Consider the following 72,089-nt stretch of genomic DNA (forward strand, 5'->3'; position numbering starts at 1 on the left):
GTTTGTTGCAGCCCAACACCCCTCCAAGTTGGCCCAAAACCCACCTAAACCTGCTCCATCATCTAGAGCGTTCGATCACGATCGCGTGGCCGAAAACCGCACCTCATTTGGACTCTCCTAGCTCCCTCTATGCCTATTTAAAGTCCCCTCCCGAAAATTCTGGATCCAACCACCCTAACCCTAGTCGTCTTCCACCTCTCGCCGCCGGACACGTCCGATTCGAGCCGGACGTGTCCGACTTGTACCTCCGCCGCCACGTGTCGCCACCCCACTGGCCCGGCCGCATCTCCCAGCCGCCGGCCCGCAAGCCCGCCACGGGCCCTCCCGGCCTGAGATCCCGCGCCGCTTGGCCCGCCTCCCCGCCGCCCGCGCCGCCGCGCTCGCCTTCGTCGCCGAGACCCCGCCGCCACCGCGACCTCGCCGCTCCGGCGACCGCGCCACCCAGCACCACCGCGGCCGACCCGAGCTGGCGCCACCCCGTCCGCGCCCGGCGCCGACCTCGCCGCTCCGGCCGCCCCTGACCTCCACCGCCGTCCGGTCGGCCTCCTCTCTCCGGCGAGTTCCTCCAGTGAACAGTCCGGCCGGCCAACCTCGTACGACGTGCGCCGATCCAGATCCGGATGAACAGTAACCCTAGGTGTTTTTTCTTCTAAGTCCTGGGATTTTCAAATCCAAGTGCCCATGTTCATAGCATCGACTCTCCGCATCCGTAACTCCGATTCATGCATATAACATATCAAAATGTTCGTCCCAGAGAGTACATCATTTCATTCCATTGCATCATTTTCATTTGAGTTCATCTTGATGCCCTAAATGCTGTTAGAAGAGGGCTACTTGAGATAATTGTTAGATCTGCTACTCCATTTAGCTTTTTGTCAAATTTGCCATGATTATTGTGTGCATGATATGCCCTGTTGCTCTACATATGTTTTGTTAAGGGTTTTGTCATCTTTCCAGAGGTGCAACCCATGTATTTTTGTGATGTGTGTGGTGACTAGTGCAAGCTTGCAAAGTGAGGCACTTGGTAATTCTGATTTCAGGGACTTAGCATTTCCACCAAGTCCTTGAGCTATTTATCTCATGATGCCATATGTTCATGTTGTTTCCTAGTGATCCGTGCCTCTTTTGAGGATGATCAGTAAGGATGTTTTATTCATCTTGTATTGCTCTATCCATCCATGCCTTTGTTTGCAATTATGGAGCACCCTAGCTTGATTCAATCGAGCTCTACTTTTGCTACTTTGTGAATCTAGGCAGATTGTCAACTTGTTTGCAATTTTGCCGATGTTGTTGTAGATGATCCGTGCATGCTATGCTATTGTTCTTGTCATGTCTAGCTTGAATTTTGTGTGTTCTTGATAGATGTATGCTTAGCTTTTCATGACTTGCACCGTAGTGAGTGCATCGAGCTCGTGAACATGCTTACTTGAGTTATGTTTCAGCATGTGTTTTTGCTATGTTCACATGCTTGCTAATATATTTTCTGATCCCTTTTGGCTCAAGGTCACTAAGGGACTTTTGTTAAGCTATTTGAGTAGCTCCATGCCATGTCTTACTCTGCCATGTTCAGGTTCTGTAGCATGTAGTTTTGTTGCTCCGAAGAGTGCTACTTGGTCTGAAATTCCAGACAAGTGTTAATTTCACTAAGTCTGAGATCTGTTTACCATATGCATATTTGCCATGCTTGTTTGAACCTGTTAATGGATGAATTGGCCATGGCTCAGTGCTAGACTTTTGTTAAGCATCTTGAATGCATCCCTGCCATGTATTTTGATGCCATGTTTGAGTGCCGTAGCATGTTCATCTCATTGCATTTATATGGCTACTTGCTGTAAATCGCAGACCGGTGTCATATTTGAATCGCTTGCCATTTCCAAACCGTAACTCCGATTCCGGCGTTCTTTATATCATTTCAAGCGATTTCATCTCATCTTTTCAGTGGCACACTTGGATTCCCAAGTCGAGGCCAGGTTCATGCATTCCCTGTCATATCTTGCATATGCATCCCGCATCGCATCCCGCATAGCATATCATCATTGCATCATATTATTTGATCCTTGCACATGGTTGATTGTGTCCTTGTTGCTTGTTTGTCTTGTTTGGGTAGAGCTGGGAGACGAGTTCGCTAACGAGGAGCCCGTTGAGTTTGCTTTCGAGGATCCAGTCAACTCTGACAGCTTTGCAGGCAAGATGATCATACCCTCGAAATCACTACTATCTTTGCTATGCTAGATTGCTCGCTCTTTTGCTATGCCAATGCTACGATGCCTACCATTTGCTTTCAAGCCTCCCAAATTGCCATGTCAAACCTCTAACCCACCATGTCCTAGCAAACTGTTGATTGTCTATGTTACTGCTTTGCTCAGCCCCTCTTATAGTGTTGCTAGTTGCAGGTGAAGATTGGAGGCCGTTCCTTGTTGGAACATTTATTTTACTTGTTAGGATATCATTATATTGCCATGTTATCTTAATGCATCTATATACTTGGTAAAGGGTGGAAGGCTCGGCCTCTCGCCTAGTGTTTTGTTCCACTCTTGCCGCCCTAGTTTCCGTCATATCGGTGTTATGTTCCCGGATTTTGCGTTCCTTACGCGGTTGGGTTATAATGGGAACCCCTTGATAGTTCGCCTTGATTAAAGCTTTTCCAGCAATGCCCAACCTTGGTTTTACCATTTGCCACCTAGCCTTTTCCCTTGGGTTTCGCGGACTCAAGGGTCATCTTATTTTAACCCCCCGGGCCAGTGCTCCTCTGAGTGTTGGTCCAAACTGAGCTGCCTGCGGGGCCACCTCGGGGCAACTTGAGGGTTGGTTTTACTCGTAGCTAGTCTCATCTGAGTGTGCCCTGAGAACGAGATATGTGCAGCTCCTATCGGGATTTGTCGGCACATTCGGGCGGTGTTGCTGGTCTTGTTTTAACCTGTCGAAATGTCTTGAAGAACCGAAATACCGAGTCTGATCGGGACATCTCGGGAGAAGGTCTATTCCTTCGTTGACCGTGAGAGCTTGTCATGGGCTAAGTTGGGACTCCCCTGCAGGGATTTGAACTTTCGAAAGTCGTGCCCGTGGTTATGGGCAGATGGGAATTTGTTAATGTCCGGTTGTAGATAACTTGAACCTTAACTTAATTAAAATGAATCAACCGAGTGTGTTGCCGTGATGGCCTCTTCTCGGCGGAGTCCGGGAAGTGGACACGGTGTTGGAGTAATGCTTGTGCAGGTTGTCCTCTAGTTTCTCGCTCGCGCTTTGCCTCCTCTTCTCGCTCTCTTTTGCGAATAAGTTAGCCACCATATATGCTAGTCGCTTGCTGCAGCTCCACATATATTTACCTTACCCCTACCTATTAAGCTTAAATAGTCTTGATCGCGAGGGTGCGAGATTGCTGAGTCCCTATGGCTCACAGTTTACTATTACACCAGTTGCAGGTCCAGATGATTCCGCTCCAGGTGACGCGCTCGGGCTCAAGTGGGAGTTCGACGAGGACTCTCAATGTTACTATGTTTCTTTTCCTGAGGATCAGTAGTGGTGCCCAGTTGGGGGTGATCGGGACCATGTCGCTTGTTGGGTTGTCTTTTATTTTGGCGCCCTAGTCGGGCCATGAGTGTTTGGATGATGTATGTTATTTATGTACTTGATTGACGTGGCGAGTGTAAGCCAACTATGTTATCCCTTTTATTTATCTATATTACATGGGATGTTTGTGATGATTGCCTGACTTGCGACATATGCCTTCAATGCGATTATGCCTCTAAGTCGTGCCTTGACACGTGGGAGATATAGTCGCATCGAGGGTGTTACAGCTGGCTCGTCGCAGAGGAGCCGGTGCTTGAGGAGGGTGCCCTCTTGGCACCTGGCAGTGAAGTACTCGATGGCCTGCACCTCGTGCACGTCCTCGCAAGAGTTGCGCAGCTCGGCCCAGCGTGTGAGATAGTCGCGAGTCGACTCATTGGGGCCTTGGATGCACTGGGAGAGCTGGTGAGGCTTGGGCAGCCGTTTATATGTGTTGGTGAAGTTGCAGATGAACGCTTCAGTAAAGTCAACCTAGCCGTTGACGCTGCGGGGCTTCAGGCTGTTCAACCATGTCCGGGCCGTGCCCTGGAGCATGAGGGGGACATACTTCACGGCAACGCGCTTGTTGCCGTTGGCGATGCTGACGGATGTGGAGTAGTCGACCAGCCAGTCCTCCGGCTTCTCGGAGCCGGTGTACTTGGGGGTATCTCTTGGGAGAGTGAACCCTTTGGGAAAGGGCTCATCTCGGATGCGGGGGCCAAAACAAGGCGGACCCAGCTCGTCTTCCTCTTCTAGCACCAGGGACCGATTAAGTCGGTCGATCCGGTTGTGGACGTCGTTTTCTCCGATTTCTTCTCGACGGCCAAAGCTGTCGCCGAGTTATGGGTGGTCAACAGGCGGCAGCGAGATGCGCCTCTCCCTGCGGGGAGGAGGCGACGGGCAGTCATCTCGCCGTCGTACTGCTCTTGGGCGGCCGTCTTGGTCGCGCTCGATGGTGATGTGAGTCCGGCTGCGGCTGGCAGCCGGCTCCTTGTCTCTTACATCATGGACGCCACCAATCGGCATCCGGGACGTCGCGCCTTGGTCTCGGCGAGGTGGTGGGTCGTCATTTCGCCGGTTGGGCGCTTCAGTGCGGCAACCGGCATCTTGCTGCTCAGCAGCCGCGTCAAGGAGCTGCTGAACTCGCTCCGGCATGTGGCGACACTCATTGCCCTCGAGCTTGTCTAGCTCGTCTGCTGCCGGCTGGGCAGCTTGTATATTCTCTGCAGGCGTGGCATATACGGGACGGTCTGTCCCGAACATGCTGGCGATGGTCGCGCCGCACTGCCTGATCAAGCCAATGCGGCTAGGCCCACCAGGAACCGGAGTGCCGCCTAGAGCACGGTCCATCTCCCACTGGTAGGCCTCCGAAAGGCGTCTCGTGCTGGCCAGCCGGCTGGCGCTCTTGACGAGCTGGACGCGGCGCGCTTCCAGCGTCTCGGCGTCGGCGTCCTCCGGGATTGGTGCAACCAAGTCTTGCATCACCGTCTGCAACGGGTCCTGACCGCCCCCGCCAGAGTGCTCACCGTGGCTGATCATGAGCACCTCCGTGATGGTGCTGCCACCGCTGTCCGCGCGAGGAAGCGGCTCATCGTAGACCACCACATTGGAGGGGAACGTGTCGAGCGAACCATGTCAGAGTCGACCAACATCGGGTCGGTGGAGCCAACCGACTCCAAGTCAGTAGCAGGCTCGCTGGCGACGTGGAGCTGATCGAGGAGGCCCACGAGACGGCCTTCGGGGCCATCGGTGCCTGCGTCGGACGCAGGCTTGTCGGAGAGGCGAATGTCGCCAACAAGATCGGCGAGGCAGCTCGCTGCGCAGGCGATCTCCGCACCGTGCAGCGCCTCGGCGCAGAGCCGTCCATCGTGTCGGGTTGGCTGCGCTCGCCGGGAAGGAAAAGGGTTCCCGTCTAGAACAGGTCTCCGGGAGACGGTGCACCTCGCCCCACAGTGGGTGCCAAATGTCGGGGGTTGGGTGCGACATATTCCAAAGGATGGCATGGTGGGAGAGAGTAGAACGTCACCGGTGCTTGGAAGGGGGATGAGGCATAGACACGAATGCCGGCGTACTTTACCCAAGTTCGGGGCTCTCCTAGGAGATAACACCCCTAGTCCTGATCTGCGGGGTCTGCGCATGATCACTAATGCGTAAGTGGTACAACGTTGCTCCTCGAGCTGTTTGGTATAGGTGGAAGAAGGCAGGCACACTCTCTCCTCTAGATATGAGTCTAGTCCTAACAGGGGTCGAACCCTTTGCATGGGTGCCCTGGGGGTTTATATAGGCCTACCCCCCAGGGGTACAATGGTAATCTGGCCGGGCGTAGGGCCCGGTCGTCATTCTCTCTGGTCGCCGGCCTCTTGGCCGACAGCTGGGGCCTGCCGCCTGGTGGGCCCCGCCGCTTGGTCTGGTACAGAGCCGACAAGCCGCTCCCGCCGCTTGAGGGTCTTGCCGGCTGCTGATCACTATAGCCGTAACGCTAATGATGCAGGCTTGGTCGGGGAGGCGTGGCTACAGTCCCGCCGCCTGGTGGGCGATCACCGTTGCCACTCCGTGTCTCATCTGGTTGATGGCGCATGGGGCCCAAGGGAGGGATTGGCCGCCTGCTGGTAGCCGGCTCCTCTGAGGTCCGGTTGTCCCAGCCTCCTCCGACTTCAGGGCTCTGGCTGCTAGGTAGGGCCCGCTGTCTACAACCCGTACCTGATAGGCCTTCGTGGGAACAAGACTCCGCCTGTCAGGTGTGACGTGTGGGGGGAGAGGCAACAGTGCCGTGTCGTGCGGAGATCTCCGCCTATACGGGGCACTGTGGCCACGTCCGTCCCTGGATTCAAGGGAAGGCTTGCACTATAGTCGTACCCGTCTTGTCTCTTTGATGAGGGCGCAGACTTTGAGGGTGCCATGGGCCGACTGCTAGGAGCCAGCCTCTCTGGAGGCCGCTCTCTAGGAGTCGGCCCGTCAGGATGCCGCCCTCTGGAACTCGGCCGCCCTCGACCAGTCGGCCGCTTGGCCAACCCGCCGCCAGAAGGCGGAGTCTTTATCTTGACGTCTTTGAGAGGCGCAGCCGGCCCCTTTGTCTTGAAAGGCTCGGGGGCTCGGGTTAGGCTACCCGTGGCCCATTACTCCGACACTTATGGAAAAGAACTTGCATGACATCTTCTGTCCTACCCTCCCGTGGCAGCGGGGTCCTAATGGAAACTAAGGGATATTAAGGCCTCCTTTTAATAGAGTACCGGAATAAAGCATTAACACATAGTGAATACATGAACTCCTCAAACTACGGTCATCACCGGGAGTGGTCCTGACTATTGTCACTTCGGGGTTGCTAGATCATAACACATAGTAGGTGACTATAGACTTGCAAGATAGGATCAATGTCGGTGTCAAAACCGACGGATCTCGGGTAGGGGGTCCCAAACTATGCGTCTAGGCCGGATGGTAACAGGAGGCAAGGGACACGAAGTTTTACCCAGGTTCGGGCCCTCTTGATGGAGGTAAAACCCTACGTCCTGCTTGATTAATATTGAAGATATGGGTGTTACAAGAGTAGATCTACCACGAGATCAGAGAGGCTAACCCCTAGAAGCTAGCCTACGGTATGATTGTATGTTGTGATTGTTGTCCTACGGACTAAAACCCTCCGGTTTATATAGACACCGGAGAGGGTTAGGGTTACACAAGGTCGGTTACAAAGGAGGAGATATCCATATACGTATTGCCTAGCTTGCCTTCCACGCCAAGTAGAGTCCCATCCGGACACGGGACGAAGTCTTCAATCTTGTATCTTCATAGTCTAATAGTCCGGCCAATGGAGATAGTCCGGCTGTCCGGAGACCCCCTAATCCAGGACTCCCTCAGTAGCCCCCGAACCAGGCTTCAATGACGATGAGTCCGGCGCGCAGTTGTCTTCGGCATTGCAAGGCGGGTTCCTTCTCCAAATTCTGTGTACCTGTCGAAATAATGTCCGGTTCCTCGTGATGGTTTGTATTTCTTGGCTTCCACGCCCAATAATGGCCACTTTCCACATGTCGAGCGAATGTGAAGAGCCAGGGTGTTTTCACATTTACCCCCTAGCTATGCAAATGAGCCGCCTATTTAAAAAGACGAGGATTCAAATCCAAATCACATCATCCTCCCTTGCCGAGTCTTCATCAGAGCGTACCCGACAAAGATCCATTCCACCATGGCCGGTCGTCGCAACTCCTCCTCTCGCACCCCTAGCTCCAAGCCTGGAGATTGGGAGAGATGTTCCATCCCGCATAGCAAATTGGTGATGCTTCAGTCCAAGGGATTTCTTCCCCCAGCGTACCTGGTCCCCGTTCGAGCCGGGCTTGCCACCTATAATGGCGGAGAGCAAGCGGAGAGCCGTCCCAATCCCTCCAAGGGAGATTGGGTGTGCCTTGTCCCTTATCTGGTAAGAGGGCTCGGATTCCCAATCCATCCGTTTCTCCGAGGGTTTCTAGAGTTCTATGGCCTCCAGCTACACAACCTCACGCCTGCTTCTCTGGTGCATATCGCGGGATTCGTAGCCCTTTGCGAGTTATTTTTGGGCTGTGAGGCTCATTTCGCTCTGTGGAAGAAGCTGTTCTGTCTGGTGCCCCGTTCTAAGAAGGGATCAATATATCAAATGGGCGGAGCCAAAGTGTGGCGTATCGCCGGGACCAGATACCTATCCGGGACCCCAAAGAAGACATCTGAAGACTGGCCTTCAGAATGGTTTTATATAGAAGATGTCCCCCTTCCGGACCCTAATTGGATCGGCCTTCCAGAGTTTGACAACGCCCCTTTGAAGAAGCGTCAGAGATGGCGTCCACGAAGCCCCCTGGAGGAAGATGACCGGGACATTCTTTATTTGATGAGCCGGATAAGCTCTTTAGCTCGATCCGGATTGACCATGATCGAGGTCATGGCTATATGCATTATGCGGGGGGTGCAGCCGCTCCAGTATAGAGGCCACCCCATGTGGGATTTCAACGGGGAGGATGACGCCACCCGCCACGGCCACAAAGGGCCGGGATCAGCTGCTGATCTAATAAAGATCTTATCCACTTTGTACAAGGGAGAAGAGGAGGAATTCCTCCGTGTCAACCCGCAGGGCGGATTCTCCATGTACAATCCTCCGAGCTGGGTAAGTGGAGATTTTTCTCGCCCATCCGTTTTGTATTCCCGTAGTTTAAGTATTCATTCTAGCGATTTCATCGCAGGAGCTCGCCAGGCAGTAAAGGAGATAAACAGCCCTCCCCCACAGCCCGAGGACCCTGGACGGTCCCTTGACCCAGCCTCCCAGGAGGATCCGGACATATCCGTGGAGCTGATCGACGGGGTATTTTACCAAGGGAGTAATGACAATACCTTGGTGGCCATTACGGCCGATTACCCTAGGCTAGTTCCAGCCTCACAGGTGATTGAGACCGAAATCCCAGCACTTAAAAAGGGATCCGTCCTTGTGCTCTTTTTATTGCCGTATAACAGTCGTGTTTTGCAGGGGAGGTCCTCGGGGCAGAAGGCCGAGCCCGTGGCAACTGGCCAACAAGGGGCCGCTAGGCCAGGAAGACTGAAAAGATCCGTAGTCCGGATTGAGGCACCGGCGCAGCGGTATGGCGCACCGTTTTTATTACAAGACATAATTTACAGAGGCATACTAACACCCGTGCCTTCTTTTCATGAAAAAGAGCGCTCGCCAGACTACACCCGGAGAGGCTACCAATCGCGCCTCCACAAGCCGGGCTCCAAGGCTAGACTCAGAGGTGGGAACGAGTACAAGGTGTGCGCCGGTTTCTCCTCCGACAGAGGATACGGATAGACTGTCCGCCACCCATTCCGAGGTGGAATGTGCCATGAACCACAGGCGTCGCCGGACTGTTCTTCATGACACTTGTTTCTCCCCAGAGGCATTGGATGCCTTCAACTCGGGAGACGCGCACCTCCGTGCCGCTCAAGATGGTCTAGCCAAAGCCATGGAGCAGTATGTAAAAGACATACGGGTGAGAAAATTTGATGATTATATATATCAGTAGCCCCTGAGACTTGAAACAGTTAGGATAACTGATTTAAGGATCATTTGTTATGTAGGTTCTTACATAAAATAATACTCAACTGTCCCAGGAGCTGGAAGAGTGCAAAGCCCAACTTCAGGCCGCACTGTCCGCCGCAGGGGAGCCCAAAGAGACCCCCGCTGGTAACATATCCGTCAAGTGATAAGTATCATATTAGAGTGCGGCTTTATATGCAAATCTAACAAAAAATTGCAGATGACGCTGGAGTGAATCTGGATAAGCAACGGCTCAAACGCCAGCTGAAGGCTGGTGAGAACGTGCTTACAAGGGTGAGGCAGGAGAAGAATGATCTCCAAGATGCCAACACCAAGCTGGGCGTGGAACTGAAAGATGTTCGTGCCCAACTGTCGGACTCTGTTAAGGAGAATCGACGGCTTCGGCGCGACATATTTAGTAAGTGCTTGAACGAACTTAAAAAGAGTTCGGCGGGGAAGCTGACTGATAGAGTTATGTCTGTAGGTATGTTAACAGGTCGTCCTGCCGAGGAGATGCCTAGTTCGACGGGTGATCTTCTTCCCGAGCTCGCACAATTGCACGAACGAGTTCGGCAGGTGATGCGAGGCGTTGCCCAGGCCTTGTGGCCGTCCGTCTCCATACCCGAAGGCCTTGGAGAGCTTGCAGAAAAGCTGAAGGGCGCACGGCGACGCTTCCGATTATGGAAGATATCGACCTGCCGTCAGGGCGCCAGGGAAGCTTGGGTGATGGTGAAGACACGATACATGAAGGCTGACCCGAACCACATGGCCGAAGTCGGACCTGTGGGGCCTGATGGCAAGGAGATCCCTATAAATTTAGTGTACGGCCAAGTAGAATTGGCCGCAAAGTATTCCCAACAGGACTGTAGACTAGACAGCCTATTGGATGGCATTGAAGAGGAATTCAACCAGTCAAATTGACTATGTAATTGTAAAGTGACATATATGATGCCTTCTAGCCGGATTGTAGATCGTTTGTCGTGGCAGACCTTTTCGCTTCAACCTCGGGACCCGACAGTCCGGAGTGTATCCGAATACCCTCTCGGTTATATAAGAACCGGGGCATGCGTGGAGACTAGGCGTAGGGGTCATTAGTGCTTTATCAGACAAGTGCCCAACTAGTTATGTTATATTACATGGGTAGTAAGAAACATCTTCCAGAGAGAATAGTTCCGTTAAGGGTTCCTTTCCCTGGGTAGGCATGCCCTAAAGTGCATGTCCGGACTGCGACAAGAAGCGCAGTAAAAACGTCTGGGGGCAGATATGGTTAATAAATAAAAGTCATCTTTTGTTCACCGACCGAATATTCTCTTAAGAATGCTAGCTTTTGGCTTCACCCAGTCTGAGGTACATGTCTGGCTGACCCGGCGGTAACAATCGCAGAGGTGCTCCCCTTATGCCCTAGCCGAATTAACGGGAATGTAGGGCATAAATACAAGAGCCAGGCAACCCAGCTTGGCCAAAACTTAAGTCATATCGATGCATATAATGGTGAAAAAAGGTACATGTGGAAGTATAACGCATGTGTTGGGCGTGATGCCCAGGTAAATAATTTAAGCTTCTATGAAAGAAGCCCCCAGGTGTAGATAGTGCGGCTAGCACCTCTGTAGTGTACAAGTGAGGCACAAGGTGACCCTTGAAGACCTAGAGGAATAAAAGAAAGAAAGGGAAACAAGACAGACGACGCATATGCAGAAAATGGACAAAGGGACGGGACTAACATAAAGTCCAGTGCTAGGCGTAGAATCTTTGGAGCCTGGCTGCGTTCCATGGGTTCGGCTCGAGTCGACTAGTCGATGCATCCCGCAGTCGGTACGCTCCGCCGGTCAGAACTTGGTCGATGATGAAGGGACCTTCCCATTTGGGCTCTAGCTTGTTCTTTTTCTTATCCGGCAGCCGGAGAACTAGTTCACCAACGTTATAAGTTTTGGCTCGTACTTCTCTACTTTGGTATCTGCGGGCCTGTTGCTGGTAAAATGCGGAACGGGCTTTGGCTACGTCGCGCTCTTCCTCCAAGGTGTCCAGACTGTCCTGTCGATCGAGCTCGGCTTCTCTTTCTTTGTACATGTGCACTCGAGGTGAGTCATGAATTATGTCACAGGGCAGGACTGCCTCTGCGCTGTACACCATAAAAATGGTGTGTATCCGGTACTACGATTCGGTGTGGTCCACGGCCCCCAGATTACGGAGTCGAGCTCCTCTACCCAGTGCGTGTCAGACTCTGTTAAGGAGTGCACTAGTCTGGGTTTAATGCCGCTCATTATAAGACAATTTGCTCGTTCAACCTGACCATTGGTTTGTGGATGGTAGACTGAAGCATAGTCGAGCTTGATGCCCATTTTGCTGCACCAGAGTTTTACCTCGTCGGCCGTGAAGTTCGTGCCGTTATCAATGATGATGCCGTGGGGGATGCCGTAGCGATGTACAACCCCGGATATGAAATCTATCACCGGTCAAGATTCGGCTATTTTAACCGGTTTGGCCTCTATCCATTTGGTGAATTTATCCACCATGACCAATAAGTATTTTTTCTTGTGGGTTCCACCATTAAGGGGTCCAACCATGTCAAGCCCCCAGACCGCAAAGGGCCATGTAATGGGGATTGTTCGGAGGGCGGTGGGTGGCATATGGCTTTGATTTGCAAAGAGCTGGCAACCGGCGCAACGCTGGACTAAGTCCTATGCGTCTGCCCGGGCCGTTGGCCAATAGAATCCTGTACGGAAGGCCTTTCTCACAAGAGCCCGGGCTGTGGCGTGATGACCGCCGAGTCCGGCATAAATTTCTGCCAAAAGGTTCCGTCCTTCCTCTTCGGAGATGCACCGTTGAAGGACTCCGGTAGTGCCTTTCTTGTACAATTCTCCCTCGTGGACCCTGTAGGCCTTTGATCGCCGCACTATGCAGCGTGCCTCATTTTGGTCCTCCGGGAGTTCCTTTCTAGTTAAGTAGGCCAGGAATGGTTCTGTCCACGGGGCAATAATAGCCATTATTTCGTGGGTTGATTGTGTTATTTCGGTGGCGGAGCCTCCGATTGTGTCAGAGAGTTCGGTATCGGGTATTTTGGCCGGGTCCGGACTGTTGTTACCGGTGTCCCCTTCCCATGCTACGCATGGCTTGAAAAGCCTTTACAGAAAAATGTTGGGAGGGACCGCGTCGCGATTTGTGCCAATGCGGGCGAGGATATCCGCCGCCTGATTGTTTTCCTGAGCAACATGGTGAAATTCGAGCCCCTCGAACCGGGCTGACATTTTTAGGACGACATTGCGATAAGCGGCCATTTTTGGATCCTTGGCATCAAAGTCTCCATTTATTTGGGATCCTGCAAGGTTTGAATCCCCGCGCACCTCTAGGCGTTGAATGCCCATGGATACTGCCATCCGGAGACCATGTAGAAGGGCCTCGTATTCGGCTGCATTGTTGGAGTCCGTATACATTATCTGTAGTACGTATTGAACTGTGTCTCCTGTTGGGGACGTCAAAACAATGCCGGCCCCCAGACCAGCCAACATTTTGGAGCCGTCGAAGTGCATGATCCAGTTTGAATATGTGCCGTACTCTTTAGGGAGTTCGGCTTCCGTCCATTCAGCGACGAAGTCAGCCAAAACTTGCGATTTAATAGCTCGCCGTGGCTTGTAATTTATGTCGAACAGGAGGAGCTGAATGGCCCATTTGGCAATCCGACCTGTCGCGTCATGGTTGTTTATATTATCGTTAAGTGGTACTTCCGAGGCTACCGTTATCGAACACCCTTGAAAGTAGTGTCGCAGCTTCCTGGATGCCATAAATACCGCATACGCTATCTTTTGATAATGCGGGTACCGCGATTTGCATGGAGTAAGGACAGTGGACACGTAGTAAACCAGCTTTTGAATGGGAAATTTGTGTCCGTCCACTTCTCGCTCGACGACAAGCACTGCGCTTACCACTTGATGAGTTGCCGCAATGTATAATAGCACTGGTTCGCCAATGTTTGGCGTGGCCAGGACTGGGTTTGTTGCCAACATGGCTTTTATTTTGTTGAGACCGGCCGTGGCGGCGTCCGTCCACTCAAAGTGTTCGGTACGCCGAAGGAGGCGATAAAGGGGTAATGCCTTTTCTCCCAAGCGGGAGATAAAGCGGCTTAGAGCCGCCACGCATCCAGTTAGTTTTTGTATTTGTTTGAGGTCTATTGGGGTAGCCAACTGTGACAACGCTCGGATTTTGGCCGGATTAGCTTCAATACCTCTACTGGAGACAATGAATCCCAGGAGCTTTCCTGTTGGTACGCCGAAGACGCATTTTTCCGGATTGAGCTTGATGTCATATGTTCGGAGGTTGTCGAATGTGAGCCTCAAGTCGTCTACTAAAGTTTCGACATGCTTAGTTTTAATGACCACGCCATCCACGTATGCCTCCACTGTTTTGCCGATCTGGTTTGCCAGGCATGTCTAAATCATGCGTTGATATGTTGCACCAGCATTTTTTAGCCCGAAGGGCATTGTGTTGAAGCAGAATGGGCCGTATGGTGTGATGAATGCCGTTGCGGCTTGGTCTGGCTCTACCATTTTGATTTGGTGGTAGCCGGAGTATGCGTCGAGGAAACAAGCGCCAGGATTCGTCCTTCTTTGGTACCATCACCAAGTTTGCTAGCCAGTCCGGATGTTTTATGTCTCTGATGAATCCGGCCTCCAATAGCTTGGCTAGTTCCTCTCCCATGGCTTGTCTTTTAGGCTCAGAGAAACGTCGAAGAGCCTGCTTGACTGGCTTGAACCCTTTTATGATATTTAGGCTGTGTTCAGCCAGCCCGCGTGGGATTCCTGGCATGTCTGAAGGATGCCAGGCAAAAATATCCCAGTTCTCGCGTAGGAACTCTCGTAGTGCGGCGTCAACATCAGGGTTTAATTGTGCCCCGATGGAAGCTGTTTTTGTAGGGTCCGTTGGATGGACTTGGTATTTGACTATTTCGTCCGCCAGCTTAAAGGAGGTGGACTTGGATCTTTTATCGAGTATCACGTCGTCCCTGTTTACCGTGGAGCGCAATGCGGTTAGTTCTTCGGCCGCTAGGGCTTCGGATAGTGCCTCAAGGGCCAGTGCAACTATCTTATTTTCGGCGCGGAGAGCTATGTCCGGATCACTAACAAGAGTGATGATTCCGTTGGGCCCGGGCATTTTGAGCTTCATGTACCCGTAATGGGGTACGGCTTGGAAGATTGTGAACGCCTCCCGCCCTAATAGAGCGTGGTATCCACTGCTGAATGGGGCCACTTGGAATGTAATTTCTTCGGACCTGTAATTATCCGGTGTGCCGAATACCACGTCTAGTGTGATTTTTCCGGCGCAGCGTGCTTCCCGACTAGGGATGATTCCTCTAAAGGTTATGCTGCTTTGCTTAATGCGACTCTAGTCTATTTCCATCTTTTGAAGAGTTTCCTCGTACATGAGGTTTAATCCGCTGCCGCCGTCCATGAGTACCTTGGTGAGTCGAAAGCCGTCCATGATTGGACTGAGGACCAGTGTGGCTGGTACTCGGGTTGTTCGGAATTTAGTTTCATCACTGGCATTGAAGGTAATAGCCGTGTCGCTCCAAGGATTTGTTTTTGCTATGTGGCAGATTTCGGACGTGCCGCGGAGTGTTCGCTTCCGTCTTTTATTTGACGCAAAGGTCTCGAAGACCGTTAAGACCGTACTGTTATCCTCGGGGTGGTGTTCTTTGGTTTTTGGGAGGAGTAGATCCTCACCACTTTTGGCCACCTGGCGGAGTATCCAGCATGCTCTAAGGCTGTGCGTTGGTATCGCATCTGCTGTACTATGAATTTTGCAGGGTCCGTTGAGCCATCCCTCCAGTACGGTTCCTTGCCCCGTAGAGGGCTTTTGCTTTTTGGTAGTTAACCTAGGTGTATTTTGATAATGCACCCTTTTATTTTGGATTGGGTTTGTATTCAGGGCCGGGTTATCCCAAAATTTTATTTTGGTTTTCCACGCGCTTTCCATCGCACAGTACTTTCGCACTATGGACACCAAGTCGGAAAAGCGTGTAATTTCGCGACGACTTATGGCGTTGAGGATTCCCTTGTCCGTGCAATTATTGCAGAAGAATGAAAATGCGTCTTCCTCGCGGCAGTCCTTTATCGTGTTCTTGATCAGGAGGAATCTGGCCCAGTAATGGTGTACTGTTTCTTCGGGCTCTTGCCTAATTTGGGATCGATCGCGTACGTTTGGGTGGGTGGGTGGTATTGAATCCGAATCCTCACCCGATCTAAGGCTCAGTGGCCAAGGAGTTTCCGAACTCCAAAGCTTGGATTCTTGAACGTTTTCTGGTAAATCTAGCCCGCTGCCTGATTCTGGGTTCAGGCTTTGAGTGACGTCCTCCCCTCCGCGGGTATCCCGTTTGGGGGGATCAGGAATCCGGATGTAGCTAGTCCTTAAGATAGATGGAGTTTTGCCGCATTGTTCTTCCACCACTACAACGTGGTGGGTGACCTGGGGAGACTTAATTTCTCTTAGATCTGGTTTAGGCCCAATCTGATCGTAGTCTGTAGCGACTCCCAGGGCGGTGATACGATCCAAGAGCTCGTTCAGGGAAGAGAGATCCATTGGATATAAATGTTCGGCGAGTTTCGAGTTGATGTGAAGATTGCTTTTGATGACCCGAGAAGTCATCATCGGCGCAGCGGCTGAACAGGCGGTCATAAGAAAACCACCTAGCCGAAGAGTTTGGCCGATAGCCAGAGCTCCCTCAGCGATAGTGCTGTCTTTAAAGACGGGACGAGACATCCTTCCTTGTGGCGACGGCACAGCGGAACTCTCAATGAAAGCACCAATGTTGGTGTCAAAACCGGCGGATCTCGGGTAGGGGGTCCCGGACTGTGTGTCTAGGTCGGATGGTAGGAGGCAAGGGACACGAAGTTTTACCCAGGTTTGGGCCCTCTTGATGGAGGTAAAACCCTATGTCCTGCTTGATTAATATTGAAGATATGGGTGTTACAAGAGTAGATCTACCACGAGATCAGAGAGGCTAAACCCTAGAAGCTAGCCTACGGTATGATTGTATGTTGTGATTGTTGTCCTACGGACTAAAACCCTTCGGTTTATATAGACACCGGAGAGGGTTAGGGTTACACAAGGTCGGTTACAAAGGAGGAGATATCCATATACGTATTTCCTAGCTTGCCTTCCATGCCAAGTAGAGTCCCATCCGGACACGAGACGAAGTCTTCAATCTTGTATCTTCATAGTCTAACAGTCCGGCCAATGGAGATAGTCTGGCTATCCGGAGACCCCCTAATCCAGGACTCCCTCAATCAAGAACTCTCATATATTAATGAAAACATAATAGGTTCAGATCTGAAATCATGGCACTCGGGCCCTAGTGATAAGCATTAAGCATAGCAAAGTCATAGCAACATCAATCTCAGAACATAGTGGATACTAGGGATCAAACCCTAACAAAACTAACTCGATTACATGATAAATCTCATCCAACCCATCACCGTCCAGCAAGCCTACGATGGAATTACTCATGCACGGCGGTGAGCATCATGAAACTGGTGATGGAGGAAGGTTGATGATGACGATGGCGACGGATTCCCCTCTCCGGACCCCCGAATGGACCAAATCAGCCCTCCCGAGAGAGTTTAGGGCCTGGCGGTGGCTCCGTATCGTAAAACGCGTTGAATCCTTCTCTTTGGTTTTTTTCTCCCCGAAAGTGAATATATGGAGTCAGGGCTGAGGTCAGTGGAGCGTCAGGGGGGCCACGATGCAGGGAGCGTGCCCAGGGGGGTAGGGCACGCCCCCACCCTCGTCGACAGGTGGAGCCCCCCGTGACGTGGATCTTCCTTCCAGTATTTTTTATATATTCCAAAATAATTCTCTGTTGATTTTCAGGTCATTCCAAGAACTTTTATTTCTGCACATAAATGACACCATGGCAATTCTGCTGAAAATAGCGTCAATCCAGGTTAGTTCCATTCAAAATCATGCAAGTTAGAGTCCAAAACAAGGGCAAAAGTGTTTGGAAAAGTAGATACGATGGAGACGTGTCACATAGCCACTGCCACAAACCCTAGTCTTTTCGGTCCTACCGATAGGGATCTCAGTCTCACCGAGATGGGATTGTAATCTCTCTGTTTCCCTTCGTAAAGTTTCGGTCCAATCGAGATAAGCGATCGGTCCCACCGAGATTGCAATGCAAATTCTCTCTTTCCTTTTCGTAATGTTTCGCTCCTACCGAGAGAGCGAATCGATCCCACTGAGATTTCCTGACCAACTCTCTGGTTAGTCTATTAACAAAATCGGTCTCACCATGTTTGTGTAATCGGTCTCACCGAGATTACGTTATGCCCTAACCCTAATGATATCGGTCCCACCGAGTTGACATGTCGGTCCCATCGAAAACCCTAATGGTCACATTATGAACTAAATCGGTCTGACCGAGTTGTATCATTCGGTCCCACCGAGTTTGGTGGTTTGTGTGTAACGGTTAGATTTTGTGTGGAGGCTATATATAACCCTCCACCCACTCTTCATTCGGAAGAGAGCCATCAGAACATGCCTACACTTCCAACATACATTTTCTGATAGAGAACCACCTACACATGTGTTGAGGTCAAGATACTTCATTCCAACCACATAAATCTTGATCTCTAGCCTTCCCCAAGTTGCTTTCCACTCAAATCATCTTTCCACCAAATCCTATCCTATGAGAGAGAGTTAAGTGTTGGGGATACTATCATTTGAAGCATAAGAGCAAGGAGTTCATCATCAAAACACCATTTGTTACCTCTTAGAGAGTGGTGTCTCCTAGATTGGTTAGGTGTCACTTGGGAGCCTCCGTCAAGATTGTGGAGTTGAACCAAGGAGTTTGTACGGGCAAGGAGATCGCCTACTTCTTGAAGATCTACCCTAGTGAGGCAAGTCCTTCGTGGCGATGGCCATGGTAGGATAGACAAGGTTGCTTCTTCGTGGACCCTTCATGGGTGGAGCCCTCCGTGGACTCGCGCAACCGTTACCCTTCGTGGGTTGAAGTCTCCATCAACATGGATGTACGATAGCACCACCTATCGGAACCACACCAAAAATCTCCGTGTCTACATTGCGTTTGCTCCCTCCAAACTCCTCCCTTTACCTTCATATGCAATTGTTTTACATTCCGCTGCTATACTCTTAGAATTGCATGTGTAGGTTGTTTGCTTGACTTGTGCTAAGTTGCTAAAATCTGCCAAGAATTAAAATTGGGAAAAGGCTAGATTTTTATTTTGTCAAGTAGTCTAATCACCCCCCCTCTAGACATACTTTCGATCCTACAAGTGGTATCAGAGCTTTGGTCTCCATTTGCATTTATTTCCATAGCTTTGGTGATCATAGCCTTGGTTTCACAACCTAGGAGAGTATGTCGTCTAGTGAGGGAAATTACCACCGTAGAGGTCCTTATTTTGGTGGTACTAATTTTCCTAGTTGGAAGCATAAGATGAAAATGCATATTCTTGGACATCACCCCGCCGTTTGGGCTATTGTGTGTATTGGCTTGCAAGGTGAATTCTTTGATGGGAGAGAACCGAACCGTGAGGCTAGCGCGGAAGAGTTGAAGATGCTGCAATACAATGCTCAAGCTTGTGATATTCTCTTCAACGTATTGTGCCCCGAAGAATTCAACAAAATCAGTCGTCTAGAGAATGCAAAGGAAATTTGGGATACTTTGATTGATATGCACGAAGGTACCGACTCCGTCAAGGAATCCAAATTGGATGTGCTTCAAAGTCAACTTGACAAGTTCAAAATGAAGGATGGTGAAGGTGTCGCTGAAATGTACTCTAGGCTTGCTCTCATCACAAATGAGATTGCCGGCTTAGGAAGTGAAGAGATGACCGATAGATTCATCATCAAGAAGATCCTAAGAGCCTTGGATGGAAAATATGATACCGTGTGCACATTGATCCAAATGATGCCCAATTACAAAGATCTCAAGCCAACGGAAGTCATTGGAAGGATTGTTGCTCATGAGATGTCACTCAAGGATAAGGAAGAGCTTCACAACAAGTCAAGTGGTGCTTACAAAGCCTCATGTGATGCTCCCACATCATCAAGTGAGAAACAAAACTTCAATGAAGAATTGAGCCTAATGGTGAAGAACTTCAACAAGTTCTACAAGAGTAGAAGCAAGGAAAGAAGTTCCAAGTCAAGGTCCTACAATGACAAAAGATCTTCAAGTCGTGAACGTAATTGCTACAATTGTGGAAGACCCGGACACTACTCCAATGAGTGTACGGCTCCCTACAAAAGAAGAGAAGGTTCTCCCAAAAGAAGGAGTAGGAGAGAAGAATCACCACCAAGAGAGAGAAGGAGTAGAGATGACCGTTATGAACGAAGAACATCACGGAGAAGCAAGGATTCGGAAAGGAAGGACAAATCATCAAGGGGCTACACAAAACGAAGACATCAAGCTCACGTTGGTGAATGGGTATCCGGCTCCGACTCCGACGATCACTCCGAGAGAAGTTATCACTCCGACTCCGAATATACTCAAGATGAAGGTGTTGCCGGTCTAGCACTTGTGTCAACCAACTCCTACGACATATTTGAGTCACCAAATGAAGGAATTGGAAGATGCTTCATGGCTAAAGGCCCAAAGGTATCACACCCCGAGTATGTTGATTTCAATAGTGATGAAGATGACTTGCTAGGTGATGATGATTTACTTGTTGACAATTCTAGTGATGAAAACTATGATGAACTTGCTATTAATCATGCTAATCAAGACAAAACGAATGACGATGATAAGAAGGAGATTGAGCGTCTAACTAAAGAGCTAAACACTCTTAAGTTAGCTCATGAAACTACCTTGGAAAATCATCGAGAGCTTTTAAAGACTCATGAGAAGTTACGCTTCGAAAAGCTCAACCTTGAGCAAGAGCATGGGTTCTTAAAAGCGATCAATGATGATCTTCGCAAGAAAAGTTCTTCTTACATTGCCAAGCGTTTACTTTTGTCTACTTACATGCCACAAGTTAAATCTAGCAACAAGAGTAAGAAAGATTCTTCTTCTAGTAGTAACAATAATCATGCTAAACCCAATGATGTTGCTTCTAGTAGTTCTCTTGATTCCACTAATGATTCTCTTAGCCAAGTTACACTTGAGCAAGAAAATAGCTTATTGAAGGGAATTATAGAGAAAGGTGTTTACAAGAGCCTTGCCGGAAGTAAGCAATTTGAGGAAATTGTACGCAAGCAAGGAAGACACCGGAAGAATCAAGGTGTTGGTTTTGAACGAAAGTTCAATGCCAATGGAGTTGAGTGGGAAGAAGATCAATACCCCAAGACGAAATTTGTTCCTCAACAAGAGAAGTATGATCCTACTTCTTTCCAAGGAACACAAGCTCAAGATGATCTTCCACCACAAGACCACAAGCAAAAAGGCAAGGACAAGCTTCAAGAGGAGATTGATGAATTTGAAGAAGCTCCCAAAGCCTTGGTCAAGTGGGTTCCCAAGACTACATCAAGTTCTACTTCATCAAGTACGACTACAACTCCAAGGATTCCCATCAAGATGGTGTGGATCCCAAAGAAGAAGAACTAGAGAGTTCTTGAGTGTGACTCTGCCAACACACTTCACTCATATCATTTTGGCGAGGACAAGTGCAAACAACCTCCATATCTTGCACTAGTTCAAGGAGTCACAAACCCTCTTGTTGGTAAGACAAGGGACAAGGTAACCTAATGCATTCATGGACATCATCTCATGTGAATATCACTCTATGTCTATGGATATCCTTGTTTGTTCCTTGTGGGACTAACCCGTGTAGGTATTGAAAGTGCAACTCACTCCAAAGGATTCCTCCAAAGGATCTACATCAACATTGAGCATCTACATATTCAACACCTACATGAAGTCATCATAGACAAAACCCAAGGTTAGTTCATCCCTCTTAGGGGGGGATATCACATCTAGGGGAGCTCTACTCTAATCAATTGAGCTAAAGCAACTCTAATGGTGTGAACACAACAATACTTTATGTAAAAGTGGCAACCCCACTTGTGCTTAAACGATGAGTATGACCTTGATCAAATTTTCTCATTTGACTCCTAAATCAATATACTCATATATAGATGAACTAGTCATCGCCAAATTGCTTGATAGATGCTAGAGTGATTGTGCATGCTTTGTCACATATTTCATTTGCCATCTTATTATGTGAGCATGTTGGTTGCATATTTTACTCATTCGAGGATATCCATTTGTTGCTTTAATTGTTTGGCTTTTTCTCTTTTGCCAAATGGATGGACAAGAATGCCTAAGAAATCCCTCTAGCTATCTATGCTTTTTCTCATCTCAAACTCTATTCATGCTACATCACAAAGTTTGAGCAAGTCAGATTCGAACCACTCTGTGTGAGGAGCACTTGGAGTCCCCGATTCATTATAGACTTAAATTTCCAAAACCTCTTTGTGCATTTCGGTATGACCGAGTCATCCACTTCGGTCACACCGAGATCACTAAGTTGATCTAGGTTTTCAATCTCGGTGCAACCGATTAGAACTTTTCGGTCACACCGAGTTGCAGTAACCGCTTGCAGTTCTGCATCTTGGTGCCACCGAGTTGTTCCACTCGGTCACACCGATAGGTTCAGGTTATATATACCGACGGGTCAAATTATGAATTTTTTTCCAAAACCTTTCACCCGCGCGTGACCTGCTCTGCCTCCTCAGGTCTCCGGATCGTCCTCTCGCCGCCAGCGACCTCCCGCCGTTGGTCTCCGCCGCCGTCAACGGCAATCTGCCCCGCCGTTGCGGCCGTAGCAAGTTCACCGCCGAAGTAGGGTATGAACTTGATCTTTGTGCTATTCCTTAACTCTGATTCATCGCACATTGCTTTGCCATGAATCTTGTCACATATGAAATTATCCCGTCCAGCAAAAGCATCTCATAGATTAGGTTTGATTTGAAAATTTAGGGTTAGGTCTCCGCCAGACTCATCTTGGACCGACCAAATTGTAGAAATCGGTCTCACCGATTTGGCTTAGGCCATTGCAGTTGCACTTTCGGTCTGACCGAAAACTGCAAATCGGTGTGACCGAGTTCGATTCTTTGTGAAAACCTAGCAGTCTCGGTGCCACTGAACTGTGACTCGGTCTGACCGAGTTCACTAGTTTAGGTTCCAAAAGCTGCTTCGGTATCACCGAGTTTACAAATCGGTAGCTCCGAAATGCTTTCTGTGAAGAACTAAAACTAAGTTTTAAGTCATTATTTTTGCAAAAACTCTGCACTTTGTGATTCTCATCTACTCTACCTCATCTACAACCTATTCACAGGGTCTGCTGACAGTTTGCTTGCAAGATGTCTGATCAAAGTGACAGCCAGAACAAGTCTGAGGAGCAGGTTCATATGAGTGAGGGCACTAGTCCCTCTAGCACTTCTGATGAGGGCAGCAGGAGCACACCAAGCAACTTGCCCAAGGCAGCCACCAGAACAAGGAAGAAGAAGACCTCAGATTCCGAAGATGAGGATTATGTGGCTGTTGAGGAGGAAGTCAGCTCCAAGAAGAAGGTGCTGAAGAAGGAGTATGGCACAGTTGCATCAACTAAGCCTGGCTTGCACAAAAAGGCCCCTGCCAAGAGGGTGCCAACCTTAAAAGTTAGAGCCTCAACTGCTTAAACCTCCAAGCCAACTGGAGAGGTTGCTGGAGAAGGAAAGAAGAGAAAAGAAAGGGTCAAGAAGACCACTTCCAGAGTGCTTGGTAGATCCTCCGTTATGAGAGATCCAGAAGAAGAGGAAGAGGAAGAGGATGCTGCTCCAGCTCCTAAGGCTCAGAAGCTTATGGGAGATGCAATCAAGTCAGGGGTTGCTTCATCTAAGCTCAAATCTGCTCCCAAGGCTGCTGCTCAGAAACCTCCAAAGCCCAAGAGGAACACCAGGAGTATACCTGCTGAGGAGAAGAACAAGGCCCCAGTGCGTGAAGCTAAAGAAGAAGAAGCCAATTCTCATGTTTTGAGGAAGTTGAAGCCCAAAATTCCTGACCACAATGATGCTCATCCCGTCGCTGAGGACATGCACATCAGGAAAGATGCAGGATTGAGGTTATGGAGACAGTCTAATCCCTATGCTGTTAGGAGGAGGACTGCAGTTGACTACAGGTTCCATACAAAGGAACAACAAGATTTCTACGAGACCATTCTGCTTGACAAGAAGCCCATAGTGTGTGACATGAAATGGGTGGACTGGGAGTTCATCCGGGAAAATGAAGATCACTTTCCTGGAGTGTATGACAGCTTTAAGGCTTGTGGAGTAGATGAATTTTTTGGACAAAATCTCACCAAATGGAATGATGAGTTGATCATGCAGTTCTACTCCACTGCCCACTTCTATCCAAATGGGAGGATAGTTTGGATGTCTGAAGGTACCAGGTACCAGTCCACAGTTGATGAATGGGACAAGCTAATCAATGCCCTAGAGGAACATGAAGATGACTTGGATGTGTATGCCACCAAGAATAAAGACCACAACTCAATGGCGAACATGTACAAAGAGATCCCTGATAAGGCTTTGGAAACTCACAAGCTTGGATCTGTGCATTTCTTATTGTCTGGTCTGCCTACCATTAACTGGATCTTAAGGCACACATTGCTACCCAAGTCAGGGGATCACAAGATGATCAGAGGACACTCCATCAACATGCTGCAAAATTTTGATGTTCCCCAGAAATTCAAAGTTATGAGCTTGATTGTAGAAACGATCAAAAGTACTGCTGCTGATCAAAAGAGGAGTTGTGGGTATGCTCCACATATTCAGGAGCTCATCAACTCTAAGATGGGCACAGGGACTTACTTGCTTGATAAGGAGCATCTACCTCTATATCCTAAGTTTGAAGACACCACTGTTGTGATGAATGAGGAGGAACCATCATCAGCTCAAGTTCAGGAGAAGAGAGCCAAGGAAAAGGCTGAGAAAGATGCCCAGATGCCAAGTGTTGAAGAGGCATCTCGAGTCTTCTTAAAGATCAAGCAAGATCAGTTAGGCTATCTGATTCAAGCTACACTGAGGATTGAGAAGGGCTTGGCCACCCTGACTCAGAATTAGGAGAGCCTGGAGAGGATTGTGGAAACAAAATTCTATGATCTTGATCTGAAGGTGACTGGGATTCAGACTGCAGTTGATCAACTTCAGGAGGAAGCAGAGGAGAGGAGAGGAAAAGCAACCACTTATGCTTTTAAGCGTGTGCCACGAGGTCCAAGGTCTGCTGAAGTGCCGGTCTCAGATGCTAGAGCTTCAGTGTCAGCACCAGCAGCTACAGCTCCAGTGCCACCTCCAGCACCCACTCCATCAGCTCCAACTACATCGTCGGAAGCCTTCGTCCTTGCAGTTCTATCTACACCACCTCCCGAAGACCAAGCCTGAGAGACGTATATCACTATGCATTTTCAAACTTTTTGGTAACTTGTTGCCAAAGGGGGAGAAATATGTATAGATCATAGGCTTCGAGAGAGAGTGTCTTGCTTTTTATCTCTCTTGATATTTTGGTTGAACTACTTTATTGTGTGCTTGTGTGAGATACTTTATGTCCTTGTGAGATACTTATATGATCATGTGGTTGATCATATGCTACCTTAATGTTTGGTTGAATGATGCTGTCCTTTATATTCCATATATGATCATTCACTTGCTTGGTGATGAGTGCATGCTTTTAATTTCTATCATTTTGAGCGCTCCACCAAGATGTATGTGACATGGAAGAGTAACCCATGATCCTAATCGATTGTGCATTTGCATTCAAAAGTAAAATTTAAATAATGCACAAATTTAGGGGGAGCTCTTGCTTATCACATACTTCTCAAAGAGACAATGTTTTTCAATCTTATAACCATTTGTCAAAGCTTTGATCTATATGTTGTCATCAATTACCAAAAAGGGGGAGATTGAAAGTGCAACTATCCCTGGGTGGTTTTGGTAATTCTTAACAACATATAGCTCATTGAGCTAATGCTACTTGAAGATAAATATTTCAGGAAAAGCTCAATGATTGGCATGGCATGGATTAGAAAGTGTACCCCTCCAAATGCTAAGGACAAAAAGGATTGGCTCGAGCTCAAAGCACAAGACTGTACATTTCATTTTTAGTGATCCAAGATCAGATTGAGTCCATAGGAAAAGCCAATACTATTAAGAGGGGGTGAGGTGTTGCTTAATGAGGTTCTTGCTCAAAATTCTTAGTGATATGCTCCACAACCCTCAACCACTTTCTCATATCCAAATATATCCCAAACCAAAAGTCAAATCCGGCGCCACCGAGTTCACTTGACATAGCCATTGCCACAAACCCTAGTCTTTTTGGTCCTATCGATAGGGATCTCGGTCTCACCGAGATGGGATTGTAATCTCTCTATTTCTCTTCGTAACGTTTCGGTCCAACCGAGATGAGCGATCGGTCCCACCGAGATTGCAATGCAAACTCTCTGTTTCCTTTTCGTGACGTTTCGGTCCTACCGAGAGAGCGAATCGGTCCCACCGAGATTGCCTGACCAACTCTCTGGTTAGTCTATTACCAAAATCGGTCTCACCGAGTTTGTGTAATCGGTCTCACCGATATTACGTTATGCCCTAACCCTAATGATATCGGTCCCATGGAAAACCCTAACGATCAAATTATGAACTAAATCGGTCTGACCGAGTTGTATGATTCAGTCCCACCGAGTTTGGTGATTTGTGTGTAACGGTTAGATTTTGTGTGGAGGCTATATATACCCCTCCACCCACTCTTCATTCGTGAAGAGAGCCATCAGAACATGCCTACACTTCCAACATACATTTTTTGAGAGAGAACCACCTACACTTGTGTTGAGGTCAAGATACTTCATTCCAACCACAGAAATCTTGATCTCTAGCCTTCCCCAAGTTGCTTTCCACTCAAATCATCTTTCCACCAAATCCTATCCTATGAGAGAGTTGAGTGTTGGGGAGACTATCATTTAAAGCACAAGAGCAAGGAGTTCATCATAAACACACCATTTGTTACCTCTTGGAGAGTGGTGTCTCCTAGATTGGTTAGGTGTCACTTGGGAGCCTCCGTCAAGATTGTGGAGTTGAACCAAGGAGTTTGTACGGGCAAGGAGATCGCCTACTTCGTGAAGATCTACCCTAGTGAGGCAAGTCCTTTGTGGGCGATGGCCATGGTGGGATAGACAAGGTTGCTTCTTCGTGGACCCTTCGTGGGTGGAGCCCTCCGTGGACTCGCGCAACCGTTATCCTTCGTGGGTTGAAGTCTCCATCAACGTGGATATATGATAGCACCACCTATCGGAACCACGCCAAAAAACTCCATGTCTACATTGTGTTTGCTCCCTCCAAACTCCTCCCTTTACCTTCATATGCAATTGTTTTACATTCTGCTGCTATACTCTTAGAATTGCATGTGTAGGTTATTTGCTTGACTTGTGCTAAGTTGCTAAAATCTGCCAAGAATTAAAATTGGGAAGAGGCTAGATTTTTATTTGGTCAAGTAGTCTAATCACCCCCCTCTAGACATACTTTCGATCCTACAGATTTTCATATTGAGAATCTTCATGTCTATATATAGATTTCTACAGGAGTCAATCCGATGAAAAATGATATGTGCACTGTGGACATATGCACCACAAACTCTATACTCATGGAAGTCCAATGTTTCCACTCTCATTGAGAGAAAGGAGATATTTTTAAATCGCTAGACGCGATGAGGTTTAACTCGTACCCTACTAAACTATGGAGGTATCCTTCAAAATAGTTTCCATAGCGAAACTTATGATGACAACAAAGAGAAATCACTTCTCTTTACCATATGCAACGGATATGGCAAGCACATTCTCTGTGTATCATCTGAATTGTACTACACATACAACATAACCCGTAGCGCATGTTGTGTACAAGATAGTTTTCCAGAGTGTCTTGTACATGACAAACTTGGCATACTCGCCTTCGTCATCGAGACATTGGGTTGAAACCGAAACTATCAGCAATTCCAGTAGTTTATGATTATTGTGATGCTAAATTCTAACCCAGTTTGGATTTTATGTGCACTACAAGTGACACAGGGAAGCTAATTTGAAGGCTCGCACACCTTAAAATCTACGCTGAACCACTCAAACTCCTTGAATGCATCAAGTTGAGGTAAGTGGCTCTTTCCATCCATTAACTAGACTATTCAGGTATTCCATGGTTCTAAAAGACATATCTACATGATGGTCATAACTGTGTACTTTATTCACACGAAACCATTGGCTCATTATCCTGACATAGATTTCAAGCAAATCGAATGGATAGCATTGCAGAATTGTCCTTGAGTGCCTTCTCTATGGCCATTGGATTGAAGTTTAGCAATTTTTTCTAATGTCTAGACTCAAAATGGTTTGGTAGAATCCTATCCAAAGAGTTAAGTTCATTGCATTATCTGTACTTTGGAATTCCAACTTACCAACTTTACGTTGGAGTCATCAAGTTTTACATGCTCATGACAGAACTGCATAATATTATTCCCCTCTATTTTTGATATGTGGATATCTAGCAAGTATTTCCTATCTGCGGTAATTCGGTTGCATACCGATATCACCACCCCAGCATACATCATTGGCTCCTCAACATATAGTTGGGATCTATGTGAGGAATAATTGTATTTCCGTCAATACCTTAAGCTCCTCGCATGGGGAGTTATTCAAGGCCAGTATGCTGATTCAACGAGGAACATTTCTAGGCATTAGGGGGAGATTTCAAGTACCATAAAGAATGCCAGGAAATTAGTGGAATGTTCAACACATTTCTGCCTCAAATCCACTGTAGCGACCCGACCTCAGATGGTCAAGTCTCTGTGCTTAAGTGTCATCCCTGGATCGGTATGCTGACACACACAGTACTCGAGGGTTTATAACAGAGGTAAATCACATGTATAAAGTAACGTAAATACTATTACCTCAATCCAAATAGCGGAAGTAACAACAAGGTTGCGGATTCCCATCAACACCAACGGCAAAGTTGAGTGTAGAAATCGTAACCCTAACGTATCACTTACTCGTCGTAAGATCCCTGCAACATGAGACGTTGCAGCCATGTAGGTCAGTACATTGAATGTACTGGCAAATTCACACCATAGGATAATGATGAATAATAACTATCACTACATGCATATATGGCTGGTGGAAAGCTCTAAGTTTATTTTTGCATAAAGCCAATTTTTCCTACAACAAAGGAATATATTTTATTTAACTACAAAGTTTGTTGAAATTATTGAGAAGGTTCCTCCAACTCAATCCCAAAATAATAATTATAACCCAACAAATTAGTTAAATAAAGTGATGAGATCAAACCAATAATTCAATACAAGATACTCAAGATATCCATAACCGGGGACACGGCTAACCATGATTAGTTTGTACACTCTGCAGAGGTTTGCGCACTTTTCCCCACAAGACTCGATCTCCTCCGTTGGATTTCTCGCACTACATGGTGTTTGAGAAACGGATGACCAAGACAGTTTTTTAGAAGCATTAACTCTAACCCCGGGTAGACTGTACCAACCTACATCCCCTACATCTGCTAGCCTACCACTGGAAGAGGTCATGCAACTTACTCCACTATGCTAGAGCCCATAATAGCTTGTGGCTGCACACAGAAGTTTCTAGCATGAATAATCTTATGATCCCTTTGAGCCTGGGTGGCATTCTATAGGATGATCACACGGGTACTCCGGAATCCCCTTGGGAAAGCACTGGGTTCTCCAGGTGCCCCAATCAATCCACCCAGATGTGTATTAAAGTAGCCACCTTAAGTTAAACCTTAATTAACAATCTCACATCTGTCATGGATACACTCAAACCCAATCCACGTCTACGAGCATAGCATGGCAATAAGCATAACGTAGTAACTCCGAGGGTTTGAATGCAAGACAATAGGTTCCTACCTCATCAATTACTTCCCAATACCCACATGTTATCAATCCTACTCGTGCAATGTTTGAGGCTGAAACTAATGCATAAAAACTGGGTATGAAAGGGATATGATCAAACTGTGAACTTGCCTTGTACTGTTGATCAAGATAATTCGCACTCATAACTCCTGATAGTTCTACTCGTCACACTTCGTTCAATCTATCGTGAGCAAACAATAATAACCACACATAAGCAATCACTCAAAAGATTGGAAAGAACGAAGAAAACAATTCGGAAAACATCAAAACCAAGCAAATAACTCTTGCAACAAAAAACAATTTCTAACAGTACCAAAATTAAGTGAATTTGGCCTTATCAAAAAGTTTAGGTCAAGAATTTCGATTTGCAAAAGGAATCAACTAAATCGAAGTTACAAAACTCAAGTTATGATCAAAAAAAGTTTGAATATGAATCTGAACAAATTTTGAAATTTAAAAATTTCAAAAAGTTGATGTGACAGGTTCACTGGATGGGTGAAAACAATACAAAACTATAGGCGCTGGTTTCATCTAATTTGAATGAACGAGTAAAAAGTTATGGCTATTTAAAAAATTAGGGCCAAGATGTTTTACGAAAGAAAAATAGGTACGGCTAAACTACGGGAGTATAAAAAAAACAAAGAAAGGTATCTTTATAAGGTAGAGAAAAAACAACTTCGGAAAGAGAAGACAATTTTCAGAAGTCCCGTCGAAGAAGAGAAAATTATTATTTTTAATGAATCTAGTCAAACCAAAATATTGATTTAACCTGAATCGGATTATTTTTGAAGTTTTTATGGGTCTATATTTATAGGTGAAAAAGAGGCTTAGGGGTCAAAGACTAGACAATGTGGGACTAAACATAGATGAACAAATAAAATGAACGAGGAACCGCATGGCTAAAATCAACACCGGCCGGCCGCGCACTGCAGTTTTTTTTTGAAATTTTTTTCTTTTAAGAAAAAAAGTAAAAATATATCTGAAAATATTTTTTTTTCTCCAAGCATAGCCGAAAAATAAATAAAAACAGTTATGGGCCTGTCTGCTGACTATGTTACACATGTGGGCGACGGATAGTTATAGGCCGCACACGCAGTTTGTTTCTTTAACAATTTTTAAAGAAAATAATATAAACCAACTAAAGTAAAAAAATACTATAGGCATATAATATATCGGAATTTTCATAAAAAGATTTTCCACAACTTGAACATTATTCTAGCATCAAATAAGATCTACAAAAGTTTAAATAAAGCAAAGAGTGCTACAGCTATAATAAAACCTAGTAAAAATCATTTTAAAAATATCAAACTAAATTCAAATTTATTTCTCCAATTTTCTAATGTAGGAAATCATTTTACCCTATTTTTCATATATTTTATTTTTGGAGAAAAATAATTTGAATAAAACCAAATAACTCCAAATTGAAAATACTTTCAAAGGAACCTTGAATTTGATTCTTTTAAACTTCCAACTCATATTTCATATGTTTTTGAAGAAGTCATTTTATCTTCTCTCATGAAAATCATTGAGTTGCTTGAAGTTTCTGAATTTGAAATATTTCCAAATGAAATTCAAATCTTTTCAAAAACCCTTTTCATTTAGTTAAATGGAAGAAGTCATGTCATCTTCTCTCTAGGGTTTTGTATTTTGAAAAGAATTTGAATTCACGGAGATCATAAATGCAAAAAGTTTGGAAAAGTCCTTTTATTCCCTCTCATTTAACTTTCGAAAAGTTTTAATTTCACTCACTTTCAGTCAATCAATCACACAACAATCAAACAAACAATCGAAACTATCTATTTATTATAACATTCCAAAATTTAGAATTTTGGGATGTTACATCCACGTACTCAAAGATTTGAACCATGCGTTCAGAAGATTTACAACACATTGCAAATAATCTGCCAGATTCATTTACTGACTATAAAGGTGTCACACAATCCTACAATCCTGTAAAAGTACGACTGAAAGAGTGGAGGTACCAAAAAAATCCACTCCACTCCCCGTTCAAAGCAATAGGGGGAGATGTATGGCAGAAGTACATCAGGATTCAACTTCTTGCAAGCAAGGATGTCAAGGCCTATGAATCAGTAAATACAAGTCAACTTCACGTTGACAGAAACCTAATGGGTAGTATACACCTAGTGCACGGGAAACCTCCACCAACCCAGGTCATAGTGCACACAATGACCGGGACATCGGAATACCCGACTCAATCGCATTGGGAAATCGCGAGCAGTCACTATGGGTATCGATATTTCCATCAACTATATATTGATATATAGATTCTGGAGAATCATATAACCGGAAATCTACAGTTGTCGACATACATTTCTCAACTAGATTGCAAAACCTTTCAGATGATTCAGATCCAAAGACCATGGCCATGGCAAAGTGTGAACAACACTCGGACTGAACTCAAGGAAAGAGTATAATTTAGGTAGAAATGATCTTGCTCAATAATGGGAAGGTATTCATAAGCAATACCTACACCAGTTTTCTTCTGGAAACATCACTGAGAACAGTGAGGTGGTGAAACAAAGAGCAAGCATTATAGCACAAGGGTTCACGCAGATACCCAATTATTCTCCAGAGGTGGAATCTCTTTCCGATAACTTATATCATTGGCAGTACAAAATCATCTACCTCTGCAGTTGATAGATGTAGTGATCACATATCCATGTGGATCACTAGATTCAGACATATATGGTTGATTCCCGATGGATTCTCACTTCTGAATCGAAATGCAATACGCAACATACATTGTGTAAAATCAATAAGTCACCATATGGCTTATTATTGTCGATACATTTGGTATAACCGACATAGTGAGTTCCTTATACACAAGGATTACTCCTACAATGATGATTATCCATGTTAGTGTGTCTGCAATGACGACACATGTAATCATCTAACTGATGGAGTTTAAAATAAAGGATTTGGGTAAACCAAAACATCGCTCGTTACTACAAATTGAGCACCTTCATTCATACATTATGGTATATTATGTTGTCTATATCCATAATATATTGGAGAAATTCATTATGGACAAATTTTATCCATCCATAACTCTCATGGTAGTTCATTCTCTAGATATAGAGAAAGGTCTATTTAGACCAAGAGATGATGGAAATGAGATACTGGGACTCAACGTTCCATAATATCATTGGATCCACCAAACACAATTGATTGGTACTTAAGAATATCTTTCAATATCTCCAAGGCATTAAACATCTTGTCCTGGTTTTTCAGTTTCATAGAAATGCGAACACCGATATCATTGGATACATCGATCAAATCCCCACTATGTGAGATCGTAGACAAGCTTAGTGTTCCTACTAGGTGTGATAGCCCTCTCATGAAGAGTCTTCGAAACAGACCTCATGGCTACATCGACCAACCATTATCTCAACGATAATGTTTCTTGTGTTGCCCGGATGCAAACAGATTACATAATAAGCAATATAACTATATTGCATATCTTGCAAGTCAAATCATGTGACTGATTTATTCACCAGGTCTCTACCAACTTCTATCTTCTATAAATGTGCTCATGGAATTGGTATATAACGGCTTCGGAATACGCAAGAATCAGGGGGAGTATCTTCCTAAATTGTTCCTGTTGAAAGCATCATATATACTCTTTTTCCCTTCATGAGTTTACTTTCTAGGTTCTCATAAAGGTTTTTAATGAGGTAATATCAACACAAGACCATATGTCATATTTTCTGTTTTCCCCACCGGGGTTTCTAAGAAAGTATATGTGACATATTTATTGTCCTCTAAACTCTATGAGTTTTCTCATATGGAGTTAAAAGAGACTAACCATTATATGTTGCATCATTTTCTCCTTATTTTTCCCACTGGATTTGAAGGAGTTTTAGCAATATATTACACTACCCCTCATATTTTCGCCATAAGGTTTTTGGAGGAGACTCTTTTGAGTTAATGATACTACATGGACAAGCAGAGATTAGGGGGAGTGTTAGAATTAAACACATGTTTAATTAGAAGGGAATCTCCCCTTGTTAACTGCTACGGTTTCCTGATGGCAACCGACGCAGCCTCTCCCTTGGCGTCCTTTGCCCCGACGCTCTCGCGTCCCTTTGTATCATCGCGTCCCTACGGGATGTATATATTGTAACAAATCCTATCAATGAGAACAACTATTCTACTATTTGTCATTTGCCTCTTGCAATTACTCCGAACAATGTGCATCGGCTGCGTAGCGGTTGGAGATGGAAAGATCCCCACACCTAAAGTTTTGATTTTTTTTTTGCAATGTGCAAAATCGCCCTAGTGGGGAGAGGGGCCGATTAGGGCATCTCCAACAGGTTGTATGTTAGTCTTGTTGGTAAAATGTCCATGTCATCAACCAACAAGCTATCATACAACTACTCCAATAGGTTGTATGTAAGTTATCCAATAGATGGTGAGAAAATAAATGTGATTGCTCTCTATTTCACCTTGGACCTTGTGCATATGTTGTTGGTTAATCTACATACAATTTTGCTCTCTCTCTCCATATTTATTACATGCCACATCATCACTATATCCTAGGTGGCAAATTTACCAACACACGTATCTTACAACTGTTGGAGATGCCCTTACTGGGAGCTCCACTCCTGACATTTTAGGGGATGGGTTGGTGTAACTCTCAAGGCTGTATTTTTTTTGCAGACAAGTGTTTTTTTTGGATGATTTAAAGATGCGCTTAGGACACCCAGACCGTGAGCTAAAATGAGATGAAAGACAATAGGAATCAAAGAACACAAGCTAGATATATTTATGCATGCAGACATGACAGAGTTACTTGATTCCCATCAGATTACTTGATTTCCCAACAGACAACTTGGTTCAGGAATTCAACAGATTACTTAGTTCAGGAATTGGAAGTCTTTAAGCAAAAGGTGAGACGCTCAACGACAGGTAGCTCAAAAGGTGAAAAGTTCAACGACAACTCGACTAGAGACCAGATCCAGCACTCCGGCCTCTCCTTGCAAGTCTGCAACACTCGAGCAGTTACTCAGCCTTGGTGCTTCGAGACATCTTTCATGGCATCATAAGCTTTCCTGCATATTCAAAAGCGAACCATGAGAGACCAGGAAACACCCGATGGTATATGTCACTTGTAACACTTTTGGAGCAAATGCACAACAAAAAAAAGTGGACAAGAAAAGGCCGTTAAAAAGGGCAAAAAAAAGCAATCATCGAAGGTCATACACGAACTGCAAACTGAACAGAGTTTAATTAACATATTCGCAAGTTCTCAAGGTAAAGACATGTGTTTATCCACAGCATAGTTAAGGGACGAATACTATAAAATCTAAAAAACAGGATGAATACTATATATAAGTCTTGTAACTAACGATCAGCTGTGCTGAAGCATGTAACTCAGTATACTTTAGTTAACCACCAATAATGAAAGTACATCTTCAAAATGCATGATGTAACCAATGAGGATTCTGCCCAAACGAAGAAAAAAAACAGTTTGCAAAAAACACAGATGGGATCCCCCACAAAAAAAATCCACAGATGGGATACCGTAATGCGTCCTCCATCTCAGTGTTGGCGGGGTCCAACTTGAGTCCATCCAAGAAATGCTCGCTTGCACCTTTGTAATCCTGAGATAATGGTAACAAATAATTAGCAGACGAACTGACAAAGTGGAAAAAACATCCGACAGTATCTTCTATGTAACCTTCAGCAGCATCAGAGCTGCACCCTGCCGGTAAAAGGCTTTTGGGCAGTCAAGCAGCAATTTTCTGCATTGGTTAGCATCCCACAAAGCCTTGTCTCCCTCGCCCATGCGAAGCCAACAAAGGCTCCTGTTTGAGTACAATGTTGCATTGTTGGGATCAAACCTTATTGCCTACAGCCAACAACTCAAATCAACAGTGACCATAAAATAAATAAATAAAATAATCTGCACATGATTTCATAGAGATTTGAAATAGTATAGATAATTACTTGAGCCAGTATAAAAGTAAACCACGAATGAGCAAGCCTGGAATACAGAGCCAATTAATCCAACACACAATTACCAACAAATGTTGAGGTCATACCATGTGCATAAATTATATTTCCACGTGTCTTCCAACAAGTTCATAACACTTTTTACCACTTCATTTATTCATTATTATACAACTATATGACAGTTGAGTACAAACAAAAAACTAATGCATCCTCAACTAGATGCATCATCATCAGATTTACACGCTATGATATCTACCCTCATCGTGTTTATGACTAACTGGAAGCACAACTCTCACTGTGATTTGTAACAAAAATCGGTGATCTAGACTGTAGACCCTGCGTGTGGATCTTGCGCCCTGTGTTTCAAAATCATTGATACCAACCACTCAGTTCAGCATGAAAATTTGGGTATTTGTATAAGTTTCAACCACCTAGTTCAGCTTGAAAATCTGGGTATTTGGTAAGTTTGTCCAAAAGAATATTTCAGGTTAATGTATTTGCATTCAAGAAAAATGAAAAATCAGGTCATAATATATGAAAATTGAATTTTGCTGGCTTCGGGTAGAGAGCTCAGCAAAAAAGAAAGGTACACAATCCGTATTGAAACATATAGACTAACTGAAATGCTGGGAAGGGAGAATGTAAGAAGTATATGATGCTAAAATATACCATAGTGTAGCATTTTGCCGCACAAAGATATTGCTCCGTCTTGAAAGCAACATTCGCAATTTTCTTAAACCCTGCAGCTCTGATTTTCCTTTTTGACATAGGCTCATCCTGAATCATCAAGATATTAAAATTAATGAAGACTTCAGTTGGGAAAAAATAGAGAGGTTTCAAAGAAACACTTAAATTTGTCTTGTAAATGTCTGGAAATACGGATCCATTGCATAAAAAAATATTTGCTCACATTTACTGACAACTTCACCAGTTTCCACCAGCCTTAACCACCAATAGGAAGGTCACATTTACATAATTAATAATTGGCAAGGTTGTACTGATCTCCACCATTTAAACTTCCCACACACATTGTAGGATCCTATGTACCATCTACTGTGTATACATAACCTAGACAAACTTTCCTCATACCCTCTTGTACACATTGATTGATTACATATTAGGTTGGTATTATTTAATATTCATTTAATTCAACTAACGCGAGCATTTTGTGCGTTTGAACCATGTTGTTCCAGAAATACTTACAAAGGCAACTGTGAAAATAAATACGTTGCAAGCTTCACAAATATGTGATGATTTATTTGCTAGTGACCGTTAACATACCCCATGTTTGACAAAAGCCAATTAAAACCAACCAAGCATGGTAACTTCTCTTTTCTGTATGTTGTCTTGTAGCATGAACAAACTATTAACATGAGTCCAAAAGAGTAGTATTCACCCATTAATGAGCCCTTGTGTCCAGAAATACATGAACAAGTAAAATTTTTTTTTATCAAATCTATAGCGAACAACTTGCACATTCGGGATTTTGACCTATAATCATTGCTTGGGATAGTGGTGGGCTGGTGCCTAGCTAGCTTGATTTATTGCCAAAGTGAGTTCTAGAACGTTGTATTGTCATGGACTGTCCTACAATGTTCACATCACAGGGAGCGAGTGGAGGTTGGCACCAAGAAGCTGAAGTGGTTTACCAGGGAATTTATGACTCAAATTGGGCCACCCACTTGTAATTCGATGGTACATTGGTTGCTCTTCCCACCTTTTGGTTTTCTTAATGGTTTTGGTCTCTCCCACTTTCAGATGAAACCAATAAGTTGGGCTATATGCATTCATGTGTTAAACACATCAATATCTACATGGCTGGCGGATATCTCCATGAGGCGCATCTGGTTAGGTAGTTAGAGTATAATGTTTATCTCTTGTATCTCTTATCTCTACCTCCTTTCTTTATCTGCAAGAATGTAATCTCAACCGAATGTATGCGCTGTTATGGAGGTGCGCCCCATCTATATAACACGAAGCCGTCGGCCTGAGAAGGCAAGACGTTCCGCTAGTTCGCACATGGTAATCAGAGCCCCATCTCTTCCCATCTACTGAGATCCCATCTACTGAGCCTAGCCATGTCTTCCTCCTCCTCCTCCAGTGCTTCCCAGACCACCCTCAATGGGCAGGTCACCGAGAAGCTAACACGCACGAACTACGTGCTCTGGCGCACGCAGGTCACTCCTCATCTGTGCGGGGCCGGCGTTTTCGGCTACGTCGACGACACCACACCGGAGCCGGCCAGGCTTCATGTCACCAAGGACAAGGATGGCAAAGAAAGCGCTGAGCCCAACCCTCTCCACTCAATCTGGGTCCGGGAGGATCAACAGGTGCTGGGCTACCTACTCAGCACCCTCTCCAAGGAGGGTGACCACGGTCACCACGGCGCACGCGCTCTGGACAGCGGTGGCAGGTATGTTTTCCTCGCAGTCCATGAGCCGCGTGAATAATATCAGGACGGCGCTCATCAATGCGCAGAAGGGCAACCAGACGGTTGCCGCCTACTTCGCCTCTCTCCGTGGCCTCGCCGATGAGCTTGCCGCTGCGGGGAAGGCCATCCAAGACGACGAACTCATCTCCTACATCATCCACGGCCTCGACGTTGACTACCAGCCCCTCGTCTCCGCCCTCGACGCACGCGTCACGCCGGTCTCCCTCGACGAGCTCTACGCCATGCTCAGTAACTTCGACCAGTGCATGGCCCAGTTCAATCACTCGGGCAGCGGCGGCTTCCGCTCCTCCGCCAACGCCGCGGTGCGTGGCCGTGGTGGTGGATCACGTGGCCGTAGCTCCTCTCACGCCAAGGGGCGATCTGGCGGACACGGTGGTGGCGGCAACAGCGGCGGCGGCCATAGCCGCTCTGGTGCATCTCGCGGTCGTCGTGACGGCGGTCCACCTCGGGCCCGACCGGAGCTGCCTCGCTGCCAAATTTGCGGTAAACCAGGGCATACCGCGAAGGATTGCTGGTACCGTTATGATGAAGACGACGAGGACTCCCAAGATGAAGAAAAAGTGGCTGCCGCGGCTGATGGATCCTACGACATCGACACAAATTGGTACGTCGATAGCGGCGCCACCAATCACATCACCAATGAACTTGAGAAGGTCACGATGAAAGACAAATATCGTGGCAAAGATCACATCCACACGGCAAGTGGAGAAGGTATGCAGATTTGTCACATTGGTCATTCTACATTTCATACCCCTCACCGTCCAATTCATCTTAAGAAAATTTTGCATGTCCCTAGTGCTGCCAAAAGTCTCCTCTCTGTTCACAGAATTGCCCTTGATAATCATGTTTTCCTCAAATTTCATCCTTATTTCTTTTTGATCAAGGACCAGGCCACGAAGAAGGTTCTCTATTGAGGTAGATGTGTTCGAGGGCTTTACCCGTTGATTCCTGAGCTCAGGAGACTCAATAAACAAGCCAATGGTGTTGTCAAAGTTTCGTCAACACGGTGGCACGATCGATTAGGGCATGCTGCTTTTTCTTTAGTTGAAAAATTGCTTAGGAAAAATAAACTCCCATTTGTTGGTGAGCGAAATATCGAAACTATTTGTGATTCTTGTCAATGTGCTAAAAGTCATCAATTACCGTATCCAGTATCTACTAGTGTCTCTACCAAACCACTTCAATTGATCTTTTCTGATGTGTGGGGTCCTGCTCCCACTTCTGTTGGTAGACATGAGTGTTATGTAAGCTTTATAGATGACTATAGCAAGTTTGTGTGGATTTATCTTCTCAAAAAGAGATCTGATGTCTTTCAAGTTTTTCAAAACTTTCAAGCCTTGGTTGAACGAAAATTTGATAGCAAAATTATTGCAGTCCAATCGGACTAGGGGGGGAGTATGAAAAACTCAACTCCTCCTTCCAAACACTTGGCATATCACACCACGTCTCATGTCCTCATGCCCATCAACAGAATGGCTCCGCTGAACGGAAGCACAGACACATAGTCGAGGTCGGGCTAGCTCTCCTGGCAGGAGCCTCCATGCCCCTCAAGTTTTGGGATGAGGCCTTTCTTACTGCTGTTCACATCATTAATATGCTTCCTAGTCGAGTCATCAATAATCAAACTCCAGTAGAAAGATTTCTTCACATCAAACCAGACTATAAATCTCTTCGCGTGTTTGGGTGTGCTTGTTGGCCCAATCTTCGCCCATACAACAAAAGAAAACTCATGCTTCGCTCAAAACAATGTGCTTTTCTAGGGTATAGCCCTCAACACAAAGGTGTCAAGTGTTTAGATATTTCCACTGGTCGTGTCTATATATCCCGTGACGTCGTTTTTGACGAAACAAAATTTCCTTTCGCCACCCTTCACCCAAACGTCGGTGCTCGCCTCCGAGAAGAAATTCTCCTCTTACCTACTCATCTTACCACCATTGATCAAGGGGGTCTGAATTCTGATGATCAAATGTTGACTAATCCTGCTACTAATGGTGTGCATGAGTTTTCTGATGATGTTCCAGGAGATAATAGTGAAAATAATGAAGAAAACAGTGAAAATAACACGCCGGCAGGTCCATATCGCATGTGTCCGCATCCAGGAGGAAAATCCTCCTCGGGATCGGCTCCGCAGCAGCAGTTCAGTCGATCTCCCTCGGGATCGGCGCCGGCAGACGCGCCAGAGCCGGCAGACGCGCCAGACGCGCAGGCGACAGGGCCAGCCGACCGTGCGGCTGTCTCCAGACGCGCGTGGGTGCTCCAATTGGCGGCGGCCCAAGTGCCTCTCCGCGCCAACCCCCGTCCGACACGCGGCAGCCCGCGGTTCGCCAGGACGGCGCGCGCTTCCGTGACCAACCGGTCACGTACAAGTGGCGCGACTAGGTTCGCCGGCCTGACACTGGGTCCGGATCTGCTGCGGGACCGGGCGCGGACTCCTGTGCACCCACGCGCGCGTCGAAGGCTGGCGTCCGCCTCGAGGATGATCCGCCATCATCCACCAATGATGAGGCCCCGGGATCTTCTGTGCCTACAGAACATGCTGCACCTGATCAAACTGCCACAGAAGATCCGGCAGGAGCAGATTCTGCTACAAGAGCTTCTGCTTCGGGATTTTCTATGGCCGAAGATCCTGATGCTGCACCGTCACAGCGTACACGACTACAGCATGGGGTAATACATCCTGTTAATTATAAACACATAACCAAATACGGTATGGTTTGTTCTATAGGTGAACCCCAGACGCTCCAGGAAGCACTTGGTGATGAAAGATGGAAAAATGCTATGAATGAAGAATACATGGCACTCAAGAAAAATAAAACTTGGCATTTGGTTCCCCCACAGCAAGGTAAAAATTTAATTGACTGCAAGTGGGTATTCAAAATAAAGAGGAAATCTGATGAAACTATTGATCGCTACAAGGCTAGGCTCGTTGCAAAGGGCTTTAAACAACGGTATGGCATAGATTACGAGGACACGTTTAGTCCAGTTGTTAAAGCTGCCACTATCCGTCTTGTTTTGTCTATTGCTGTTTCCAGGGGATGGAATCTCAGGCAACTTGATGTTCAGAACGCGTTTCTTTACGGTGTTCTGGAAGAGGAGGTATATATGAAACAACCTCCTGAGTTTATAAGTAAAAGTGCACCCTATCATGTCTGCAAGTTGGACAAAGCACTTTATGGTTTGAAACAGGGACCAAGAGCATGGTACTCCCGTCTCTGTCACAAAATGCAAACACTCGGTTTTGTCCCTTCAAAGTCTGACACCTCTCTGTTCATCTACAACAAGTTCAATACATGCATGTTTGTTTTGATATATGTTGATGATATTATTGTGACAAACTCATCTGATGAAGCTATCACAGGGTTGTTAAAAGATTTGAGTAGAGACTTTGCCTTGAAGGATCTTGGAGACTTGCATTATTTTCTTGGGATTGAAGTAAAGAGGCACAAGGATGGACTTCATCTCTCCCAAGAAAAGTATGCAGTTGACTTGGTAAGAAAAGCTGGTCTACAGGGTTGTAAACCTACACCTACTCCACTGTCCAGTTCAGAAAAATTATCTCTCACACAAGGAACTCTCTTGAATCAAGAGGATAGCACAAAATACAGAAGCTTGGTAGGAGCTCTTCAATACCTTACTCTTACTAGGCCTGATATTTCTTTTGCTGTCAACAAAGTATGTCAGTTCCTTCATGCACCTACAACTGTTCATTTGACTGCTGCCAAACGGATAGTTAGATATGTCAAAAACACATTAAGCATGGGTCTCAATTTTAGCAAGTCATCCTCTACACTTGTCAGTGCATTCTCTGATTCTGATTGGGCAGGCTGTCTTGATGATAGACGCTCTACTGGTGGTTTTGCTATTTTCTTTGGACCCAACTTAATTTCATGGTGTGCTCGCAAGCAAGCTACAGTCTCCAGATCTAGTACAGAGGCAGAATATAAAGCATTGGCAAATGCCACGGCTGAAATCATATGGGTTCAATCCATGCTCAAGGAACTTGGTATAAAAATTAAACAAGCTCCATGTTTGTGGTGAGATAACCTTGGTGCCACCTATCTCTCAGCTAATCCAGTGTTTCATGCCAGGACCAAACACATTGAGATAGATTTTCATTTTGTCAGAGAAAGGGTGGCTCACAAGAAACTTGACATTCGTTTTGTGCATTCCAGTGATCAAATTGCAGATGGATTCACAAAGGCATTGCCGGTCAAGAGCTTTGAAAACTTCAAGTATAATCTCAACTTAATAGAGTTGTGATTAAGGGAGGGTGTTAAACACATCAATATCTACATGGCTGACGGATATCTCCATGAGGCGCATCTGGTTAGGTAGTTAGAGTATAATGTTTATCTCTTGTATCTCTTATCTCTACCTCCTTTCTTTATCTCCAAGAATGTAATCTCAACCGAATGTATGCGCTGTTATGGGAGGTGCGCCCCATCTATATAACACAAAGCCGTCGGCCTGAGAAGGCAAGACGTTCCGCTAGTTCGCACATCATGCACAAGCCAGGGGTAAGAAAAGCTTCCATTATATCTAAAAAAAGGAGAATAGTGTCTTCTTATCTCCTTAGAACTCCTAATGGGAATGCGAGGGTTGCAACTTATAATAAAAGTGTAGGGGTGTAGAGTTCCAAAAAACAGCGCATGTACTGCATGTTGTAGTGCGTATTAGAACTCTAAAATAATGATTCATCAAAAAACAGAACTGTACAAGCATGTAGTGTCAAAAGGGGGTAAATCTTACATCATCAGGAAAATGGCTGGCAGAAATGTCCTCCATCAAGCAATTGACAAAGTCAGTTGAAACAAGTTTTTCAGAATGGAGATTCTTTAAAGAATGGGTTAAAGCTGCCTTGTGATCAGCACCGGCCTGTCACAGAAACAGATGTTAAATGTCTGTCCTCGGGATAACCTGGGTAAGTGAGTCCTCAAGATGAACTCGGCAGCATTTCAAACTTCCGCACTTACAGGAATAAATAGCAACCATAGTGCCACCGTTTCAGCATAAATTAACAACTAGTTTATTTAGTTGGTTTCACTGTCAGAATACTTGTGGTCACCTCACTGAGCACAAGTGCTTAAAGAAGGGGTAAAGTACCCACTGCAAGTGGGACAAATAGCAGTGTACATAAAACAAAGGCAGCATAAGAAGTTGAACATTCTCATCTTAAGCGAGATTTTTCTTTCACTACATAGCCAACAGATCAGACTCTTCAAATTTTGAGGACTAGACAAGGCTAAGATGAAGGTACAATACCTTAAGCAAGAGAAGCATACAGTTCATTGAGGCACCACCTACAGCTGCAATAAGAGGTGTTTGACCATTTACCAGTTTGTTGCACTGGTGAGAAAAAAATTAAGATATTAGTTCCTCTAGTCAAAATGGTAATCAAGTGATATAGGCAAAAACGGACACATCAAGATCACTAGAATTAAACAGCTTTCAAGGCATTACAAAAACCATGACATTGGCAACTTATTTAATAGATTACTAGCATTTCGTCAAACCTTGAAATTTTTTATGGCACTTTAAAAGTGAGCACCAGCACAAGATAGAGAAGATTTGTGGCAAATACGGAAAAAGGCAATTTCATCAAGAAGTTACTTTTAACGTATTGACATTTAAGGGACCAAAAGTGATAAATATGTAAGTAGAATGTTGCATACGTTGACAGCATAACTATTCCTAATGCAAGGAAACAGATCCTAGATTTGATAGATATACAGTGCTGTGAATTTAAATAGAAGTTGATGAAGAACTTCGACACTTGTTATGATGGCACGATCTAACTAGTGATACTTCTTGTTAGCTAGGCATTGGGCTTTTTGGTAGATTTTCGTTTTTCTTGGCCTTTGTTTGTACTTTTCATTATCTTGATGTTTACTCTCTAACGCAAAATGACACACTTGACACTTCAATGTGTGTTTAGAGAGAAAAATAGTTAAATGCGCAGAACAAGTTAGCTAACACTGCTCGCAAATGAGTCCAAGCCTTCTATGATCTTAAATGCAAAAACAAGAAAGTAGAATCAAGCAACCAGACAACAATAAGTTAATAGTTTTCACAAAAAAAAACTTAATAGAGCACGAAAAAGACAGCTAATGTGTTTACTTTATCAGAACACAAGAAATTAAAGTTTGCCATGCACATTCACCTGTCCAATGCGAAACTTAAGGCAGAAACATATACACTCATAAACTTACATCCGCATTGTGGTCCAATAAAATCTTCATAATGTCCGCATCCCCGTTAGCAGCAGCACAATGAAGTGGTGTCCCACAAAAAGCTACTGGGTCGATATAGGCTCCTTTAGCAAGCAATAGTTTAACAGTTTCACGATCTCCTGAAACAAGATGGACAAACTTGCTGGATAAGAGGATATGTGTTTCTGTGACAATTCTCATTTTCAAAGAAAATGAATTCATGAATTTGTTACAACAGAGGATAAGTATTTCTCCGGACAATATCTTTCTTTTGAAAAGTCTTATGCACCTCACTCTGCCTTGAACATGTGCCATAAATAATGTCTTGTTTGGACAGGAAGGAATTAAAGCTAATACATATAATTTATTACCATATGGAACAAAGAAAAATAGGTCCTAGTACAATACTAAACCACACCATCGTACAAACTTGGAAATTCAGAAGACAAGAAAAGTTGCAGCACGCAAAACCAAAACAGAGGCATGTGTTTATAGAGGTAGACCTGATATAGTGGCCTGATGTAAAGGGGAGATCCCATCACTGTTGACTTTGTTTGGATTGGCACCATGATCAAGAAGATATTTGGCAATACCCACATGCTTACAAAGTATCGCAAAAAACAGAGGTGTTTTACCTGTCAAGCACATAGTGATGTACCGCTTATTGATGCAAAACCTTTCTGGGTTTAGCAAGGAAATAAGATTTTATTTCTCTGAAAGAACAACTTTTCATCCACACAAAATACACGGAAATGTCATAACACTGCACTATCTTGTCTGACAGCAAAAAATGTAGAAATAGCTACTCAATATACACGAAATATACCCATGGGTTTATATGTTATATGAAGTAGAAATGGCAACTAATTTATATGCATGTGTCTGAAATGCAGATAAAAATATCAAGAAAAGATACTAATTTACCCCCAATGGGGCCCACTTATATAATGTTTCAAATTTGCATTTGGAATTTTATGGTATGGTAGATTCTTGTTATTACTACCACAACATGTACATATTTTTCAGAAATTTCCAACATTTGCAAAGAGCGTTTTTCAAACTGGGTGCCCCAGTGGCACTAGATGGTTGGGTGCATTGGATACTTTCCCACTGAGCATGGTGTTTCCTTTTCACGAATACGCAAAAGACTTGCGTATCATTGCATTGATAGAAGAAAATAGAGTTTGAAGGTTACAGAGCTAGTCCTCCAAGCACATACGCGAAGGCGGCGTGAGCAAGACATACAAGAGCGCATAAGAAGGGTAGGTGCGACCCTACTACAAAGGTCTAAGTCTCGTCGATCAACTGGCTAAGCCCCTTGGCCCCTGCGCGAGCCCAAGCTCTAGCATCGTCCTTGATACATTCAGCGAGCGCATGGAAGGCCTGTCCCCATTGAACACACAACCGTTGCGGTGTTTCCACAGTCTCCATGCCGTGAGGATGATCATGGAAAAGAGCATGGTGTTTCCATATGAAGCTATATGAAAATAAAAATAAAAACTCTAAAACACACAGGACACAGACATATCTTACTATCTTAGCATATTAAATAGTGAGTGGCAAACATGCAGAGCAACCTAGATGTTATATTATCATTACTTCCATGAGTGAGTGCAATAGCTGTTTCCATCACACTACCAGCCATAACCTTAGCAGTTAGCAAGCCCAATTTTCCAAAAACAGTAATTATTTGCAGGGACATAAAACCGAAAAAGTCCCTTCCCGCATGACCACGCTGGAAATGTAAAATAGCACTCGGAGAAATTTGGCAAACCCATAGTTTCCTACAACGATGCTAATTAGCAAACAAAAATTAAATTTGTTCACAAAAACCTAAATCGATATCGGCTTTTTGAGGGACCCTGACCTCCCTTGTCGACACCATCGACATCAACCTGCAGCTCCTCAACCAAGTACTTGCACACCTCCAGCCGCTCTCTGCCGGCAGCAACATGTAGTGCCCCGAGACCCTGTAGCATGCCGGCATCTTCCACCCTCAGCGCCTCCACCGCCTCCTTGAGGCGGCCCCTGCCCATGTCCAGCATCATCAGCAGGTCTGCAGCGGATTGGACGCAAGTAATCAGCACTCAATCTCCCAACCAAGATCCGATACCTGGAGAGCGCCACGTACTCTTGAAGCGGGGGAGATCTCCGTCAAACGCCGCTCCAAATACCATGTTCAGCATCGGCCCACCGACTGCGGCACGAGAGGCAGCGTTACCGTTTGGGGTTAGCGATGAGATATTGGGGTTGGGGTTGGAGTTGGAGAGGCCTGGAGCCAGGGAAGAAATGTGAAGGAGGCGCTTACCGGTGAAGCGAGCAGGCGAACGCGGCGGCTCCATGGCGCCGATGGAGGCTACGAGATCCCCCCGGGGGAGGGGGGGGGGGCGCTTTCGGCTGCTTGAGAAGGACAAGGCAGCGAGGAAGATGAAGTGATCCGCGCGAACGGAGAATGTGGGCGGAGATAAAAATGGGCGTCAAACACGAGGCCACCCGCCTGTTCCACTCCCCGGCATTGAATTGTTGCAGACTACTCTGCGCCAACATCGGCTTCCGAGACATATGCTCTCGAAATTAACAAAATGTTCGAAATAAATATTCAAATGTGCCAAAACAAACTGAAAAAGTTTCCGTTGCGGATGCTCGGGTCATTTTATGCTAAACCAGTGAACAAGTGCATTTTTTGCGTCTTAATAAAAACAACACAATATATTTTAGTTCATTGAAAAAATTGCTTTTTTGTGCAAGCAAGTCGGAAAATTGGCGCGAACCAGTGGTTGGGATGGTTAGGTGGACAATGATATCCCCAACCCATAAGGATTCAAATCCTGTTGTTATACGATAGTATGTCGGCTCAGTCTCTCGAAGATGCTCACAAGATAGGATATGCGTGTGCGCGTTTATAGAGGTGAATGTATGCGCATTTATATGAGCGTTTGCGTTTGTACTATGTTCGACAAAAAAGACGAAAAATTAGCATTTTTTAATAATATACAAATATATAAGTGATTCTAAAATTCACAATATAATTACAATTGCGGCTACGGTCTACCAGGTGGAGCTCTAGTTTTTTCTCACTTTGAGGCTTTTAGCAGGGTTATGTAACAGCGTTTTGTTGGTTCGAAATGAAGGTTCCTCTAGCCTCCCTATCTCGACAGTGTCGGGTAAGATGGCGTAGGTTCTTGCCGGCCTATCTGTAGTGATTGTTTTGTTTTCTTGATCATAGGAATACATTAAGTGTAACAAAGGATGTCGGAAACTTTAGGGGCACAATGTTGGAAGAACACTTGTGTTGAATTGACTCTGGTTATATATTATACTGTGAGATCCTTTCGTAAGAAGTTAATAGTCGATAGCACAATAGAGTTAAAAGTTTGCATAATTCCTTGGACCATGAGAGTATCAAGTCACTTCATACTGAACGATGCACTTTATGGTTATTCTAATGTCAAACGTAACATGGTGATCATAACAACACCTTACTAGTTCATCCTCCGGCGAACCAAGCTTGAAGGTAAATGAACAGGAGCACGAGCTGGAGGGGAACCAAGGCGATGGGAAAGGCGACTGCGGGGGCGACCAGTGTGGTGACCGCGGGTGCACCGCCCCCATCCTCCGGCGATCGGCGGCGAGTCGGGGGCCGGTTCTGGGCCCTCGCCGTCGCGGACAAGGACGACGCGGACGGGGAAGCGGATGCGATATCGCCGGCATCTTCGCCGTCGGCAACGCCGTCTGACCTTATATGCGAATTTTTCTGCTCCGGCTATAACGAAGAGGAAGTGGCGACGACTGTCGACAAGGTCTTGCCCCTTGATGATCCGGCCAGGATAGGGCTTCACGCGGGAGAGAAGAAGGAGATGGTTCGTCGTGTGGTTCATCGGAGAACGGCGGCGACGGCAATCTGGCCATGGAAGGGTCCTCTCCCTAAGGTAAGTCTACCAAACCTAACCCTTTTCGATAGGATTCGTCCGGAGTCGTGGATAGTAGTTAAGAGGAGAAAGAACGCTCGTCAGGCGGTGGCTAGATCGGCGCCGGCGGCGACCGCGGCGTTCACGCCCGGAAAGCTGGCGATCGGGATCATGGCGGCTCGTGCGATCCGTTTGAATTTCCTTCTTGGCCGAGACGGGCCAGTTCTGAGTGAGCATGGGCCGCGATTGGGTGGGCCGGGGTTAGCTGGGTATGAGGCCCTGGCTAAACCGGTTCCCACCCAAGTTGGAGGCGCCGACACATGCAGGAGATCTTTCGATCGCTGCTCATCCCATTCATTATCGCGGTGCGCTAGGGTTTCTTAGCGTTGTGCGAAGCCGGGTTTCCCTTCGTGTGGTCCGAGGCGTGCCGCTCGTATCCCTTCCCTTGTGGCCATGGTTGGCCGAGGGGCTGGTGCGCCATCGGGGAAGAAGCCGTCGGCCGCGGCGCTGGACGTGCAGGTGTGACACTGCCGGCTGCTGGCGTCGGGCGTGGTGCCGCGGCACCGCCTGCTCCTAGACCACCGGTGGTTGCCGATGCAGCGCTGGCCGCTGCAAGTCGCGATGGGGGCCAGCTAGGGCCTAGGACGCCGACGCAGGGTCCGGCTGCGGTGGCTGCCGTGGGTCGGGGCGGTGCTGCTCAAGGGCCTCGGCCATCACCGCAGGGCCCGGTTGTGGTGGCTGCTGCAGGACGGGGTGGCGCCGTGTAAAGGCCAAGGCCGCCACTGCACGGGCCTGCCGTCGCGCCTTCCCGCAACCAATTTCAGGCGCACGGGCAGTAGCCTCAGGCTGCGCCGCCCCCCCCACTACGTCGCGAGGCCGACGCAAAAATGGCCTGGGCCGGTGCAGACGTATGCAACACCGCCTCAGTCTGACAACGTGGGTGCTGGAGGTACGGGTTTGCCTCGTGGCCCGGCTAACCGTGGTGCTAATGGACTGCCCCGAGGACAATGGGGTGACGATGGCTACAATGCGTATGGTGATGGCCAACACCGCGGTTTGTCATCCATGGGTGGCGGCCGTGGATAGGCTTGGCAGTGCGATGGTACAACTGAGAGACCGTTTCTCGGCCCTTCGGGAGGCTTTGTCGAGGGGGCATCTGTCCTAGACTATCGGCAGTGAGGTGGATACCGCGGCCATCGTGGCGGTCGAGGTGATCGGTACCGTCACCGCCAGCCTCCTCCGCCTATCGTCGTTGAGCCGACTATCTCCGCAGAGGCGGCCGATCCCGGTCAGACGCCGGAGCTGTCCGGTCAGGTTATGGATGTGGTGACTGCACTGGCTAATGTTGAGTTACCTAGGACTGAGACCATGGTCGAGGTTGTTGACAGGGCAGAGTCTGATAGAGCGTCCAAGTGGGCGCGCAAAAAGGAGAAGATGTTGTGTTATCGTTGTGGCGGGAAGGGCCACTTTATTGCTGAATGCGTGACTGAGCTTTGTGATACCTGCTTCAAGCCAGCAAATGATACGGGGGAATGCCCAATTTTGCGTGAACAGATGCCGAGTATTACCATATATGGAGTGTGTTGTGCTAAGTTGATGTTCTTTGAGTCGTCTAGTGCGACAGAGATCACAGAGGAGACCGAGAGCACGATCACTGGGGTTGTGAAAGTTACCAAAGGTGATGTGTCCGAGACTCAGATTGTGTAGAGGCTTAAGGAGTTAGCTCCTATTGACTTTAAGTGGGAGCTTATCAGTCTCGAGGCCAACATGTATAAGGTTGACTTCCCTTCTGTCGAGGACTTGCAACGACTTCTGAGTTTCAGGTTGTGCAGAGTGCCTGGCATAGAATGTATCCTGGAGTTTCACGAGTGGAAGAAAGTTGAGCCACAGGGCAAGTCTCTTACTCAGGTCTGGTTGCATTTTTCCGGGGCTCCCTCAAAGCTGCTGCAGGATGCTCGGGTCACTGCTAGCTTGGGTATTTTGGTTGGGAAAATTGAGAGAGTGGATATGGCCTTTACCCGAGCTAACAGGGTGGCCCGACTGCTGGTGAGTATTCTAGATAGTGAGTTCGTGCCTGATGTGGTCAAGTGGACACATAGGGGACTGATCTACAACCTTGAGATTGAGTTTGAGGATGTTGGTCTTTTTGCTGAGGCTATGGCTGGGACTGATGTGGACATGCACGAGGGAGATGATGGTTCAGGTGCTAAGGAGGCGCTAGTGGATGATGTTGGACGAGAGTTGTCCAAGGGATCGGGGTCCGTTTCTCAGACGCCCGGGGACGGGACGGCACCATCCTCTTCGGTGCCAATGAACACTCTGAGATTTGGGTCGTTCGAGCCAGCTTCTGCTCCTCCCAGACTCTAGAGTGATTGGATGGTGTCTGATGACGTGCTTGAGCGCACGCTACCTACCATGGACTTTGATGCTGCTAAAGGTCCTGTGGTTGGGGGCTTGGAGACGATTCTTGCTGAGATGACCTCAGTCGAGGGAGGAGGGGAGGATCTTAGGCAGGTGGCCCCTCATTCTCCCACTCTGACCGTTGTCTCATCCTGGGCGAGGGAGCCGACGATGACAGATGTGGCTAGGGGAGGGGGTCCTGAGCAGGTGTCCTCGGCCCCTTCTTCTCCTCTCGCGGCTAGGGTGGCCGCACCTGCTGAGATGCCCGCGACTCCCTCTAGCCAGAGGGCCGGGTCGGGCGGGGAGTTCGGGAAGGCGGCCCACGCACTCTCCTCCCCCTGCAAGCCTGCGTCCCAGGGTGACGAGGCGCGGATGACGTTGACGGGGCTGCGGAGCTCCTCACCGGTGCTTGCGGCTGCTCTTGGCGCTTCTTCGAGTGGTGCATCCCTGCAGTATGTTGGGGGTGAGGCTGGAGGCCTTACCTCGAGCGGGGCTACCCGGGAGGAGGTCATTGCTTATGGAGGGATTCCGGATCCGGTTTCTGAGGGGTGGCGGATGAGCTGCCGCCTCCAGGATCACCCGGAGGTTGATGACATGCAGCAGCGGTGCGCCACGAGGGTGGCCAAGCTTCATGACATTGAGGTCACTACTGGTATGTCGGTCAACACCTCTAATCCATTCTGCATTTTTCTAATGATGAGATCATTAATAATGATGAGAGGAATCTTTTGGAATAGTAGAGGTCTGAAAAACTTGGCTAAAAGAAGGTTTCTTGCAGATGCTTCTATCGAGCATAGGTTGGATTTCATTGCTCTCTCGGAAACTGGTTGAGATAACTTTTCTCCCCATTTTCTCAGTACTTTATCGGGGGGTGTCGATTTTGATTGGCACTGCCTTCCTCCGAGAGGAAGATCGGGTGGGATCTTACTTGGAGTTAGATGTGAATCGCTGGAAGTCCGAAGCGTAGTGATGGGAGATCGCTATTAAGTTTCGGGTTAGATCGAAGGCAGATGGGTTTAATTGGGCGCTGGTGGCGGTATATGGTGCCGCGCAGCCCGAGCTCAAACCAGAGTTCCTGGCAGATCTTGTTCGAATTTGCGGTTCCGAGAAGCTCCCAATCTTGGTTGGGGTGACTTCAACATTATTAGAAGGAGAGAGGAAAAGAACAATGATAATTTCGACGGCAGGTGGTCGTTCATGTTTAGTACCATTATTGAAAGCTTGGATCTGAGAGAGATAGAGCTTTCGGGTAGAAAATTTACCTGGGCTAATACCTTGCCAAACCCGACGTTTGAGAAGTTGGATCGAGTCCTCGCAAGTGTTGAATGGGAACAAAAATTTCCCTTGGTAACAGTCCAGGCGTTGTCGCGCGGAATATCTGACCACACGCCTTTACTGGTTGACTCTGGTGAGGCAACCCACATGGGAAACAAAAAATCCTTTTTGTTCAAATTGGCATGGTTTGAAAGAGAAGGCTTGTTGGCTCTCATAGCCAGGGAATGGGCTAAGGATGCAGGATGTAGGACTTCGGTTGAGCGATGGCTGAATAAGATAAGGCACTTGAGAAGTTTCTTGCATGGGTGGACTAAGCATCTTAGTGGGATTTATGAGGCTGAGAAGGAAAGGCTCCTTACACTTATTCAGTCCCTAGATTTAAAAGCCGAGTCCACACTTCTAGAGACCACAGAACTTCATGCTAAAATTGATGCGGAGATGAGATTGAAAAAACTTCTCCGTGAAGAGGAATTGAAGTGGGCAATGTGAGCTAAGGTTCGCAAAGTTCTCCAGGGGGACGCGAACACTCAATTCTTTCACATGATCGTCAATGGCAAGCACAGAAAGAAAAGGATCTTTCACCTTGAGCAAGACGAAGGAACGATTTTAGGACAGGAAGACCTAAAATTATACATAACCGAATACTACAAGTAGCTGTTTGGGCCTCCGGAGGATAATTGTGTATCCCTGGATGAGTCTAGGATTGAGGATGTTCCTCAACTTGCTGCAGATGAGAACGATATTTTGACTGCCCCATTTTCGGAGAAAGAGGTGTTTGAAGCTATTTCACGGATGAAAATAATAAGGCTCAAGGTGTCGGTGTCAAAACCGGAGGATCTCGGGTAGGGGGTCCCGAACTGTGCGTCTGAGGTTGATGGTAACAGGAGACAAGGGACACGAAGTTTTACCCAGGTTCGGGCCCTCTTGATGGAGGTAATACCCTACGTCATGCTTGATTAATATTGATGAGTATGGGGGTTACAAGAGTTGATCTACCACGAGATTGTAATGGCTAAAACCCTAGAAGTCTAGCCTATATGATTATGATTGTGATGCCTCTACGGACTAAACCCTCTAGTTTATATAGACACCGGAGGGGACTAGGGTTGTACAAAGACGGTTACAAAGAAAGGAATCTTCATATCCGAACGCCAAGCTAGCCATCCACGCCAAGGAGAGTCTTATCCAGACACGGGTGAGAGTCTTCGGTCTTGTATCTTCATAGCTCATCAGTCTGGCCCATGCCCAACAGGCCGGACGCCCGAGGACCCCTTAGTCCAGGACTCCCTCAGTAGCCCCTGAACCAGGCTTCAATGATGAGGTGTCCGACACGCAGATTCTCTTCGGCATTGCAAGGCCGGTTGCTTCTCCGAATACTCCAAAATAGCCTTCGAACACAAAGAACGTGTCCGGCTCTGCAAAAAAACAAGCACCACACACAACCGAAGAGAGTATAATATTCTACGAGTCCAATCCACTGACAACTTTTTATAGCATGACACCACATCACCACCCGGTCATTATTTCGAACTATATTTCGGCCTGCCGCTTCATATTTTGATATGCGATTTTACTGGCATGTCTTGTCAAAGCAGAGATCGTATCCCCTTATTGCGGGATTCTCATCAATGCGGGCATGGGTAATCCAACCGTGTCGTCTGCACGGCCCTTGGGAAACAGGCGAGTTTTAAGGCTAGTGGGGAGGCGCTTGATATTTGCTGCCTTTATAAAGGGATAAGGACTCACCCCCTTTCACCCGCGCCTTCTCTCTCTCTCTCTGCCCATCCATTATCGAGCTCCAGCGCCCAAGCTTCTATGAGGCTGTTTGGTTCTCAACCTTAGCTCGCCATGCCAAAGATGCGGCGAACGAAACGAGCGCCACACTTTTGGCGAGTTGTGGCATGGAAAATGAACTAGCAAACTGTGGCGAGCGGTGCGGCATGCCACAACACCGGCATAAAGAAAACATCGGCTAAGTTTAGGCGTAGGGAGTTGTGGCGAGCTATGGCATGCGTATTCACGAACCAAACACGCCCTATGTTTTCTGCCTCCAAAAAGCACTCCAACCATGTCCGGATCCAGAGCGCAGGGCAAGTGGATGGTCTCCTCCGTCAAGCAGAAGGACATCACCCATCTCTGGGAGGCCGGATATTTGGCCAAGGAAGTCACCCATCGGCTTTCGACCGAGGGATAGATCGTCCCTACCCCGGATCCCCACGAGAGGGTAGTTTTCATCCCCCACTTTGTCCGCGGGCTGGGATTTCCACTCCACCGTACCCATTCGTCCGCGGACTTATGTTCTATTATGGGATGGATTTCCACAATCTGGCCCCCAACTCCTTCCTCAATATCTCGGCATTTATTGTCGTGTGCGAGGCCTTCCTCCGTATCCCTCCCCACTTCAGACTATGGTTGAGGGTCTTCATTGTGAAGCCGAAGGTGGTGGATGGCCAAAATGCGGAGCGTGGAGGAGCCATGGTGAGCAAGCTGCCCAATGTCACATGGCCCAAGGGTACCTTCGTGGAGACCGTCAAAGGGTGGCAAAAGCAATGGTTCTATGTCACAGAGCCTCGCAATGCCACCTGGGCCGCGACTCCCGAATTCTAGTCCGGCGCCCCGATGTGGATCACCTCCTAGCTAGAGAAGGGCCTAGACTGGTCTTCGTCGAATGAGCTGACAGCGCTTCAGACGCGCATCAGGAGCATGGTGGACAAGAACGTTAAGCTCGTCAATATGATCTAGGTGATGCTCGCTCACCGGATCCTTCCATGCCAAAGTCGGACTTGCCACTTGTGGGAGTTCGATCCGGCCAAGCACCAGACTTTGCAACGGTTCTTCAGCACTACGCACGAAGACATCTGGAAGGTGCTCTTCAAGGCCAACGAAACGTGGCTGGCGACGACCAAAGACCGTTGGCACAACCTGGCTCATCCCGCTAATGCGGTAAGTTTTCCATATATCAAGGTGTATCCTTTACTTGCTGACTGAAGGAAGATGTCTAAACTTTCCTATTTGTTTTTTCAGGGCTGGACGAAGAAGGCGGAGCGGATTCGGTGTCCGGCTCCACTGCCCGAAGAACCAGCTATCCCTCTTCTAACGAAGATGCTGGTTCCGGCGCCCTATCAAGCACCGGAGAAGAAGGCCAAGAAGAAGGCCAAGGGGACCAGGGGTGGTCCCCGCCATAAGGGCACTTCGGACGTGACGTCCGAAGACGCCGACACCCACTCCCCTCCTACCACCGACGACGAGGGAGATGAGGAAAGCGATTCTCCCCCTGAGGGGGGAGGAAGAAAAGGGTGGCTTCCCCGCTTCTGGAGGCAGAGGCGTCCAAGAAAGGGAAGGCCTCCGCCGCGGAAAACCCTGCATGGGACATTGACAGCGGCTCAGAGTGGCGCCCCAGGGATAAGCCCCTGGCCGAATCATAAGTACTCAAAGACACACTCAAATATCTAGCTTCTTTACTTCTTAGTTCTAACATGTTGAATCATGCATTTGCAGTCCGACTCGTTCTGACCTCGAGCGATCCTCATCTTCGGGGAATTCGCTGGACCCGAAGGTGATGGACAGCGGGTCCCTTCCGGCGGCCTCCTCTCCCAGGGCCATGGATGACACCGAGGTACTATCCCAAAGGAGCCCGGGATAGGGAGAGATGCAGGAGGTCGCCAGGGCGGTGCCAGAGGGTAAAATCTCGGCTGCCGGACACATGGGAGAGCAAATCCCCATGGAGACCGGCGATGGGGGCCATACCCAATTCGTCCCCCAGCCAAATACAGCCTTGGAGACCTATACGGCTCTGGAATTCGGCAAACAGCCTCCTTCAAACGAAGGAGGTATGCCTATTTCGCCGGTGACCTCTGTCCAACCAGAAGCACCGGATACTCTACTGGAAGCGCTGCGAAGTGCTTCCATTGTCGAGGAACACCGTATCCTCATGGGTGCGGTGATTGAGAAAAGATTCAGTCCGCAAAGAGCAGACTGTCCGAAGCCTGCGCAAGCCTTCTAACGGGCTTTGAGGTAAGCGCTGCATTTATGTCAAAAGAAAGTTACAGTATAGACTGTAGCCCCTGAGACTCCGTCCGGTGTTCGGAAAGAAAATCCGAATAGAGGATCAAATAGTTTTTCGCAGGAGACTAACCATATATGTCTTTGTGAATAAGCAAGCGTCACTGCTAGCCATGACTTCTCATGCTGCCGAAGTCTCTGGACTGAAGCAGAGGCTGGAACGGACCGAGGAAGAGCTCGGCTGTGCGAAAAAGCAGTTGGAGGACACCCAAGGTATGCAATGACCTTGTGTATGTCCGGAAGGGATGAATGATTTGTGCTGAACATAGTGCCATGATATTTATTAGGGGCGACGACCGAAGTGGGGGCCCTCAAGAAGGCGCTAGCAGAGGCCAAGGAGAGAGCGGCAAAGGAACAAGCCGCTCATGAGAAACACAAGGCTAGGGTTGGAGAGGTCCAGCAGGAGCTCCAGAACACTATGTAGAAATGCAAGTCCTTGGAGCGCCAGAATGCGGACCAAGAGTCCGAACTCGCTAAGGCCCGCCAAAGCGCACAAGAGGACCGGACCGAAGCCCAAGGCGCCCTCCAGGAAGTCCAAGAGGCCAAGAAAATCGTGACGGGTAAGGCTTTCATTATGCAAAGCAAATGTGTGAAGAAGAGGTACCTCTTACTGGCCCGGATTTGGAGTTCTCCAAGGACGTTTGTGGATCTGCCGCGCAGCGTTTTTGACACTGCGAAATTATTCCGAGCCGAATAGGGGAGCTCAATGGAGAAGCTGTTCTGGTCGCAATACCTTGCGCCAGAACATCCGGTGCCCTTTAGCGATCAGCTTAAATAGTTGGTCGAGCTGCATAGGGTGGCCGAAATAGCCATGAAGGATTTGATAATCCAGCTATGGCCTGCCGAAGCCGTACCCAGCAGCTACTTCGGGCTCGTGCAACGGCTGGTAGATGCCTGCCCTCGGCTTGATGCCATCAAGTGATTGCCCTGCATTGAAGGTGCGTGGATGGCCTTCGCCCGTGTCAAGATACAATGGGCGAAGATGGAGGCCGTCAAGCTCGCGACCGAAGGACCGCCCGCGGGCAAGGAGCACCGCACGCCCGAGCGGTATTTTGAAGATGTCCTGAAGGGATCCCTTATTGTAGAAGGGCAGTGTTCAAAAGACATTATCTTTGAATCAAATCATTTATGTTGTCCCTTCATGTATGATGAAAACAAGGCTGATATGTAATATAATGCTTTGCTGTTTATTATTTAAAATTTTACCTCTTGTGCGGCCGTTGTATTAAGTCTGAGAGTTGGCCAGTCATCGGCTTCAGCCCCCACATAGGTAGTACGGGAGTGTTCGGGATGAATCTAAAACACTCTTTATCCAAACGTTTGGTCCTTGAAGGAGGTGTTTAGCGCAACGAACCAGGCAATCGGACTATGTGGCTTTATCACCCTCACTTAGCCATAGGAGTTTGACAATAGAATTTTAGGCGTAGCCCCTAGTATTTGTGAGTCCGAACTAGGGTGTTGTAAGCACCTGATCGGGTAAAGACCGATTCATCGCATAATGCATAAAAATTGCAAAAGATTTCTAACCTCCGAACAGCTGACCGTCTCACGCCGCATCATGACAGTCAGTTTTAGGCTTTCTCTACTGAGGTGCTCATCTGGATAAACCAGGACACAATCGTAGTAGTTCTCCCTTTACTACCCTAGCTGATAGAGCGGAACGTAAGGTAGTAAGCACAGGAGCCGGGCAGCCCAACTATTGACCGAAGACATGATTCGGAGCCAATGCATATAATGCTGAAATTCGGGGTGCCGAACTGTACTGTAAAAGTGTTCGGACTTGTTGCCATGGTATGTGGCGCAATAAAGCCCCTGGCGAATTACGGCGTACCAAAGTGTACGGGTGCAAATAAGAATAATGAAATATAAATGAAGTAGTAAGCTAATGCCACATAAATTGGGCCGCAACTGTTTCCATTATGATTTTGATTAATACGTCAAAGTGTATTTGTACAAATAGTGCGATAAGAAACAGTGGCTATTTGACATGCCAAGACCAAGGGGGAGCTGCATACGGGTTCTGAAAACAGGTAGAATGATCGCTAAGAAGAACATCTAGAGATTCCCCCATACGTTTGTGCTACTTGCCACCTTGGTATATCCGTCCTTCTAAAGGACCGATTATAAGGCCATCGACAGGGGCCTGCGGAAAAGAAACCTAAAAGGATAAAAAGAAAATTAAAAGTATGTGTGTCCAAGGAAGGTCGAGCCATATTGTGGACCACAGTCTGGTTATGCCTCCGTCTCTGTCCATGGTATTTTTAGTACGTAGTTATGTACGTGCGGTGCGTATGCCGCCACTTGGTCGGGACTGAGACTGAGGTCGAATTGCTAGTCGAGCTCCTCACGAGCTGGATTGTCCTGCCGCAGAGTAGTCCGGACTCGTTTGACAGTGTCCGGGAGCATGGCCACCGAATTAAGGTTTTGCTTGTGAAGGCCGCTCTGTACCTCTGCTGCCAGGGCAGCGGTGTGCTCCTCGGTACGGAGGGAGCGCTCCGTGTTTCCATTGACTGTTATGACACCGCGTGGTCCGGGCATCTTGATCTTGAGATAAGCATAGTGCGGTACCGCATTGAATCGGGCAAACGCGGTTCGTCCGAGCAGTGTGTGATAGCCGCTGCGGAAGGGGACGATATTGAAGATTAACTTTTCGCTTCAGAAGTTGTCCGGAGATCCGAAGACGACCTCCAATGTGATTGAGCCCGAGCAGCGGGCCTCTACACATGGTATAACTCCTTTAAAGGTAGTTTTGGCTTGATACTTGATGGATCGATGCCCATTTTGCGCACTGTATCCTGATAGAGCAGGTTGAGGCTGCTGCCACCGTCCATGAGGACTCGTGTGAGGTGGAATCCATCAATTATTGGGTCGAGGACCAGTGCGGCTGAACCGCCATGACAGATACTGGTCGGATGGTCCCTGCGATCAAAGGTGATCGGGCATGACGACCATGGGTTGAATTTTGGGGCGACTGGCTCTATCGCATAGACGTCCCTGAGTGCACGCTTGCGCTCCCTCTTAGGGATATGGGTAACGTATATCATGTTCACCGTTTTGAACTGAGGGGGAAACTTCTTCTGTCCCCCTGTGTTCGGTGGACGGGGCTCCTCGTCATCATTCTCGCTTTGCGACCCCTTCTCCTTGTATTCGGGATTTAACTTGTCGGCCTGTTTGAAGACCCAATAGATCCGGTGGGTATGATTGGCTGATTTATCAGGGGTGCCGTGGATCTGATGTGGAAGATCAAGTATGCGGTCCAGACTGGAAGGGCCCTGATTATTCCTTTTATATGGCTTCTTCCGCTGTCTGAACTTGGAGCCACTGAATCTAGCGTTGATCGTCGTGTCATTGGTATTATCACCGTTGTTTCGACGCTTGTGTCTGTTGCGTCGGGGCTTGCCGTTGCTATTTCTGGCTTCCGAAGTGCCAGGTTCGCTTGCATTGTTATTGCTACGGGCTAGCCAGCTATCTTCGCCCGCGCAAAAGCGGGTCATAAGCGCCGTGACGGCTGCCATGGACTTCGGCTTTTCTTGGCTGAGGTGTCGGGCGAGCCATTCGTCCCGGATGCTATGTTTAAAGGCCGCTAGGGCTTTGGCATCCGGACAGTCAATGATCTGGTTCTTTTTGGTTAAGAACCTAGTCCAGAATTTTCTGGCTGACTCTTCGGGCTGTTGAATTATGTGACTTAAGTCGTCGGCATCCGGAGGTCGAACATATGTACCTTGGAAGTTGTCGGGGAAGGCTTCTTCCAAGTCCTCCCAGCTGCCAATGGAGTTTTCGGGCAGACTGTTCAACCAGTGTCGGGCTGGCCCCTTGAGTTTTAAGGGGAGGTATTTGATGGCATGAAGATCATCGCCACGGTCCATATGAATATGGAGAATAAAGTCTTCAATCCATACCGCGGGATCTGTGGTTCCATCATATGATTTGATATTCACGGGTTTGAACCCTTCTGGGAATTCATGTTCCATTACTTCATCGGTGAAGCAGAGGGGTGTGCAGCGCCTCTATATCGGGCCAGATCGTGATGTAGTTCGGATGGAGTCCGTCTGCGGCTTTCGGCTCGGATGTGATTGTGCTTGCCATGTTCGGCTTGATAGCCGTCGTCCCGCGTCGGGGCACGCCCCCGCAATCCGTAGATTGATCTGGCCGGACCTGCTTTATTCTTCAGGTCCTATCATAGGTCATACGTGTATCCCTGAGCAGTCTTGTCTCTACTTTTACGGCGAGGTAGGACGGGCCGGTGTCCGGCTTGAGTTTCCATTTTGTCCTGGCCACGTGGTGGTTGATCAGCCGCATTACGCGTTGATGGTATGGGATCAAGTGCCTCGTCATCGAATTGAGGTAGCAGTTTACACTTCGGGTAACTTTTGGTTGGGCGCTCGAGGCCGTATTCTTCTGCTGCCAGGACATCGGTCCATCTATCGTTGAGCAGATCTTGATTAGCTTGAAGCTGCTGCTGCTTCTTTTTCAGGCTCCTTGTAGTGGCTATTAGCCGTTGCTTAAAGCGCTCCTGCTCGAGAGGTTCCTCGGGCACGATAAAGTCTTTGTCGCCGAGGCTCACCTCATCCTCAGATGGTGGAAGATAATTACTGTCCTCCGAGTCTTCGTTTGCAGCCTGTTCATCAAGGCTAACTCGCCCATCCTCCCGATTGTCTTGTTCAAAGTTTTGCTTGACGGGGTTTTCTTGGTCTTTGGCATCATCCGGGGTGTTGTTGTCTCTCGTGTCGGTATTGTTGTCTTTGCTGCGACGTGATTTAGAGCGGCGTCATCGACACTTTTGTGGTATCTCGGGAGGTTTATCCTCTACTGGATTTTTCTCTTTATCGATGTCACCCTCCTTGGGTGCATCCACCATGTACACGTCATACGAAGAGGTGGCCGTCCAACGTCCGGTAAACGGCGGGTTTTCGGCTTGCTCTTCTCCGGCATCGTCTTCCATACCGTCGATGTCTTCGAAGCCGTAATCGAGCATGTCAGTTAAGTCCTCTACTATGGCGATGAAGTGGGTGTTGGGTGGGACGTAAAATTCCCTGATACGTCTCCAACGTATCTATAATTTTTTATTGTTCTATGCTATTATATTATCTATTTTGGATGTTAATGGGCTTATTTTTTACACTTTTATATTACTTTTGGGACTAATCTATTAACCGGAGGCCCAACCCAAATTGTTGTTCTTTTTGCCTATTTTAGAGTTTCGCCGAAAAGGGATATCAAATGGAGTCCAAACGGAATGAAACCTTCAGGAGCGTTATTTTTGGAACAAACGTGATCCAGGAGACTTGGAGTGGACGTCAAGCAATCAACGAGGCAACCATGAGGCAGGGAGGCGCGCCCACCCCTCCTAGGCGCGCCCTCCACCCTTGTGGGCCACTCGTTGCTCCACCGATGTACTTCTTCCTCCTATATATATATATATCCATATACCCCCCCAAACATCTAGGAGCACCACGAAACCCTATTTCCACTGCCGCAACCTTCTATACCCAAGAGATCCCATCTTGGGGCCTTTTCCGAAGCTCCGTCGGAGGGGCATTGATCACAAAGGGCCTCTACATCAACTCCATGGCCTCTCCGGTGATGTGTGAATAGTTTATTTCAGACCTTCGGGTCCATAGCTAGTAGCTAGATGGCTTCTTCTCTCTCTTTGGATCTCAATACAAAGTTCTCCTCGATTCTCTTGGAGATCTATTCGATGTAATCTTCTTTTGCGGTGTGTTTGTCGAGATCCGATGAATTATGGGTTTATGATCAAGTCTATCTATGAACAATATTTGAATCTTCTCTGAATTCTTTTATGTATGATTGGTTTATCTTTGCAAGTCTCTTCAAATTATCAGTTTGGTTTGGCCTACTAGATTGATCTTTCTTGCAATGGGAGAAGTGCTTAGCTTTGGGTTCAATCTTGGGGTGCACGATCCTAGTGACAGAAAGGGAAACAACACGTATTGTATTGTTGCCATCGAGGATAAAAAGATGGGGTTTACATCATATTGCATGAGTTTATCCCTCTACATCATGTCATCTTGCTTAAGGCGTTACTCTGTTCTTATGAACTTAATACTCTAGATGCATGCTGGATAGCGGTCGATGGGAGTAATAGTAGTAGATGCAGGCAGGAGTCGGTCTACTTGTCACGGACGTGATGCCTATATACATGATCATACCTAGATATTCTCATAAGTATTCGCTTTGTATCAATTGCTCGACAGTAATTTGTTCACCCACCGTAATACTTATGCTATCTTGAGAGAAGCCACTAGTGAAACCTATGGCCCCCGGGTCTATTTTCCATCATACAAGTTTCCAATCTATTTTATTTTGCAATCTTTACTTTCAATCTATATCATAAAAATAACAAAAATACTTATCTTATTATTGTCATCTCTATCAGATCTCACTCTTGCAAGTTGTCGTGAAGAGATTGACAACCCCTTTATCGCGTTGGTTGCAAGGTTCTTATTTGTTTGTGTAGGTACGAGGTGACTCACGCGTGGTCTCCTACTGGATTGATACCTTGGTTCTCAAAAACTGAGGGAAATACTTATGCTGCTTTACTGCACCACCCTTTCCTCTTCAAGGGAAAACCAACGCAGTGCTCAAGAGGTAGCATTCCCCGCTCTCAGCCCCTAGTCCAGGCTGGGCGTAGTTCGGACATTGCTCCTCCGTAATCACGAGGGATCGCATCAAGTACCGAGCCTCGCTTAAAGGCGAGGTTTGTTAAGGGAGAAAAGAATTCGTGGAGCATGGCAGGAAGGGAATTCCTTGGCCGAGCTCACACGATGCTGACTCTGAGAGTTCGGAGCCGGCGTCTGGGGAAGAGTCCGGCTTGGTGATGGACGCTATTAAGTAGGAGGTGGGTGGGAAGCGAAATTCCCCGCCATCAGCTCCCAGTTCAAACCAGATATAATTCTCCTGTGAGTCCCCTGCTAAGGAGAGGGTTTTTAATTAGTTTAGCACATCGCCTAAAGGTGAGTGCCAGAAGATGTCCGCGGCGCTGAATTCGACGATCAGCGCATGATCAGGCTCAGCGGACGCGGATGCGCGTAGTCCGAAGCCAGTGGCCGGAGACGGATCCGGGGTTCCAGTGACGCGGATCCCACATGAGGTTGGGTCCGTGTGCGGCCCCAACGCCGTTGATTATGCGGCTTCCGTGGCGGAGTTGAGCTTCTCGTCTTTGGATGTCACAATCTGCTCCGGACCTAGGGCCGGAGCACTTACGGGTGCTATCTCCTGAGTATGGTCCGATGACAGATTTAGATCATGCTCATCGCGGTGGCAGGGAACGGCTGCCGTGGGCTCAAATCCGTCGAAGATCAAGTCTCCGCGGATATCAGCAACACAGTTCAAGCTTCCAAACCTGACCTGATGGCCAGGGGCATAGCTGTCAATCTACTCTAGATGGCCAAGTGAGTTGGCCCGCAGTGCGAAGCCACCGAACATGAAGATCTGGCCGGGGAGAAAGACCTCCCTCAGGGCCGCATTGTTGTAGATGATTGACGGAGCCATCGAACCTCTTGAAGACGACGCAACGGAACTCCCAATGAAAGCACCAATGTCGGTGTCAAAACCGGCGGATCTCGGGTAGGGGGTCCTGAACTGTGCGTCTGAGGTTGATGGTAACAGGAGACAAGGGACACGAAGTTTTACCCAGGTTCGGGCCCTCTTGATGGATGTAATACCCTACGTCTTGCTTGATTAATATTGATGAGTATGGTGGTTACAAGAGCTGATCTACCACAAGATCGTAATGGCTAAAACCCTAGAAGTCTAGCCTATATGATTATGATTGTGATTGCCTCTACGGACTAAACCCTCCGGTTTATATAGACACCGGAGGGGACTAGGGTTGTACAAAGTCGGTTACAGAGAAAGGAATCTTCATATCCGAACGCCAAGATAGCCATCCACGCCAAGCAGAGTCCTATCCGGATACGGGTGAGAGTCTTCGGTCTTGTATCTTCATAGCCCATCAGTCTGGCCCATGTCCAATAGGCCGGACGCCCGAGGACCCCTTAGTCCAGGACTCCCTCACCAGGGCCGGATGGATTTCTGGCGGAGTTTTATAAAAAGTGTTGGCATATTATTAAGGGGGATTTGATAGCGATGTTCCATGATTTATTCTCTGGACATCTTTAGTTGTTTTGCTTGAATTTTGGAACAATAACTCTGCTTCCTAAGAAAACAGAGGTTGTGAGAATTGAGCAATTCAGGTCGATCTGTCTTCTTAATGTTAGTTTCAAAATTTTCACCAAGGTAGGGACTAATAGGCTCACGCAGATTACGCATTCTGTGGTGCAGCATTTCCAAACTGCTTTCATGCTGGACAGAAACATCCTAGAAGGGGTTGTGGTCCTTCATGAAACGCTCCACGAAATTCACATGAAAAAACTCGATGGAGTTGTTTTCAAGGTGGATTTCGAGAAAGCGTACGATGGCGTCGCCAGGTAGAATCTTTCACGCAAAAAGGTTTTGATCAAATGGCCTTTTCTTCAACAGGCCTTGCGTATGAAAGGTTTTGATCAAGCCTGGCGTCGCCAGGTAGAATCTTTCAATCAAAAAGGGAGTGTTGGAATTAAAGTGAATGATGACATAGGTCATTATTTCCAGACACATAAGGGCCTGAGACAAGGTGATCCGATGTCTCCTATTTTGTTCAACATTGTAGTCGATATGTTGGCGATTCTAATAGGAAGGGCTAAGGAGGCCGGTCAGGTAGGTGGACTGGTGCCTCATCTAGTTGATGGAGGTGTGTCTATCTTACAGTACACTGATGATACTATCATCTTTATGGAGCATGACTTGGCAAAAGCAAGAAACATGAAGCTGGTGGTATGCTTATTTGAACAATTGACCGGGTTAAAGATTAACTTCCATAAGAGCGAATTGTTCTGCTTTGGCAAGGCCAATGAGGAACGAGAGGCTTATAGGCAATTGTTTGGGTGCGAATTGGGGGCTTTACCTTTTACGTATTTAGGTATACCAATTCATCATCGTAAGCTGACAAACAGAGAATGGAAGTGCATTGATGATCGATTTGAGAAGAAACTGAGTTGCTGGAAGGGCAAGCTCATGTCATGCGAAGGCCGATTAATTCTTATTAATTCGGTTCTCACGAGTATGCCTATGTTTCTCTTCTCTTTTTTCGAGGTTCCAGTTGGAGTTAGGAAAAGGCTGGACTTCTATCGATCCCAATTCTTCTTGCAGAGTGATGAACTAAAACGAAAATACAGACTCGTCAAATGGGACATTATTTGTAGACCAAAAGACCAAGGGGGTCTTGGCATTGAAAATCTTGAAGTCAAGAATAGATGTCTTCTCAGCAAGTGGTTGTCTAAGTTATCTGTAGAGACGGAGGCCACATGGGCGGAGATTCTCCGTAGTAAGTACCTCCACTCCAGAACTTTGTCCCAGGTGACAGCGAGGCTGACGGACTCGCCTTTTTGGAAAGGGCTGATGAGAGTTAAATCAACTTTTTTCAATAGGACAAAGTTTATAATCGGAAATGGCACCACCACGTGATTCTGGGAGGATACTTGGCTAGGGGAAACATCCCTCGCACTTTAATATCCGTCTCTCTATAGAATTGTTCAACAAAGAGACACTTACGTTGCAATAGTACTTCAGGCCATCCCTCTCAATATTCAATTTAGGAGGACGCTTGTCGGAAATCGTTGGGAAGCTTGGCTCCATTTAGTGAGTACACTGATGGAGGTACAACTGTCTCAACAGCCCGATCAGTTGCGCTGGAAGCTTACTAGGACCGGAGAGTTCACAGTTAAACCGATGTATCTCGATGTTATCAATTCTAACTCCATTCCTAGTTCCAAATATGTTTGGCAAGTAAAAGTTCCTTTGAAAGTTAAAGTGTTTATGTGGTTTATACATAAACAAGTCATTTTAACTTAGGTTAATTTTATAAAGTGTAACTGGACAGGACCTACTAGATGTACTTTTTGTGATCAGGATGAAACTATCAAACACCTTTTTCTTGACTGCCCGTTGGCAAAAGTTCTATGGCGGACGGTACACATAGCCTTTAACATTACTCCTCCGAACTCTGTCAGCACGTTATTTGGGACGTGGCTTAATGGGATAGAGTCCGAAACAGCAAGACACATTCGAGGAGGAGTATGTGCTTTATTGTGGGCAGTCTGGAACTGTAGAAATGATTTGGTTTTTAATAGAACAACAAATATTCATTTTTTGCAGGTTATCTTCCGAGCCACTGCGTTGATCCGTATGTGGTCGCTACTCACTCCGACGGAGGCCGGGGAGTGTTTGATTACTGGATCTATCCGATGGGAGATGGTAGCATGGGATATTTTCAACCGGTTTGGATGGCGGTCATGTAATAGGATAGGCAATTACTTTCCCTATCTTTCTTATACCAGCCAGTTGTGGCTTTATGTCTACTTTTTTTGGCTTTATGTGAGCTTTTGTTTACTTTCGTTGAGACTTTAAGACCTTTGTTGAACCTATTTTATATTTAATTAAGTTGGTCGTATCCATCATTCTGATGCAGAGGCCGGGGTGACCCCCCTTTTCGAAAAAACCTTACTAGTTCATCAGAAATGTATGACAAGTGGCTAGATAGCTCAAGAATGATATTTGCTCCTCCGACAATGGAGAGGTTCTTAGGGCCCTGTCAGTGTGACATCATCCATCACCGTCTGGCCAGACACAGCGTGAATTCCTCATAGGGATGCCAGAACACGGGAATAAGAAAAGAGAACAAAACTGGTAACCAGGAAACTGGCATAGTGATCATCTCTTAAGTCACGAGGATGCTGATATATCTCACCTTGGGTTTTATAAACTATCGCGAAGCAGGTTCACTCGATAAACATTCATGTATGTATAAGGGTTAATATGGATGTTCACGGTTCCATGATTGATCACTGAACGGAAGGGGTTCCGGTCATGTTTATATGGGGTTAATAAAGATGACCAATAGGGGGCATCGCCCCTTAGCCTTGGCGGCCAAGCTAAGACTTGGTGCCGCTAGGGTATAGGGTGGGCCCCACCCCTTGTGCGCCCCTCCCCCTCCCTCCTAGGGGAGGGAACCCCTCCTCTGCACCTATAAAAAGTGGAGGCCCCCTCTTTGCACATAATTCTGGCATAAGGGTTACGTCCTCCCTCTCTCTCGTTCTTCCACAAAAGTTGTCTCCCATCGTAAGTTTGCTCCTCCCTCCTCCAGTTCTCCGGCACTGTCAAGCTTGTGACGACAAAGCGTTATCGGATCACTGCTCTCGTACGCGTGCAATCACTACAGAGGTCGTGCGTCCAATCTTCGTTCGAGTGAATTGTTCATGGGACGGTTTGAGGGGTTTCAAGAACGACCATAACTAACCTTGTATGCATCTTCATAGTGATCCAAGTTTATGATTCTAAGGAACATTTTGTTTTTGTTTTCTACTATGTATCCCAACACACTGACCATAGAGAAGAACGCATCATTGAGGAATGGTATCGAACTTCTTTTATTTAGCGCCACCATCGTTGCCACCAAAGCTAAGATGTCGAATGACCCAAAAACCTAAACTACTAAGGCACCACTACAACATAAAGATACACAATCCGCACACATGGGATCCAGTGATCCCCCTCAGCACCGATGAAGACGAGGTGGTCAGAGTGGGGGAAGCCGCCGGATGACGGCGCCAGAAGCCAAACCTCTCCTTGCGAGATTGCCTTTCTTTTCTTCCTCTAGAAGAAAGAAAAACATGCCCTATGCTACAATACAAAGTGTAAAAAAACTTAGGTCGATACAACACGTTGGCACGCAGGGCATCTTCAACGCCGACCCACAAACTACATAATCCATCTGTCTGCAGACAATGTGGACCAGTCTGCGAACATGGATGTGGGAGGCAGTCATCCAATGTTATCCACATACAAGTCAAACAAATTTGAACAAACCAGACAAAATTCATCAAAGATCGGACATAATTTACATAAAAAGATCGATATTTCGACCGTTTAACTAAAAACTAGAAGAAAAATTCCTACAACTTGTACCGGACGACCACCTGTACGAGCGGCCACCCTGCCGTGTCGCCATCGTCCATGCTGTCGTAGTCCCTCTAGCAGCGGAAGACCATCGGTCCACCGCGGCACCCTTGTCCAGCGGCTGCCCGCCTCTCACGGAGGAGCCGCTTCGCCTCATCCTGCGCGGTGCTGAAAGGATCGAGAAGAGCGGATTAGACCCTTCAACAAGTAAAAGTGGCAGTTTTTAAATTCTTCAAGTTGAGATAGAGTTTTAGCACAAGTTTAAGCATTCACAATACATTTCAAGCAAGCATGACAAGAGGAAAGGGTAAATCATGCTAATTGCAAGAAAGTAAAGAGATGGGATTGGAGTGTGCAAACGCAATGAAGACATGAAGATTTTTTGCATGGTTCTGATAGGTGGTGCTATCGTACATCCATGTTGATGGAGAATTCAACCTACGAAGGGTAACGGTTGCGCGAGTCCACGGAAGGCTCCACCCACGAAGGGTCCACGAAGAAGCAACCTTGTCTATCCCACCATGGCCATCGCCCATGAAGGACTTGCCTCACTCGGGTAGATCTTCATGAAGTAGGCGATCTCCTTGCCCTTACAAACTTCTTGTATCAACTCCACAACTTGACGGAGGCTCCCAAGTGACACCTAAAAAATCTAGAAGACACCACTCTCTAAAAGGTAACAAATGGTGTGCTGATGATGAACTCCTTGCTCTTGTGCTTCGAATGATAGTCTCACAAACACTTAACTCTCTCACAGATTTGGATATGGTGGAAAGATGATTTGAGTGGAAAGCAACTTGGGGAAGGCTAGAAATCAAGATTCTTGTGCTAGGATTGGAATATCTTGATCTAAACACATGAGTAGGTGGTTCTCTCTCAGAAAATGTATGATGGAAGTGTAGGCACGTTCTGATGGCTCTCTCACTGATGGAGAAAGGGGTGGAGGGGTATATATAGCCTCCACACAAAATCCAACCGTTACACACATTTGACCCATCTCGGTGAGACCGAATAGCTAAAATTGGTGGGACCAATTAGTTCAAAATGTGAACGTTATGAATCTCAGTGGGACCGACTGGAACAACTCGGTGGGACCGATGTGCTAGGGCTGAGGGCAAACCTCATCTCGGTGGTGCCGATTGCATAGACTCGGTGAGACCGAAGTGAAGCAATAGGGCAACAGAGAATTGGTCAAGCCATCTCGTCCAGGCCATCCAAAGGGCCAGTCAGCCCACTTCAATGTCACGCAACAGACAGAGTTGGTTTCTTGGGAAGCGGCATCCGCACTGAAGCAGCGACACTCGAGAGGTCGCGTCTGTCAGTGCTGCCATGCCTTGTCGTTACCGTCCACGTTGTGGTAGTCCCTCCAGCAGCGGGAGAGCATCGGTCCACCGTGGCACCCTTGTCCAGCGGCTGCCTGCCTCTCACGGAGGAGCCGCTTCACCTCCTCCTTCACGGCACTGAAAGGATCAAGAAGAGGGGTATAGAGGGGGGTGATTAGAATCTTCAACAAGTAAAAGTGGCAGTTTTTAAATTCTTTAAGTTGAGATAAAGTTTTAGCACAAGTTTAAGCATTCACAATACATTTCAAGCAAGCATGACAAGAGGAAAGGGTAAATCATGCTAATTGCAAGAAAGTAAGAGATGGGATTGGAGTGTGCAAACGCAACGAAGACACGAAGATTTTTTGCGTGGTTTCGATAGGTGGTGCTATCGTACATCCACGTTGATGGAGAATTCAACCTACGATGGGTAACGGTTGCGCGAGCCCATGGAGGGCTCCACCCACGAAGGGTCCACGAAGAAGCAACCTTGTCTATCCCACCATAGCCATCGCCCATGAAGGACTTGCCTCACTCGGGTAGATCTTCACGAAGTAGGCGATCTCCTTGCCCTTACAAACTTCTTGGTTCAACTCCACAACTTGACGAAGGCTCCCAAGCGACACCTAACCAATCTAGAAGACACCACTCTCCAAAAGGTAACAAATGATGTCTTGATGATGAACTCCTTGCTCTTGTGCTTCAAATGATAGTCTCCCAAACACTCAACTCTCTCTCACAGATTTGGATATGGTGGAAAGATGATTTGAGTGGAAAGCAACTTGGGGAAGGCTAGAAATCAAGATTCTTGTGCTAGGATTGGAATATCTTGATCTCAACACATGAGTAGGTGGTTCTCTCTCAGAAAATGTATGGTGGAAGTGTAGGCACGTTCTGATGGCCCTCTCACTGATGGAGAAGGTGTTGGGGAACGTAGCATGGAATTTCAAAAAATTCCTACGATCACTCAAGATCTATATAGGAGATGCATAGCAACGAGAGGGGGAGAGTGTGTCCACGTACCCTCGTAGACCGAAAGCGGAAGCGTTAGGTTAACGCGGTTGATGTAGTCGAACGTCTTCACGATCCAACCGATCTAGTACCGAACATACGACACCTCCGAGTTCAGCACACGTTCAGCTCGATGACGTCCCTCGAACTCTTGATCTAGTAGAGGGTCGAGGGAGAGTTTCGTCAACACGACGGCATGGTGACGGTGATGGTAATGTGATCCGCGCAGGGCTTCGCCTAAGCACTACGACGCTATGACCGGAGGAGTAAACTATGGAGGTGGGCACCGCACACGACTAAGAGAACAATTGATGTGCTATGGGGTGCCCCCTGCCCCCATATATAAAGGAGGGGAGGAGGATGTGACGCCCTCGATTCAATCTTACACTAATCATACACGCAAATGTGTACGATCAAGATCAAGGACTCACAGGAAGATATCACAACACAACTCTAGACACAACTTAAACTAATACAAGCTTTATATTACAAGCCAGGGGCCTCGAGGGCTCGAATACACAAGAGTCAGCGGAAGCAACAATATCTAAGTACAGACATAAGTTAAACAAGTTTGCCTTAAGAAGGCTAGCATGAAAGCAACATCGGTCGAAAAGGCAAGGCCTCCTGCCTAGGTTCCTCCTAACTACTCCAGGTCGTCAGCGGCCGTCACGTACTAGTAGGCAACCTCGGGGTAGTAGTAGTCATCGACGGAGGCAGCGGTCTTAGGGGCTCCGTCGTCTAGTTGCATCAAACATATATGAGGGGAAAAGAAAGAGAAGCAAACGTGAGTACTCATCCAAAGTACTCAGCAAGCAAGGATCTACACTACATATGCAACATTATCAAATGAAGATTGTATATGTGGACTAGGCTGCAGAAATGCCATAATAGAGGGGAGAGCCTAGTCCTATCGAAGACTAGCATCTTCAGCATCTTCAGCGGTCTTGAGCATTAGAAGAGTGCAGACTAGCATAAAGTAAAGTAGTAGTAGTGTCATCAACCTCGCCCAGAGATCCTTCCTCGACTCCCTGCGAGAAAGCAATCCCAGAGCCATATTATCCATTTCTCATCACAAGTATCCAGTTCTAGTTGTATCGATTGGGATACAACTCCGAGCATCCGTTACCGTAGGACAGGCTATCGATAGATGTTTTCTTCCCTGCAGGGGTGCACCAACTTACCCACCACGCTCGATTAACTCTGTCCGGACACACTTTACTAGGTCATGCCCGGCCTCGGCCAAACGATACGCTGCAACCCAACCTAGGCTTAATAGAGAGGTCAGCACACCGGACTAAACCTATGCCCCAGGGGTCTTAGGCCATCTCCCCGGGAACTCCTGCACGTTGTGTGGGCGGCTGGTGAGTAGACCTAGCCTCCCTTATACAAGGCGAGGCGTTCCAGTCCAACCTGGCGCGCGCCGCTCAGTCACATGACGTCTATTAAGCTTCGGCTGATGCATATGACGCAGAACGCCCATACTATGCCCACGTGATGGTTAGTGCTATCAGGCCAGAGGCCCCTCAGATCAAATATCCAAATCATAGTGGATTAGGAACGCGCGGTAACAAGCAGAGACTCACGAAAGATGTGACCCCGTCGCCCCATCTCGAGGACTTGCGGCAAGGGCTAAGAATGCCCGACCACGCCTCGTAATTATCTTGTGGGCACCCTCCAGGTCAACCCGACCCCTCATCACTCACAAATATGCTCGCGCGGGTACCCCTCAGGACCGACCCGTCTTTAGTAACACGGTACAGTGTAAATTCATAGTAACCATAGTAACCGTGTGTCTAACACCAAGGGGGAAACCTGAGGAATCACCCTCGACGGATTCCCACTCGATGTAACCATCAAGGGTGGACTTGGAGGAATCACCCTCGTTGGTACACACTTGAGGGGTTGCATGACAGAGTCATTATCGGGAGCGGTCAAGGAGGAATCACCCTCGATGACCACGACCGAATAGCTACACTACAGGGTTAACA

General features: G+C 47.1%; 1 protein-coding gene across 1 annotated transcript; it reads right to left on the bottom strand.

Moving 5' to 3' along the window:
- Positions 1-34,367: 34,367 nt before the first annotated feature.
- Positions 34,368-46,655, bottom strand: LOC123189131 (tetratricopeptide repeat protein 12-like). Its single transcript, XM_044601503.1, has 10 exons — positions 46,606-46,655; positions 46,417-46,505; positions 45,976-46,164; positions 44,109-44,248; positions 43,162-43,245; positions 42,649-42,774; positions 36,117-36,224; positions 35,173-35,343; positions 35,016-35,095; positions 34,368-34,543 (listed from the first exon to the last, which is right to left on the bottom strand). Exons 1-10 carry the CDS (start codon positions 46,653-46,655, stop codon positions 34,498-34,500), a joined length of 1,083 nt encoding a protein of 360 aa, XP_044457438.1. The 3' UTR covers positions 34,368-34,497.
- Positions 46,656-72,089: the final 25,434 nt, after the last annotated feature.

The sequence above is a fragment of the Triticum aestivum genome, chromosome 1A (genome assembly GCF_018294505.1).
Source record: "Triticum aestivum cultivar Chinese Spring chromosome 1A, IWGSC CS RefSeq v2.1, whole genome shotgun sequence".
Lineage (NCBI taxonomy): Eukaryota > Viridiplantae > Streptophyta > Magnoliopsida > Poales > Poaceae > Triticum > Triticum aestivum.

Excerpts from the sequence above, each read along its gene's own strand:
- LOC123189131 (XM_044601503.1), bottom strand. The coding sequence starts at position 46,655 with ATGTTGGCGCAGAGTAGTCTGCAACAATTCAATGCCGGGGAGTGGAAC. Across the intron at positions 44,249-45,975 it reads CGATGGTGTCGACAAGGGAG|GAGATCGTGAAACTGTTAAA; the intron begins GTCAGGGTCCCT and ends ATCTTGTTTCAG. Across the intron at positions 34,544-35,015 it reads GAGATGGAGGACGCATTACG|GAAAGCTTATGATGCCATGA; the intron begins GTATCCCATCTG and ends TTGAATATGCAG.